The sequence below is a fragment of the Hesperophylax consimilis genome, chromosome 26, assembly GCF_061612785.1.
Source record: "Hesperophylax consimilis isolate HC1 chromosome 26, BYU_Hcon_1.0, whole genome shotgun sequence".
In the NCBI taxonomy this organism is placed as follows: Eukaryota; Metazoa; Arthropoda; class Insecta; order Trichoptera; family Limnephilidae; genus Hesperophylax; species Hesperophylax consimilis.
The window spans coordinates 1,792,741-1,853,688 of NC_142861.1; the positions used below are offsets into that span (position 1 = coordinate 1,792,741).

Below are 60,948 nucleotides of genomic sequence, written 5' to 3' on the forward strand. Positions count from 1 at the left end.
CAGAATACTGAGATAATATACAGTACCATACTTAGCTGGTAGGACACTTGAGATTAATACTGTTTATTGTTTATTACAGAAATTTAGATTCAGTTCGCATGCAGAGGACATAATTGGAAGTGCCACTTTTAATTCTGGTATTTATTCTAACAAAACATATTTATATTCTTTAATGGGAATGTTAAGGAGAAAAAAAAAACAAATTTATGTTGAGCGGTACAACGGTACGTGGTTTTGGTTAGAATTTTTCTTCCTAAATATTATTCTTCCCTCGGTATGATTGAGAGATTGAGGAGTAAGGCTTTGAATAATGTAAATCCGACAAGAAAAGTGTGATTAGGATGTATTATAGGCAATACTAAACTACTACTCTCAGTCAGGTATATTTAAAAATTGTTAATGAATATAAGTCTAATTTTAATGGCTGATGAAAACATCATCACAGCACTCACTGACGTTTTGATCAATCAAACTGAGCGACCACTAAGTAACATTTTGACTCTACTTAAATCAGGTCAGAAACGACTGAAGGTAGGTTTTAATTCAGCGTTTGTAATGCCACGCAGTCTTGCAGGACAAGGAATGAGTGTCGAGAGACGTAAACCATTATAGCCGAAAGTCAAAAATACTTGGAGCAGGTGGATGAGTTTGTGTATTTAGGAAGTATGTTCTAGAGAGACGGGAAGGCTGACAGAGATATTGAAACAAGGGTAAATGCAGGTAATTCCGTTAATGGAGGATTGAACGCCGTTGGCGCTAACAAAAAAATGTCCAAAGAAGCGAAGTTAGCAGTCCACAACGGAGTGCTGGAACCTACCTTGATGTATGGAAGCGAGGCATGGAACTGGCAAAGAAAGGATGAAAATAGATTAAATGCTGTTGAAATGAGATCCCTGAGGCGTATGTGTGGTAAAACCATGTTTGATCGTGTGAGGAATGTGGAGATCCGCAAAGAGTGCAAGGCTGATGTAAGCATAATGAGTAAGATTAAGAAAGGGACGCTTAGATGGTTTGGGCATGTAGAGCGAATGAGCGAAGACAGGAGTGTAAGGAGGATATATGATGCCAATGCGAATGATAGCAGAAGTCGGGGACGCCCGAGGAAGACATGGCACGATCAAGTGAATCAGATACTCGAGTCGGAATAATAGAAGAGTATGTATGAAAGTGAATGAGGCAAGAAGTGTGTGCCAAGAGCGAGTTGTTTGGCGGTCCGTCCTCTCTGCCTACCCCTTCGGGGAAACGGCGTGATGGTTAGTTAGTTAGTTAGTTAGTTAGTCAAAAAATATTACATCATTTGGAGACAGATTAAACTTTATTCAGAAAAACGCTGTTAAAATAAAATTAAAAAAAAACACATAAAAGTTCAACCCATCAGTTCACAGGGAATTTAGTCAGACATTCCTAACTAACTAACATTTTCTCGTAAGGATCCTTCAGTTATTCTGACTATTGACGTGGAACGACTCAAGTATTTGGTTCACATTTCTTTCTCGACCGTCCCCGATTTCTTTTACCATTCACATTACCGTCATATATTCTCCTTACACTTCTTTCTTCAATCATTCGCTCTACATACCTATATCATCTAAGGGTACGTATAAACACGAGAGCCGATCTGCTGAGTTGAACCACGTCTTATGGGAAAGAACGAACTTCGTTGCCTTCTCGTATTTCATGTCTTTTTTCGGTTTTTCTCACGTTTATACACAGTATAATAGTCCCTTTCTTAATCTTACTCATTACGCTCAACATTGTTTCTTTGCGAATCTCCATATTCCTCGCACGATCATACGTAGTTTATTTAGACATACCCCTCAGGGATCTCCTTTCTACAGCATTCAGTCAACGTTCATCCTTTCTCTGCCAGTTCCATGCCTCACTGTCATACATCACGATTGGTACCAGCACTTCATTGTTGACTGCTAGCTTCCTTGGATACTTTTTTTAACATTCCTGACTAGACATAATAATATATTATGTAAAACGTCATACGCAATGAATGTTGTTTTATTCCGCATCAGTTAAATTATTCCTGCATAATTTTATAACGCAGAAGTAGAACAACTTCACGGATCCAACTCACCGTGTAATCATTTCTACGCCAATGGAAATGTGTAAATACCTTGCTAATTATTTAAAAAACATTAACACACTTTATTGAAGTCGTGATCTTGAATTTGGATATGCTCTGCTGATTTACGTACTTATTTAACATATTAATAATAATTATAATACGCAACTTTTGTTGGTAATAATATTATGTGTGATTATTGGATAAACGCCTTTTTGTTTTTTTTTTTTTATATAAAAGGCCAAGTAGACATCCAAATAGTATCAGTTCTTCCCTCACCATTGTTTGGTATTAGCTGCTACCAAGTTCAGTAAAACATGGCGTTCTTCAAGGTTCGTAAAAAGTTTTTTTTTAAATTTATTTATTTAAGCAAACAAAAAAAGTTTAAGGCTCCGTAGTAAGCGTTGAAAAAAGAAGATGGTTTGAAAGGGAGATATATGTAAATACAAAAATTAAAAATGCATATGTTATATTTAAAGATGCACTATGCATTTGTTTATATCTATAACATGAAAAATAACAGAACAAAATGTGCTTTCGTGGCATACTTTGCGATTTTTTTTCTATCGAGGAATTTCATATAATTACTGTTTCGGCTCTATAAATGTAGAGATATTATCTTCAAAATAACATACATATTTTTATGAACAAAAAACTTAAAGTGTTAAATAAATAAAACACGGTTAAAAGTGACAAAAATGAAATTAAACATCAAGGAAAATGAACTTTAAAGTATTTTATCTTCACCATACGGAGACACATGACTGTCTCACTAAGACATAACGTGTTGAGAGCAGAAGCAGTTTTTAACTTACGCGGTTTATAATAAAAATACCATCACTATATTACATTTTAAATAAACGACAACCAGCATCGTACCATTGTAAATACATATTTAATACAGGTCTTGGCTGATAATCCAAATAATAGTTAGAATAATTTGTGTTATATCTAATGGCCAATGAATTAGTTTATTATTGGAGTCTAGTAGCGAAGTTGTACAGCTTTGTTGTAAAGTATTTAACATTTCTTTGGCCAAATGTTGTTTTAGCCACAGGGATATTCCGATATTTCGGCCGCTTGACCAGCCTGTACGAGCAAATTATTCAGAACATATGTGGCGATAAAAGCTCTTCTATACAAGATACAATTTTTAATATTTGATTTCAAAGCTGTGGTGTCAATTTTAGCGTTATAATCAAGTGTTCATTGAATGCTGTTATGTTATGTAAACGAGATCAACATACACCAGGGTGTTAACAGACTATCTGACCTGCTTTAACCACTGATTCCTGAGGTTATATGAATAAAAAAATCGACAAAATATAAAAAAATCAGTGGGTATTGAATAGTTAGAGTCGGGTGGGAGAGTTGGGGTTGGATTGGACTTGTGATATAATATTTTAAAAAACAAAAGTCTCCGGAGAGGAATTTTTTCGCATTTTTAGTAGACATGTAAGAGTAATGTAAGGAATCACAGGTTAAAGTACGTCAGATATATCTCTTAACATCCTGCATTAACTGAGTTCAGTATGTAAGAAATTATGTATATTTGGTTCTTGTATGAATTATCTGTTATCTAGTGATAAGAATTATTTAAATAACTCACTATGACAGTTTAACAAGTTTCAAAAGACCCATTATCTCATTTCGACAAATTTTTATTTGTGACGTTTAGTTGAGAGGGTACAAATCTCACACTCTCTGTGTGAAGTTTTATTCGCACATTTCTTCATTTAGCTATTTTAGCTGCTAACCCTATACAAATCCCAAGCACGTCCAACAATTGAATTTGGAAGCCACCTCTAGGCTGGAGTCCCACGATACTTGATAAACCTACTAGATTATGTGCAAAGGAGGACGGTCCGTCTGATTGACAATCCATTGTTAACAGACCGATTGCCATCTCTATTGCGAAGACGCAATGTGAGCATGCTGAGTCTTTTCTGCAGGTATTCTAATGGAGCTTGCTCTGAGGAGCTACCAGCATTGATCCCCGTTGCACTGGTGCACGTGCGTGAAACTAGACTTACACGAGTGGAACATCCGTTCACAGTTGATGTTTCTTCGACGTGTAAGACGGCTCGTATGCAGAACGAGCTACCGGCATATGTTTTTCTTCCCTCATATAATCCGGGCCTCTTCGAGACCCACACTAATACATTCCTTCCCATAGCGCCTACCTTAAGCCGCCTCACAATGCTACCCAACCGGTGGCGACATAGTTACCCTGCCTTTACACTGTACAGACAGGGAGGCTCTTGTGAGGTGTCACATAAAAAAGATTTTAATATTTGTCGATACGGACTCGCCTGTAGTACCGAGTAGTCAGGTCTGTTCACCACATAAAATTCAGCAGGGTAATCATTGTTTGGTCATATCTTCTGGTTCCACGATCCGATATTCAACTCTCCAGATATCTGAGCCATCTTCCCTCTTCACATTTCTTTCAGCTATTAGAACTTTCCACTCCCTACAGGTGCATGGTCTCGTGAGGTGGCAGTGTCCTGTTAATCAATAGTCCTACGGCTCCCTCAATGAGTGTCCATTCGTATTATAATAATGCTTTAATTTATTATATGAACTAATATGTTTTATCCCCTTGTTTAGGTCGCCCTCTGCGTGACTGCTTTAGCGGCATTAACCAGTGGAAATCCAGCCACATCTCATAGCAACTTAGTTCAAAGTTTCGGCAAGTCATCTACTTACGGCTCAGCCTACGGATATGGTGCAAACCATGGATACAATTCCCTTATCCACAGTCCCGTTTCCATCAAACCATTTAGCCATGTGGCGTACGCTCCAGTCAATAGTCATGATTTAGGATACAACGGCTTGGGATTAGGCGCCTATGGACATGACAGTCTGGGATACGGTGGTTTGGGTTATTCCAGCCAAGGATATGGTGGATATGCTGACCACGGATACAGCGGAGACTATAACACCTTGGGATATGGCGGATTAAATCATGGATTGGGTTACAGCAGTAACCTGGGATACGCAGGGTTAGGATATTCCAATCTGGGATACGGACACGGCAGTCTGGGACAATCTGGATACAGCAACAATGTGGTGCATTCCATTCCTGGATATAACAAGCTGGGACATTCCAATCTTGGATACAACACTCTGGGATACTCCAATCTGGGATATGGCGGCCAGGGACATTCATTGTCTTATGGAGTTCTAGGAAACGGATACGGTAACCACGGAAGCTATGGAGGACATCATGTAAATATACATTTTCTCGTTCATTTTACTAACGAAGGTCTTATTTTTCGACAAGGACACATAATATTTTAAATAAACTAGTATTCTTCGTTTATAGACAGAATTCATTGAGTATTGACAAAATGTTGATTCCAAGATAATTGACTTTAAGGTTTTAGCTACCTTCAATCTGTTATATCTAAGCTAAAATAATAACAAAACGTATTTTGAGATGCTCTTTTATTCATCAATTAGTATTGTTTTAATGCTGGTATGTAAGATTTAGTTTTTTCATATTGACATGAAACATAATAAAAACTTTTAGCAAACTTCATGTAACAACGAATGGTATTATTTTTTGTCCAATAAGAAATCACCAAAATGTTTAAGTTATTTTTTATGGGTAATTTTTGTGGATTTCTGTTTAGTTATTTTGTATTAACAATTGGTATTATTTTCTTTATAATATTATTATGTAGATATCAAAAAATCACCAGAGCTGCCTCATGATTTATTTGTAAAAGTAATTTGTTAGAATGTGGACTTGGTGACTATAACAGTGCTCAATTTAGCTGTAAACAACGTCTTATTAGATACAATGACTTATTTACTGGATACAGCATTACGAAATATGAGACTTTAAACTAAAGTTTGATAAAAAAATGTCACTTGATGATTTCTGAGAGTAACTCGACAATATTTGAAATGTTGTAACATTTTGATGATTTTGACTATTATTTGACTAAAACATAACTATTTATTGCTGTTTTAGCATTCTTCCCCTGGATACTCTTACAACTACGGAGTAAACGACCCCAACACAGGAGACATCAAGTCGCAACACGAAGTCAGAGATGGAGGAGTTGTTAAAGGTACCATAATTATTCTAAAAAGTTGTGAACTCCTGGAATTTCTCAATTAAAATAAATATGTCTCTCCACTTATATTAGTGATATGCAGCGATTCTCCATTTATGCTGGGAAACGAAAATACTCTAAAAAATAACGTTTTTAATGCCACTATATATTATACACCATTAATGCAATTCAATGATTTCTTTCTTACTCTCAATGAAAGCCATTATTTCGTGTCATTGTTCTTACTTTAATCTTCATACACCGCAAATCTTATTATATTTATAAAAAATCCTTTGACCCACTTTACTAAAAGTCTTGTGAACACCACCTACATCCATTTAATTAAGGTAAACGTTTGTTGATGCTTTACGGGGTTTCTGAAGAATATCCTTCAACATAATCTATTTCCAACACAGATATTTTATCAGGGCCAAGCAGATCAATAATTTTCAAACGATGGTGTTTTGATGTATTACCCCAAGCACTCCACTCGGGTTATGTTCTAATTGTATTTTAATTTAATAAACAAAACTTCCTAACAACAAAAGTCCGATGTACAACAAGAATCAGACGCAATAATTTTTTTATTTTTTTATTTATTGATTAATACTAAATATCATTTTCTCCCTTTCTCAGACCAATAAACCAAAATTAATCCCGATATTTCAATCTTATCTCAGGAATACCGCAAGATACCGATTCAAGACCTCTCCTAAATAATGCTTGTTTTTCAAGGACCCATCTAACATTGTGTCTCATTCTTCCAGGACAATACTCGTTGGTGGAAGCCGACGGATCGGTACGCGTGGTAGACTACCAGGCCGACGATGTCCATGGCTTTAATGCTCAGGTCAAAAAGACCGGACCAACAGTTCACTCCTCTCCCCACTACAAACATTACTAAACAAAGAAATATTCTTATTAAGGCTTTATTTATAAAAACGAACAAATCGAATGTAATAATGTGACCTGGCTTTGTACATATTTGTAAATATTTTATATGTTTTTATCTCATCTTCTATAAATATTTTTTTATGTATTTTGTTGATCTAACTAACTTTACTTATTTATCTCATTATTATGATTCAGTTTATACCGTTTTATACTTTTGTCTTTTTTAAAAAGTTTTCTAATGTATATATGTATCTATTTATATCTACAATTATTATTATATTTTATGTTGTAACTTTGTATATTTTTGGTTCTTCGTTCTTCACTTTCGTTTATTTCTTATTTTATTCTAACAACTAATGCATGCTATAATAACGCATTTAAAAAAGGTTATTTCTGAATAAACGCAATGGTAAAATATACCGCAACATTACCCATCTGTTTTGATTCTTTCCCCCCTTTGAAGAATAAAATACACACCGATATTTCTCGATCTGTTATCGACCCATTACTGGCCAAATAAAATATCCAAACTCCCTCTACTTCTGAAAATATTGGTTTTAAAATAATATTTGGGAAAGGTAGAGTTATTAAAAACGAAGTAACAATGAAGGATTCGTAATGGGTGGCAAGGAGTGCCATCAAAATCTCCTGTTTTCAATTTGTGCAACAAATACAATTGTAGCTACTAGACACTAAAGCCAGTGACATTGACCGTAAATAACCGCTGCTCTAGAGAGTACCTATTTTATTTATTTTATTTTAATTTTATTTTATTCGAGACACAAACAAGATATTAATAAATAAATTAATTATGGATTACAAAATAAATAAAAATACAATTATAAATATCCCTAGACAAATGTGTCTGTGTCTGCAGCAATCACATTTGCACATTCACATAAGCAAACATATAAAACAATGACAGTATTTATATACAAAACTTAAAACTTAATTATAAAGGTTGAAGCACATAATACGTAGAAAAATTTAAAGAGTATATATTAAAAAAAATTCTAAACCACTAAACATTTTTTTTATTTATTTATTGTTCTTTTTTTCAGAACTATTATTCTATGTACAGAAATCGTGGAGATATTTCTTAAAACAAGTTATATTATTTGCAAAAATATCTATGACAGTGTGTGTTTTAGCAAGATCATTATAATATAATCATATTATGATCGAGACATTCTAGACATACGATTAAAATATCCAGTGTTATTGGCAAAAATTTCGGTCCAAAATATGTTCATATTTCTAGTATATTTGGGCCTGGCGTAAAAATTGATTTGATTGACTAAGTTACTATTTACACGATTTTTCACAGTTTTGTAAAGCATTAAGAGGTCATTTATATTTCGTCTTTTAACTAAACTCTCTAGTTTGAAATATGTAAGTCTTTGTTCATTTCCATTTAGAAGATGGTAGACACCTGATCGATAAGACAAAATCCGTGTAAATTTTCTTTGGACAGATTCAAGTCTGGATACTTGTGTAATGTAATGTGGATTCCATACTATTGACCCGTACTCAAGAACACTACGGATTAACGAATTGAATAGAATTATTAGGCTGTTAGAGTTCTTGAACAGTTTAGTTGATCTTACAATAAAACCTAGTACTTTATTTGATTTATTTATAATGTATTCTATGTGTTAGTTGAACGTTAGTTTGTTGTCGAATATAATTCCTAAATCTTTGATCGATTCAACTGTTTCCAGATTGTGACCACATATGCTATATGAGTATAGAGTTTTGTTGGTGTTCTTGGTGAAATTTATAACTTTGCACTTAGCTATATTCAATTCCATTTCATTGTCAATACACCAGGCAGATAATGTGGTAAGACTTTGCAAATGCAACACAGACTTCTAAAGAATCGGACAGTAATTATTGACTGACTGGGCTAATTGCTTCCCTTTTACTGAACAAAATGTGTACAGTGTCTACACGTGATGGGGTCAAATATTCTTACCTTAAAACATTATTGTTATAGGGCCTGTAAGGCCGAACATTAATCACTTAACTCTCGTGGTTTTTCCGTGCGAATAATTTTACCTTGTAAAAGCTACAAGACACGTGTATAGTGATAAAACCTTATAAAATATTGAGTCATGTTAGAAATATATAAGAACAGATAAACGATGTTCTTAATTTTTTTCAATTTTAGGTAACGTAAATTCCTGCTGTCCGATACAACAATTATTACAATACCCTGTGATATTTCGGGAGAACGTTCACGGAAAATGTAGCAGAGAATAAGGTGACAAGACTCTAATAACGGGGGTTCGCTTGAAGTTCACATTTTAATTATTACGCAGAACGTATTATTAAAATCTCCAATGTTTCTAGAAGAATCCCTACGGATGTAAGGTATTTATATTTAAAATTATTAAAGAGAGGAAACAGATTTTATTTTATAGACTTTGAATTAGTAATTTCTTGAGGGATCCTTCTAGAAACATTTGGGATTTTAGTAATACGTTCATCAGAAATAATTAAAATACACCCCACGGAAAGATCGATTTTCTAGGCTTGCTAGGGCAAAGTCGACCGTACGTCCTTCCATTACGCCGGGCGCGTGCCGAATATTGTTTTTATACGACTTCATCACTTATGTCGTGAAGATTCCCAATCTATTTTAGAGATTTGATATGGCAAATTCAACCACAGGTCTGTCCAATACACCATAATTTTTTTTACGGCTGCTTCACTTATGTCTGATTCTGACTTTATTTTAGGGTATTGTCTCGTCTTAACGTCACACTTCATGGGTTGACATCTACGTAACTCAAGTGCAGTTCCTCGAAGGTGTTTTGGGCTGCAGTCTGCAGGTGATTGCTCTGATGCTAGACAGCCTTCAATAAGAGATGACACCAGAAGAAGGAGAAAATTCAAAAATGAATTTGAAATCTTAGGTTGGGGTGTTTCACAGAAATTCAAATGAAATAACACTGTCATCAAATGGCATCGTAGCCTTATTTTGTTTGCTTGTCATTTGAAAGGTCATAATATGGGCAGACTTTTCAATCGGAGAGGCGACTTTGATCATAAATTCATAAGGATATCAGAAATTTGGAATGCGGGTATGGATACCTGCACCCCGGGAAACATTTATTCTAAAATCAACTCCTCTGCATTCCAAGTGGTTCGATACATTTGGTTACTTAGCAGGGGTACCCGAGTACTTGGGGTGAGGTTAGTCACTGTGCGGAGCTAATACTTAATTTTTCCGGGTTGGATGCTTCATTATTTATTTTCTAGCTAGGCACAGAGTCTGGAACGAACTATTCAATTATTTTTGTACCACAGTTCTCTTGTGGTCGTGTCGGCTGGTGTGAGTTAATTAATAATAATATTTGGATGATTTGTATAGCGCCGTTTTTGTGCAAAATCACATCAAGGGCGCTGTACAAACATATAATATACTTCTACAATGATCTATGTTATCACTAACGATATGGAGATAATATATAATACCATACTTACCTGGTAGGTCACTTAAGATTAACACTTAATTAACATTAACTAATGGTTTATTAGCGAAATTTAGATACAGGATTTAGGACATAATTGTAAAATTGGATTTAATTGGACTTTCTCTTAGGAATGGTATATTTAATGGGTGTGACAGCTTAAAAAGGTAAGTTTTTTTAGTTTAGACCTGAATTATGTTGGACTTGAAGGATCTTAGTTACGGAGGGAGTTTATTGCAAGCCTTCGGCCCAGATACTCCGAAAGTCCGTATTTGGCTTGCGATTTGGTCACATCAGTCTGCCTACAGCTGAGGATGTTGCTGATCTAAGCGTTGACTGCCTCAGACCAGTGTTTTCCGGGACGCATAGTTCAGAGATCTATGGTAGAGCCATTTCCTTGATGGTTTTAAGCACCATCCAGCATAGTTTGTACTGGATTATTTCGGGAGTTCTTGAGCCAGTGAAGGTTACTAAGGTTTTCTGAAATGTGCGAATATTTAGAAATCCCCGTTTATGAGCCGTGCTTCAATCATTAAACACTAATTGAAGTTTGTCAATTTAATATTTTGGAAAGCTGATAAATGCAGTTGCAGTAATCGAGACGTAAGAGTTGATGATGAAGTAGTTTTGTTGCTTCTGTAGGAATGTTATTTCGGACAGACTTGAGTTATCTTAGGTAAAAAAACCCGGTGCCTACAGTCCAACTTATTTGACTTTAAACGAAAAGTCTGAATCTAAATTGACACGGAAAAGTTTGACCGTTGTTTTTGGGATGATATCGCTGCCGGAAATTAGTTCCCAGGGTTCTTCAGAAATCTCTTATCCACCGTCCCACTGTCTTCATAGGGTCACGTCTGGCCACTGTGCTGCCGGGGACGATTTGAAGGATTCGTAGGACCACCTTCTCGTTCCACTGCTCACTGTCTCTCGTCTAGACTGCCTGTGGTACGTCAGAACCTAAGGCTGTCATTGTGTTGTTCGCTGCCATGGAAACGTGTTTAAATTTACTTTTCCTTTATATGCTCTTCTTTATAAATCTATCTTTATCTTTCCTCAGGGCCTACTTTGTGGAACTAATGTTGAAAAAATACTCAAAATAGAAGGTTTCGAAACCAAATGTCACAATATTTGGTTTCTATTTATATTCAAGCATTATTATCATGTTTAATTGTTAAGCTGTTTTTTATAATTTAAGAGAGAAATGAAAACACCTACATTTTATAAAGTGCTCAAACATTATAATACAGGGTTTTCCAATAAGATGTGTTATTTTGAATAGCCCGCTATATCGGTAGATTTTACTTTTGAAGCTGTTATTTTTTGACATTTGACAAGAAGAATTTACGCCATTGATAAAAATGGAACAATACACGCTTCAAAAATGCATTGAAATTATTAAAATTCATTTGAGTGAATCAAATGCAAATCATCTTGAGTGATGAGGCTCATTTCCACCTCGGTGGCTTCGTCAATAAGCAAAATTGTCGCATCTGGGGCTCGGAAAACCCAAGAGTTATTGTTGAAAAGCTTTTCTATCCTCAACGTGTGACTGTTTGGTGCGGTTTATGGTCCGGCGGAGTCATTGGACCTTACTTTTTAGAAAATAAGGCTGGAGCAACAGTTACGGTGAATGGATTGCGCTATCGATAGATGATTAATGATTTTTTATGGCTGGAATTAGATGGTATTGATCTGGACAACGTTTGATTTTAACAAGACGGCGCTACGTACCACACAAGCAACGAAACCATTGATCTTTTACGATTGAATATCAAAATAACACCTCTTATTGGAAAACCCTGTAGTTTCTTGTATCAGTGTATATCGTTATGCAAAATATGTAACTCGGACTCGAACTCGAATTTTACAATATATTTTTGAGATTGGCGAATCGTTTTGATAAACATAAAATGGCGTATTAAAGTCGCCTCATTCCGAAAGGTGGCCGAGATCCATGCTTGAAGTTTTTTTTTTAATTTGATGCCCAAACTGTTTACCATTTTTATACAAGATATATTTCGAAAGTTCAAACAAGTGCAATAAAGTTATTTAGTTTCAAAATTAATCAGTTACCCAATTTTACGGTTCAATTCTAAGTCTGTTTTAACCTTTGAACAAATTGTGATCAGCTGACAAGCATAACAACTTTACAGTTGGGCTTTTCTGTAGATCATAATTTGTTCCAAAGCTGAAATGGATCTAGAATCAGCGTACAACGGGGAACTTTCAAATGTTCAAAAAACAAAAAGTTGATTGTGTCAAGATTACAAATTTAAGGTACACGTCAGTGTTAAAGGTCACGGAGGGGCAGTTTAAGTATTTGGTGAGAGACATAAAAAGATAGTTGCTGTCTAAGTGGCGTCAAAAATGTCGATGGTAAATGAAGTTTTCGCTTTCGGAGCATAAAAAAGTGCATGCGATCTCCCACAAATATTCTTGTTAACCCTTTCATCCCCATTGTTAATTCAAATTAACATGAACTTTATGATTTTTTTTACCGTAACGGTAGCGATTTAGAAAAGCCATGTTTTTGTTTCCTTATAGCTCGTAGTTTTTTCTGTAGCTTCTATTTTTTCCGCTCGGTTGAAATCCTTATTTCCGCCACAAAAACGATAAATATTTTGACATCTGCTGATTGCGAGTTTCATCGAATTTCTGCCGTCATTGATTACTTAATTTAAGGTGACATATCAATATTTTCTACTCGAATTACAAATATTTTAACGCATTAAGATGTGTTCTATCATATAACATCAGTTCAATTCACTGTTCACAGTCATTTGCCAGAATATTGTAAATGAATTTCAACGTTCATTCAAATTAACACTGGTAGTGACGGACATGTTTTCGACTAGTAAGGCGAATTTTAAAAGATTTATTATCCTAGATTATTTCTTTATTTCTGAGTGAATTTTAGTTAAACTGTTATTTTTTTTAACCTTAGAGATTATCACTACATTGTAAATGTGCGTTTTTGACATGAAACAGTTGTTTGTATTACTTTTGTGTTATGTTTATTTTACCTTACTATTTAAAAAATACCCTGTGACATCCAATTTTAATCCAAATTAACATGGAATAATTCCTAAAAAAACAAAAATTTAAATATCAAAAAATTTCAAATAATTTTCTGATGTATTATCAAGCATTACATATTTTATATACGTGGAAACCTAAAAATATTAGCTAATGCTAGCTGTGTTACATTCAAATCTACGAATCCCAACCACAGATTAATTACATTAATTAACCACAATTAAATACAAATACATTAAATTTGTTGTCTTATTTTGGCTTCCAAACATTAGTGAATGCATCCTACTTATTAAAACTTTACACTGCTGTGCCTAAATACCCGTGAAATCTGTAAAACAAAACATCTATTATACTGTTTACAGATAAGCAGTTCTCTGGCAAACACAAGTGATAATGAATGTTGAAAACTGCAAGCAATATCCTCAGATCAAAGATATCTCTTCAACCGGAACTGACAACCGGTCATAACCGAAAAACCTTCGGAAGCTTGATCTTGAAATTTCTTTCGCTTCGTTGGCCAGGAACTACACAGAGCTGAATCATTGAGACTATTTCTCAACTGGGAATGCGAGATAACCTTAGTGCCTAGGCAGATCAACGATTTCTAGTTTAATCGATAAATATATCAATGAAATCAATAGTAATTGGTTTTGTATAAAAGTGATGCATTTGTCAACTGTGTTATCAGTTTAAGATCAACAGTGTTGCGACACATCAGCTCCCACTAATTTAAGAAATGGCGTTCGTTAAGGTATGTTCCTATACTTTGACTTTTTAATTATTTTTTAAAGTGAAAGAATTTAATTTGTAAAATTTGCAAGTGTGCTCCACTGTTGAATTTGGAAGTCACATCTGGTCTGGAGAAAAAACCTTTGACATTTCATTTTTGGTATTTTAATGGAAGTTGCTCCGAGGAACTATCGCCATTGATTCCTCCAGCACCGGTGCATAGTTACGAAACACGATAGACGCGCACGCCCAGTTTTTTTTACATTTGCGAATGAGAACGGGTCGTTTCTACGATCGAGCTTGAGTTCAACAGCTCCTCTGTGAAACGATTTGCCGGCTTCTGTGTTTTCTCCCTCCTCTCTTCTAAAAACCCCCCACACAGCGTGCCCAAAGATTTACAAAGGCTCTTAGGTAAATAAGTTTCCCTAAGGCCTCCTGTGGGGAGTTACTGCATATTTAACTAACTTAAGTTGTAATTTCTACACCTTTAATTAGTTTATATTTGAGATTAATATCATTTGACTACGAATACCTCCTACTACCATCAATATAAGCGGAAGATGCTGATTGTGCAATGATGGAGGACTTATCTAGCAGGGGAATTGATTCTACGATGCCTGGGTGGAAACCCGCTAAAACTCAGACACTAACCTCATTATTTGTATTTTTCCAAGATTTTCCTGTGTCTCACCTTCATCGCAGTTTGTTCCGCGCACCCCGTCATATCCCAAAGCAACCTTATAACCCACCCCAATGGGTACGGCTACCAGAACCAAGGGTACGGATATGAATCACCAACGTACAAGGTTTTAACCTACGGTGATCCATACGCCGGAACGGAGTACGACGGAGCGGGATACCACGCAGCCGAGAATGCCGCGATCATATACCCTGATGCTGCACTGGGTTTGGCGTACGCTGGAGCTGGATTGGAAGCGGGTTACGCTGGAGCGGGCTTGGGACTTGGATATGCTGGGGGATACGGGGGAATAGGACAGGATGACGAAGATGATGACGATGATGACGATGATGACGATGATGACGATGATGATGAGGATGACGAAGATGATGATGATGACGATGAATACGAATACGAGAGTTATGGCGACCATGCGGCAGCACAATATGTAAGTTATATTATTTTATTTCGCCTCGGATCTTGAGGAAAAAATATCATTTCACCAAATATACCCGATTGACATTTAATTTCAAACAGAACGGAATACAGTTTTTGAAAGCAGATGAAAGTATCATTTAGATTTTAAAATCAGAAACGGATTAATTCCTTTACATATATTTTTAAAAATTTAAAACTAAAATATAACTAAAGTTTTAAAAATCGTTTACCGATGGATTATTTCTTGTACGTATAACCACTTAATACGAAATTAAAAACATACGTTTTTTTAGACAAACGTATCTTAAAGGTTACTGAAACTTCAATTTTTTGTCGTTTTACATAGAAAAAAAAAGTTAAATCTTGTTCGGCGGTTTTATGTTTTACAGAATTATTTAAATTTATACGGGAGCGTTCATGGTAAACTTCTAAATGAAAATAGATAGTTTGGTGTTCCTTTTTTTAAACAGTTTATATTATATATGGTCTATAATATGTATGACCGTAATAGAAAAGGAGATAGAAGGAGTTTTACGATGATCAATCGGGTTACGAATAACCTAACAATATTTGTATTGCTTTCTATTTCCATCTCTATAAGCCGAACACGTTGCTTGTGCAACGATGAGTAATTTACCTAGCATGGGATTGTACCTAAGATCCCTGGGTGGAAACCAGACGCATTTACCATCCAAGCTAGTAACCGATGTAAGTGAGTTGTTTTTTTCTAAATGTCAATATAATTTTTGTCATTTCGCGCCCTCTGCTATTTGAGGTTGGCTCACGCTACGATAATTCATCCTTCAGACAGCAGCCCGGAACTACTTAGCGGAACTGCATTCGTAACAGTCACCGAAGTTTCGAAGGTGAGATGCTATTTAAACCTCTCTTGAATTGATTTTGAACTAAAATGGCATTATAAAAAGTTGACAAAATTATTCATAGTTTTTGTGTCATCTCCTATTGGAGGTTGGCTAACATTATCCAACAACTTGGAGGGGAAATACTGAATATGGCAGTTCATAAGCTCCATCATTTTTTCAATCCGAAACACCTCAATAGTAATACTAACTTCAATGACTTAGAGCTAAAATATATATAACTGAGTTTGAAGTTTTGCAAAACTGAAAACATTAGATTTTGTGATATAAAAACAAGTATTTAGTTACATATTACAGTATCTGTGTAATCTTACGCAAATATAACATTTTAGCAAGGACTTTCGTTTAGCATAAAGTTAAATATAAATAAAAGAGATATAATATCTGTGACCATAAACACAACGCTTGTAGGATTCACAACATATTTTTAAATCTTTGGGACGTTAGGTTTAAGAGATGCAATATTTGAAACCATAATATTATAGGCTATCTTAGATACATTTCAATACTTGACCCATTTTTGACCAAAATTGGAGATCCAACTCTAAGCCATTGATTTTGTATTTTTTTATTTGGATGTATGCAAATGAATGTATTCTATGTCTGAGTGGATGTTTGTAATTGTATGTACATATTGTGTATAAACTGACTTTTTATAACGGGATTGTTCTCGTGTGCGTGAGATCATCTGTAAAAATCCAGAATTAATTATAAGTCTTTTTATAAGCCCAGAAAAAAGATTTGTGACATTTTTGCCTATTAACTTCTTTTCTTTCTTATAAAATTATTCACAAAATAAATGAAAACAACTTAAGCGATGAAATCGACTATTTCCAGAGTCCGTGTTCCAAGTGATTTTCATGCCTATTTCCTATATTTGTGGTGATATAAAGCACATTAAGAAAATATAAAAATATCTGTTTGGCTTGTTTATTACTCTTAAGGCGAAGCTTTGCTAAATCACTATTTTGATTAATTGTTATAACGAATTGGTGAACATTATGAATACCAAAAAATATGCTTTAGATAAATTAAAGGTTTTCCTATCCTTTCGCTTGAGTATAATACAAATTAAAAAAATAAATTACTCAATAAAAAATATAAATGTAAACTACTAAACAAAATATTTTTTCAATAGAAATGTATGAACGCGTAAAGAAATCAACTTAAAAAAAATCAGTACTATAGCTAAGATTAACTGTGACAGTTTCATTTGATATATTTTTTTGCTTTCTTATAAAATTATTTTCAAAATAAATAAAAACAAGTTTTTTGCTTGAAATCGAACGTTTCTAGACTCTTTTTGTTAAGCAATTTTAATGCCTATTACCTACAATATAAGGTATATCCAGAATATACACATTTTTGGTTTGTAGCTTCCTCTTAAGGGGAAGTACCAAATTGTGTAACATTTAATAACACTAGATACTTATGGCTTTGATTAATGCAAGAAAAAACATCGCGTATTTTATTTTATTTTGCAAAGTTCAGGCACAAATACAATGTTTTACGATAATTTTCATAAGAACTCAATTTTCCACATTATATAATAAAAGCATAACCAAAAAGGAGTTCGTAAGTAGGATATTTTTAAACTTTAAATCGGTTTTTATAGGACTGATACTTTATTTTTTACTGGGCTTATAAAACGATTTATCAAAGAAATACTCCGCCGTTTTAAAGGTTAAGATGTGTTTTACTTGCAGTATTTAATTAAAACATTTATGAAATATCTAAACGATCAAATTTTCAAACCAAAAACACACATGATTTTTTAATGTTTTGCCTTGTGAATGTCTAAGGTGAAAGTAATTTCTATGGACACAGTAGTTTTGGTCGGTGGTTCCGATCGTGACTTCTCCCCCAATTTTGACACCTACGATATTTAATCACTTCTGCTTTGCCTACCGTCCAATTTGTCAGTGTCCATGAGAATCTCGAGTTTGAAGTTCTCGTCTAGTAGAATTGAATAGAACGCGTAGTATAATTTAACTACAACAGAACTTAACAACGTATAAGTTCAGCCTTCAATTCGGGTCACTTATTTTGATCATTTTTTGTGCACCATTTCTTATATCTGCAGCTTCATGGTCGGTTAAAACCATTTAATTTTTTGCTTGTTTGTTTATTGTCCTGATCCTAGGTCAGTTATTGAAGAAGTTATATTATTTTTAGATTCGTTGGGTTATTCCAATGTTACAAATACATTATTATTAATTGAATTTTATTATAGGATTACCCTAGATATGCCTTCAACTATGGAGTGACCGACCCTCACACTGGCGACATCAAGTCCCAACAAGAAGTCAGAGATGGAGATGTTATTAAAGGTACTATAAAACAAATAACAATTTAAAAGACATTGTATTACTCCCATATTTATTTTATAACGCTACTAATGTAAGTTGGTTAAATATCCCGAGAATTGGTTTTAGGTTTTATGTTCTATTTAAATTTAGATAGTTATTATTTAACTAAATATTTATTTAATAGATTTGTCCCCGCCGTTTCATAAAACGCACTTTAAAATATATTCTTATCGTAAGAATACACACTAGGAAACATTACAACATTTTTGAGTACATTTATTTAATATAAATTTTGTTTTCAATAATGAACGAATACAAAGCTTGGAGGCAGAAATTAACCAACTTCCCGATATTAGATCGAGCTGAAACTCCGCAAATAGACTCGTTATTGATGACAATGTATTGTATCAGCTTTTGGTATCAATCACGTAAACAGACGCGGACTTACATCTTTTCTCTGAAAGTGTACATAGATAAATGTTGTTCCTACACGATCAGCGTCTGGCAAGGTCGGTAGCGTGGATGACACCAGTCCCTGCAAAGGAAGGTTCTATCCTCTTTTAAGGGATTGATTTTTTAATTTTTCTTCGTATATGTAAAACCAATTTATTAAAATATATTTACTCGCACTTAATTTTTCATTCAACTTTTATTAATATCAATTACAATTGGTGAGCATGTAATTTTTTATTTAAATATTTTCTTTTCATATCTCCACACACTTTCTTCCTTATCACTTGTAATAAAATGTCTAAATAATAAAAATAAAAAAAAATCGGGTATTGTGTTTTGGAGCCTACCTCAAGGACGTCCACTAGGTCCTACACTATTTACTAAAATATTGATTGGTTTCTTGTTGTTCTTCCAGGACAATACTCGCTGGTGGAACCCGATGGATCGATCCGCGTTGTTAACTACATAGCTGATGATGTCCATGGCTTCCAGGCTGAAGTTAAGAAGATTGGACCTACCATTCACGACGATCCTTACCAATATTGATATCTAACATTCTAAGTTTCTTATCGATGACTGAAAAAAACCATTTAGCTTGTTAAGACATGGTTTTACACCCCATGTCAACATTGTTAAAGGAACTGAAACTAGACAGTTAAGGGAATAATGAGAATATTTGGAATAGCACACATTTTTGATAGGTATATCGCCTGCTTACTCAAGGGAGCTATGGCGGATCGTATCCGTATTAATAATAAAAAATGTTTATGATTCCTATTTATTTTGTGGTAATAATTTATTAAGTTGTCTATCAAATAAATGTATTGATAAGTATTAAAATTATTGTGTTTTTTCTATTAATCCATTAAAACTTAATATCCGCGTTCAATAAGATATCACGATAATAATATTTTTATTATTTTATTCCGTCCACATGATGACTATCAAACAAATAACGGAAAATAGATTGTTACCATAATTTTAACTTTTTATTAATTTAAAAAAAAAGGGAAATACTCTCAGTATCGCCCTGGTGTAAGACCACCATTCAGAATTGAAACGTTGCTTCAAATGGCTTTAACCGTGTTTGGCGACCAGATCTGAATAGCCCGGTACTTTCCCACCTTCCTCTTTCCCAGCTCCTTCTCTTTCCCACTACCGTCAGCCTCACAGAATTCCTCAATCGGGGATGCCATAGTCTCACTGAAGTATGAATTGTAAACCGTGAAAATTTGTAGCTTTGCTGTTCATTCTGAAATAGTGTTGCACACATAGACTTTCAAATTAATAGACTGGCCAATCAGAGAAAGGAGAACAATTCGTTTAAGAACGAACATTCAGAAAAGTCCTACGATGAAAAGCGCTGCAAACCTTTGCCTTACTTTGCAAACCTTTTACTTTTCTGCGCTTATTTCTATGTTCTTCGGTGGCCAATGCAGCACTGCACAGCATGCACCACTACAACGCAATTATTGTACCACACATAAATTACTGCAGCAGCATTCTATTCTTATCCAACGACGGTTTAATGAAACAAATGACAATTCTAAAAAATAGAGCAATGAGAACCATATTGAAGTAAAATAGGAACATGTTGAAGGAGTTAAATATCTTGTCATTTAAACAAATCATTTACTTTAATACCATATTTTTAATCTACAAGATAATCAATGGCCATACGTCTAGTGAATTCCTAAGAAAAAATGATAAACTACAGAACAAACACACACATGAGACGAGGAAAAGAAATGAATTGAGACTCCCCTTCAGGAAAAAAACACAGAGTCAAAAGTCATTGATGTACGGAGCGTTGAAGATATTTGGAGAGCTACCAGAAGAAATAAAATCAGAAGAAAACATAAAAACATTTAAAATTAAATTACGAAAATATGTGATTGATTCATTTTAAATGTGTTACTATAATTATATGTATATGATATAAGGATTGTATTAGGACATAGATAACTATGTACCTAACTACTTAAAATATCGCAATAAACAATAAACAATAAACTGATGCACGGAGAAAACTTCATTATAAGAAATATTGCTCATTTATTAAAAATCACTTCAAATTATTCGTATTCCTGTTAAAAATGAGATTGTTGGCCATTGACGAGTGAATTGATAGGTATCCTGATAAACTCCAATGTTTTGTCACGATGTATTCATAAAAATCCTTTTCTTTCCTTCATAATATATAGCTAAAACAAACGCACGTGGATGAAGACGTGTTCCGAAATTATAACGAATTTACACTTTATGAGGAAGCGGCTGCAGTCCGGGTTTTAACAGGATCACCAATAATTTGAAAAGATTTTTCATTAAATCATCAGTACTCATTTTTCTCCGTGTGTGATGTTTTGTTCAAATAATTCTCGAACCCTCCTGGTGCCAAGAATATGGTCACGTGGTTTGCCTTCACTTCATCGAAATGATACCCAGCTTTCATGTTAGGGCAAGTCTATCGATTTAGAAGTCTATGGTTACATCACTAAGCTACGTGTGAATAATTTGCAGATATTTAACGATGTGAGCATTTAAGTCGGATATTTCTACACAACCAACATTACATCTAAAACCTTATGACGAGACAATACCCTAAAATAAAGTCGGAATCTCAACGACACGACGTAAGTGAAGAAGTCGTGCACAAAAATATACGACCCGCGGCCCTTGCGTATTGGACAGACCTACGGGTGAAATTGCGCTGGCAAATCTCTGAAATAACGTTAGAATCTTAAGGCGATGCCATACGTAGTAATGCAAAATCATGTGTTTTTGGTTTGAAAATTTGGTCGCTTAGAAATGTTTCAGATGCTTTAATTAAATACTGCCAGTAGAATACATCTTGGCCTTTGAAATAATCGAGTAATTTTTAGATAAGTCTTTTTATAAGCCCAGAAAAAATAATGTATAAGGCCTATGAAAACTGCTTTAAAGTTCAAAATCTCCTATTTACGAACACATTTTCGGTTATAATTTTATTGTATAATGTGGAAAATTAAGTTATATATAAAATGATCGAAAAAAATTAAATATTTGACGTGCAGGCAAAAAAAAGCGGGGTTGATGTTCTTTGCAGTAGTGTTAAATTCAGTTCTGTTTATTATTTTTAAAACTTTACGAAATTGTTAATTTATAATGCACAGATTATATAAATATAAAAAGTGGGTATAACAATTACACTACAAGTAAGAGAGCTTTCATTGTTGCTAAATGAAGGTGATTTTACACAAAAACGGCGCTATACAAATTATCCAAATATTATTATTATTACATATGTCAGAAGTGATTCTCAACAGCAAGATTGACATCCCTTTCGGCATGATCATCAGCAAGTTAGTCCTGCAGCCTGTCAGACAGAACAGTCTATCCTGTCGGTGACGGAGATAACCACCATGGATGAACGGTGTTGGCGACATAGTGCGGTTTTATAATCCGTCGATAACCACAAGCTTTGGACAAAGACATCACAAATACCAGGCAATAAAAGCATTCAACAATCTGACACTCGACACAAACAAAGATGGAAGCAAAAAACATTTTACAAACAAAATAAATATAAGGATTAATGAACAAAAAAGGCTATGTTACAAAATAATTTATCCAAAAGAGTAAAAATATAACTACGTAGTACACATATTATACACAACCGACCATCAAAATTCTTATTATTTCATTTAATTTTGTATTTTTATTTACATATTATTATTTTGATTTAGTTGATAAGCCGGTATTGCTAGAATTGATAAGCTTCCGGATACCACAACGTAATACTAGAAGTCAGGATTAATTTAAATTCAGAAATTCTGGGACTAACTACCATATGTATTCCTCTTTGCCCAGAATACTAATGGAGGGCAACAATTATACCAAGTCAGTGGACATCTTCAATTTATCTTTAAACAATTATAAAATTATGTCAATGAACCAATTCAGTTATGTACAATAAATAATGTATATTTTTTAATACTCAAGTTCAAATTCAAAATTCAAAAAAATATTTATTGCACAAAAAGAGTACAAAGGGTATAGCTTATAGGTTACATCCTATTTCTTCCAGCTAACCCAACAAATACACATTATATTACATAACCCAACAATTACATCGTTAACAAATGTATGTAAATAAAAAAAATAAAAACAGAGGCATTTAATTTATGTAAGGTATTCATTTAAGGTGTAGTGACATTTGTTTAAAAGAAATGTTTTTAGTGATGATTTAAATTTAAGTATGTCGGTTATTTGTTTGATGCTACGTGGAAGGTTGTTATATACTTTAATGGCCATGTAGTGTGGTCCTTTTTGAAATATAGTTTTGTTTGCTTTTGGGATTAATAAGTTTTCTGTGAACCTTGTAGCGTGTTTATGTGTTGAGTTTTTTTGTGGGAACTTTTCTGGATATGATCGAATTCATATGTAAAAGCCCTGAAAAAGGGCCTAAATAAATAAATACACAAATTTGTAAAATGGGGGCCTTATAAAAAATATACTAATGCATCAAAAAAGAATACTAATAAGTTCGTGGCCCAACTTCCTTGTATATATTACCTATAACTATAATGCATGAGTTTGTATTGTAACCTTTCAGGGGCACGTTGCACATGCAATCGGATGCAATTAGAATCCACACCCGATGAAACTGTGCCGTTTATGAATGCATTCGGTGCACTTTGATCGGAGATATTTAGCAATAAGCGAGGAGCGTAAAATTTGAAAGGAAAACACGCAATCAATTATTGGATATAAATACCTTCATTTCTTTACCATTATTCAGTGCACAGTTGTTGTTTCAAAGTAATCGTTACCAAATATCATAACAATGATTTTCGCAAAGGTATTCCTTATTCTTTTACAAATTTTCAACATTTTGAAATATTAAAAAAAATATACACTTCTAATTCTAGTTATTCATAACCAAAATGATAGTTATCAATCCATTGTATTTTAATTTTAATTTTGAATTATTTCAAAACGGTCAACGTGTTAAAGCGCCCTCTAGCGATGAAATCACCTCACGTTCGCTTGTGTAGGTAGTTACATCATAAACCTACCTATTTGCTTATTGTAAAACTAACAAAACAAGTCAATCCATAAGCAGTTAATCCCGTCAAGATGGTAACACTGTTGGATAGTACCTTTTTATCCACCAGGGTTCACAAGAGCGTTATGAGCTGTCAAGTAAGAATAATCAACATTACGCGAGGCCTACTGTTTACGGAACTACTAGTGTTATAAAACGTCTCAGAACACTTTCGAATGTGCGAACTCGGACATCCAGACAAATTATCTTAGGGGAGAACTACTTACTTTGGATTTTTTCCTGAAATACTGGGAAGGCCCAAAACGCATCGAACACTCCTGAATACGGAAACAATTGAAATCCACAAAAAGCACTATAGGTCTAAGCTTTATAGTTCTTTGTGTCTTGGGATTACGTTATTTTTCAAATAATTTGGTTTGTTTTTGTATGCAATCATGTATTAATATTTTCCATCCAATAGATCTCTGTCTGCCTGGCTGTAGTTGCCATGTGCAGTGGCCATGCTGCCATCTCTCACAGCAATATCGTCAGAGATGATAGCCACGTTACCCACGTGGGCATTGGCCACGTGGGCCTAGGCCACGGTGGTATTGGTCTGGGCGGCCTCGGAGGAGGACTGGGACACATCGGAGGTCTTGGAGGTCTGGGAGGTTATGGAGGTCTTGAAGGTGGACTGGGATATGAAGGAATCGGACATGGACATCTGGAACAACATGTAAGTTAATAGATAAGTCAATAATTATTTACAAATTGGCTCGTTTTTAACTGAGCACCAAATATAATGAGATTTGATTTCAGTATTTACCCTTTGTCTTTAACTTAACCATTCCATCAACTCAAAAAGATACCTTGAGCAAAACGAAAAAGATATGGAATGACAGAGGCATAACGAAGGCCTCCGAGATGAGACTTGTACGGGCAATGATTTTTCTCATTTTTCTGTACGGTGTGAAAGAAAGCAGATAGAAGTCCTTCATATGTGATGCTGAAGAAAAATGCTCAGGATTCTGTGGGTAGCTAGACGCACAAATGTGTCCATTCTGAAAGAGCTAGGCATCCACAATAGGCTTTCGGTTATCTGTCTACAGCGTATTTAAGATACTTTGGAAACGTTGCTTAACAAACTGATTTTACTTGGAGAAACTCATAGTCACTGGCAAAGTGTTTGGCAAAAAGCAGAGGAAGGTCACCAATGCGCTGGAGTGACCAAGTATCACTCGCGTACGTGTGTGTAACCGTGAGGAATAGAGGAGCCCTGACCACCATGGAAATCGTAGTGGATTCACGAACCTCAACAACGAGAAACCGGCTAATAATCCCTAAAATTTGACCAAAATAAGACAGCAGAATCTAATATGACTGTGATATTATTTCTAGGCGTACCCAGCATACGCTTACGACTATGGAGTGAAGGACCACCACACAGGAGATGTCAAGACACAGTCTGAAGTGAGGGATGGAGGTTTAGTCAAGGGTAAATATAAACATATTTTAAAACAATGCCATTAACAAGGGTTCAATTAGATCCACTTCTGTTACCTCTTATCATCTAATATCTCCAAGTTCTTAAACATTGGGTTTTTGTTTTGCTTGGTTAAATTGAAAACCTCCAACATACTATTTGGTATTGTGTATTCATCAAGGATTCGTTTTTGATTCAGAATTATAATTTCTTTAATATTCTGTTCAATCTTTCGGCGATACACAAGGATCCGATTTAGTTACTCAATAGTGTTCTTTGTACCTTTATTACCACTGAGTTATCTAACTTTAGATGTTTATTTTTTCTTTTTATTTTATTTTTATTTTTTATATATTCAATAATATTGTTATTGGGTTTATAAAAACAGTTTATTTTTAAATAATAAACTGTTTTTATAAACCCAGTAACAATATTATTGAATATATAAAAAATAAAAAAATAAAATGGAGTTCTACAAATTAAACTTAATAACAATAAAAAAAAATATTTTTTCTGCTAAACTGGCAATCTATGATATATCATTACATCTTATTTTACTTTTCGATCTAGTATTATGAATAATTCTAAAATTTCTATTGAATCTTTCGGCGTTCCACAAGGATCCGATAGTTTCCTTTTGCACCTTTATTGCTAATTAGTTATATATCTGAAGACCAATACTCCTAGAATACTACGAATCAAATTAATCACACGATCAGATGTAGGTCCACTATTGTTTGTAATTTCTAATGAGTTATTTTTCCAGGCCAATACTCCCTGGTGGAACCCGACGGTTCAGTGCGCATTGTGGACTACAAATCCGATGATATCCACGGCTTCCAGGCGCAGGTCAAGAAGATTGGACCCACAGTCCACCATGTGCCCATCCACCATGTACATGGATATTAATTCCATTATATGAACCGAAAGACTAACCACTGGATTTTTATTTATTACCTTTTATTATTTTGACTTTTGTACTATCTCTTCTTGCCTTATTTCTGTTTTTAAATTATATTTCAAGCAAACAAAATGTAATTGGTTTTCTTCTTTTCTAATATTATTATACTTATCCCTACTTTATATTTGTACCTGTTTAGAAGCGGTGTGATTTTTGGATTTTTACAAGCATTTAAATGAAAAACACAATTGTGTGAAAAAATATTTTTAATATTAGTAAACCAGAATTTTTGAAACCTGGGATTCCACAAGGAACAATTATCGGCCAATAATTGTTCCTAATTAATATACGGCAATCAAATTACATGGAGGTCTAGCACGGACGATCGGTAAAGCCCTTTGTCAATACGATATTTACTAAATTCGTGATCTATGGTCAGTTAGAAACATTCCCTAACACGGTCAGCGATTGATAAGAAAATCCTTGAATCTCCTTGGCTGTCAGTTAAATTTGGGTGACTATTTATTTAAGCAATTTTTTTTAATAATATCTTTCCTTATGCTATATTTCTTTATTATAAATGAACGGAGGCAGATTAACGAAGCTCGTAGGAATTGAAAGACGTCATTTATGAGACCAAATAAATCCTTTCGAACTTGGAGAGATGAAGTTCAGACACTTGTTTCGTGTATCTCGTATTATGGCTAAAGATCCCATTTACCAATTAATTCAGTTATATGAATATGGAATGATAATACCAACAAATGCACCTCCATTGACAAAGAATGACTCAACCAAAACACTTTACCTGTGAACTGTGAAAAAACTATTAATATTCCATTCCATAATTCTATAAGGGTTGCAACTTTAATTTACATAAATATGAGATATCAAATGAGATCACAACAATGCATGTAACCTCTTTTTATACTCCAATTTTACAGAGATGAAGTCAGTTAAATATTAAAGTATTACATCCAACTCAAAAGGACCGTGGAAAGACTTATAAGCAAACTACTATATTTAACGTACATTTTCAAATGTTTAAATAACATAGTTGTTATTGAAAGAATGAAATTGGTATACCATGTATCGGTGCAATCATCAGCAAAAAATATTGTCTACAATCAATAACGTTACAGTACGCCTAAATTTGTAACCCCCGCATACCCAATTTATACCGATTTATAACAAGTTTCTCGTTAACTCCTTAAGTTTTTAAATTTATAAATAAATGTTGAATATATATATATATATATATACATTTGGTATGCGGAAACCTTAATTATATGAAATTTCCTCCATAGAAAAATTCGCAAATAAATCCCCGAACATTATTTAAAACACGTTTTGTTCTATTATTTCATATGTTGAAATGGCATGAAAAAATTCACGGTGTATCTTTAAATGCAACTAAAGCATTTTTCGAGAGATTTTTGCTCTATTTAAAACGAGTCGTGTTTTATTGGATATTCCCACCATTTTCGCTTCATTAATTCGTTTTTGTAATATTAGCGCGCTCCCTCTAACATTCGTATTTATATATCTCCATTTCAAACCATCTTTGAATGCTTACTACGGGGCCTTAAGATAAAATATGGAAAGTAGAAACACTGTTGTTTCCAGTAAATTCTTAATTTAAACGTCGTTTATGTATGACAAAGATAGACATTAAAAAAATATGTGTGTATGAATGAAATAAACGATAAGCTCGGGTGACGTTTTCATATTCAAATTTTGCATCAAATATTACCTCGAGGTTGACTAGAGTACAAGCTCGGGCGCCCGACTGATTTTGAGGTTTCACGTGATGAAGTCAGTGCAGCGCCATAATAGAGCAGCGACAGTTTGTAAATAGCGGTGATTATTGATACTTCTTGTTACTGGTGTATGTTGTTTTACCGCAAGCATATAAATAAACAGGGTGATTAGACTATATCAAACAGTAAAATTTACTTAACAACAGCAGTTACAAATAAATAGAATATTTCTTAACGTATCTGAAAACTTTTAAAAGGTGTTGAAATAAGTTTTCAAATTTTATTGTGGGAAATAAACATGTTATTTTCGAACTAAAAAATATAAAAAAAAACAAACATTTATTATAAAAATTACTGTCAACCTAACTTTTTTGTCGTTTCATTTATGAATAATAAGAATTTGAAATAATATAAGTAAATAAAATACTTAACAAAAAATTCACAAAGTTTCATAAATTTTTCTCAAATTGCGGTCGGTACATTTTGTTTCGTAGAGGTGTACATAAATTTTTTGTTGTTGTTTTACTTCTAGATTTGACTATAAAGCATATTTTGTTTTTCGTTTTTAAAAAACTAACAAATTGACTCTACGCGCCAAGTTAGCCTGAGGAGTTAATCAAATAAAGCTCCAAAAATTATTATCGTATTTACATTTCTGACTTTCAAATCATCATTAAACGCTTACAACGGGTCCAACACGGACAAATAGGCGGATCCAATGAAAGTAATGCGTTTGATGTGATTTGCAATAGTATGGATAAACAGTGTTGGCGACATTTGCCGTTTAATGCTATCAATGGTTTGTAATAGAATTTAATACTAATAATATATGTATATTGTTCGTAATATATTTTAATACAACAGGGTTTTCCAATAAGAGGTGTCATTTTGAATAGCCCGCTATTTCGGTAGATGCTACTTTTGAAGCTGTCATTTTTTGACATTTGACAAGTAGAAACTACGCCATTAATAAAAATGGAACGATACACGCTTCAACAACGCATTGAAATTATTAAAATTCACTTGAGTGAATCAAATGCAAATCATCTTGAGTGATGAGGCCCATTTCCACCTCGGTGGCTTCGTCAACAAGCAAAATTGTGGCATCTGGGGCTCGGAAAACCCAAGAGTTATTGTTGAAAAGCCTCTTTATTTTCAACGTGTGACTGTTTGGTGCGGTTTATGGTCCGGCGGAGTCATAGGACATTACTTTTTCGAAAATGAGGCTGGAGCAACAGTTACGGTGAATGGATTGCGCTATCGAGAGATGATTTATGATTTTTTATGGATGAAATTGGATGGTATATATCTGGATAACGTTTACTTTCAACAAAACGGCGCTACGTGTCACACAAACAACGAAACCATTGATCTTTTACGATTTAATATCAAAATAACACCTCTTATTGGAAAACCATGTATTATCTAGAGTTCGACTGTTTTAATTTTTCTTGTAGCCCTTTAGGGAAATCATTATTTTAGCGAATGCGAAAAAAACAAATATATCGTAAAATGCTATCGCTTGAGACAAAAAAATAATACCTAACCTAGTACAAATAGCGAAAAATGCCTTTACCGAAAAAGAATGTCCATCACAGCATAACAGAGAATCGACTATAAATAAGTGATGGATGACTTCATAATCGAGGAAATTGACAAATCAACAGAAGTTTCACAGTATATTTGCGATGAATCAGTAAAATGTAATGACTTATTAAATAAAGTCCCGACTACATTCGTTGTTCTACATCAAAACATTCGAAGTTTACAAAAAAACCTGGAAGAGTTTGTACTAACATTAAGCCTTCGCAAGGAGTCCGATTCGAGCCGCGGTCAACAGTGGTTGTGTGTACCTTACTATTGCTGAGTGCCGTTCGCCCGTTCCTGCGCTGCGTACAGATAAGAGATTATTGTTACATTTTATTTAATATTGTTTATCGTTTACCTATTTGTTTGCATTCCTGCTTACGGCTAATCCGTTTTTGTTTGTACAGTCAATGAAATAGACTGCGTATTATTTTTTCAGTTTAATTTTTAAAAGTTAAGTTTTTTTTTATATAATGGAGGAAGATGAAGACAGACCTCCCGACCCAGGGTCGATATTGGATTTTTCTGATTCGGAATCTAATACGAGCCAGGTTTCTATTACGCTCCCATCTCGTAAACGACGACCATCGCAAAGCCTTCACATTCCATCGAAAGTTAAATCTATACCGCCGGTTCAACAAACCTCGACCCCTAACGACCTTAACACCAATATTAACATCCAGCCAAGTACTTTAACTAGCGATAATGCAAAAAGTACTGAATTACTTTATCCTGCTTCAGCTTCCGGTCCATTTACCGTTAATGTTCAGAGAACTGAACAGGGAAAACTTATTCATCCTTTAGATTTTGGAAAATTCGTATTTGACTCAAAAAATAATAACCTTGGTATTGTTAACGGTTCAATTAAACCGGAAGGGCGATATAAATTATCTATCGAGTTTAACACTGCCGCTTCCGCAAATGGATTTGTAAAAAAAATTGACTCACTCTCAAATCATAAATATAAATCGTTCATCCCTACATTTAACCTTTCGAGAATGGGTCTTGTGCGAGGAATTCCCGCGGAGATCCCAGAGGCTGAAATTGTTGATGCTTTGAATAATTCTCACGGAACCCCGAAAGTATTAAAAGTACGTCGACTGAACTACAAGGATTCTACTGACGGAAACACGATCTGGAAACCTTCCCAGTCTGTTGTTGTTACATTTGAGGGACAATCCCTACCGTCTCGTGTGTTAATTTACTATACCTCGCTTCCCGTCGAAGTTTATAAATTTCCAACAATTCAATGTTTCAACTGCTGCCGGTTCGGACATTCGAAATCCGTATGCCGCTCCCCCCCACGTTGTTACTATTGCGGAGAAGCTCACCCATTGGATCAATGTCCGAAATCTTCCAATGATCCCATTTGCATTAACTGTTCGGGTGCACATACCGCGGTCAGTCTAGCCTGTCCGGAATTAACAAGACAGAAGAACATAAAACATAAAATGGCTACCGACAACATTTCGTACTTCCAGGCCTCAAAGTTAATCTCTCCTGCGAAAAAATCGTTCGCAGAGATGACATCGTCCTCAGCTCCTTTCCAAACAACCACCTTTTTGAATTCAACGTCATGTTCTCACAGAGAAACTATTCTCAAGCCAGTCAAACCCAACCCAAAATATACACCTTACCTTGATAAAAAACAATTGAATAATATTTTGGCCAGCCCGAATGGGAATGCCAAATCCCAGACGCCCAATGGGTGTGCTATTAATGGTAATTCTTCCCCTCCTGCTCCCCCCGAAATAATGAATAATAATTCTTTTATACACACTTTAATTACCCTTTTAATTTCTATCCTTACAAACAACAATACTGTACCGTCCAACGCTGCCGATTACATTAAATCTTTATTATCCTGCCTCCCCAATGGCTTCGAAACTGAACAAAATCCTTCAGTGGAACAGTAGAAGCCTCTTCGCTAACAAATCTGACCTAATTCAATTACTCGACGAACACGACGTTTCAGTAGCCGCCATTTCTGAAACGTGGTTAAAACCCTCCTTTCACTTAAGAATTCCAGGTTATTATTGTCTCAGACACGACAGACTGGATGGTAAAGGCGGCTCGGCTCTGATAATCCAAAATTCTATCCCTTTTAAAGAAATTAATATTCATACTCCCTCCGACGATATCCAGATAATAGCAGCTGTCTTATCTGATATCACAATATTGTCAATATATATTCCTCCCTCTACGACTTTTATTGAAAATGAATGGGCACCAATCTTAAGCCAGATTTGTTCCCCTTATATGATCCTTGGAGATTTTAATGCACATTCCCCTTCTTGGGGTAGCGAAATAACAAATCGTTCTGGCCGCAATCTTTTAGATTTTATTGATTCCCATAACCTATGTTTTTTAAATGACGGATCTCCAACCAGATTCACCCCCCCTCATCAAAGGAAAAGTGCTGTTGATATATCTCTTTGTTCGTATTCGTTAGCATCTAAATGCTCTTGGGACATCCTAAACGATCCCCTCTCTAGTGATCATTTCCCAATTATAATCCGCTTCCACCATCAATTTAACACTTATTCCCCCCCAGTTAAAAATAATCTCAAATTTAGAACGAAAGATGCGAATTGGAGCACTTTCTCTTCTGAACTAGATAACCTTATTAATTTAACAAAATCGTCCCCGGGAGACATCAGAATACAATGTGAGACGTTTCCTTCTATGGTTATAAATGCAGCAGAAAAATCCATCCCGAAACGCAAGGCGAACATTAAAATAAAACACTCTACTCCGTGGTGGGACGAGGAATGCACTCGCTCCGTCAACTCTCGAAAAATAGCAATTTCCTCTTTTCGTAAGTGTATGTCACTAGAAAATTTTTTATCAGTTAAAAAAGCCCAGGCAGAAACCAAACGAATTTTGAAAAATAAGAAGCGCGCTGGATGGCGGAAGTTCTGTGAGAACCTGTCTCCGGAAACTCCCCAGTCTTCAGTTTGGTCTAGCTTAAAAAAATTCGGATCATCGTATTCTCCGCCGAGAATCAAACATATATCAGAAGAAATTCTTATAGGATTTGCGGATAAAATAGCGCCCCCATCAGTTGCCGGATGTGAAGAAATGCCTTCTATTAAGCCGTATCCATCTCACTCTAACTGGCTAGATGCTCCTTTCTCCATTGATGAGATGAAACGAGTGATAAGAGCCCTTTCTGACTCTTCTCCGGGTCCCGATGGAATATTTTATAGTTTCATTAAATCATTTTCTGATATGGCGGTTGAATATTTCTTATCTCTTATTAATAATATGTTTGAAACAGGACTAATTCCGGATGTTTGGAAATCTCAAAAAATCATTCCCATTTTAAAACCTGGAAAAAATCCATCTGAAATTTCGTCTTATCGACCTATTGCTCTTTCATCGTGTTTGATGAAAGTAGCGGAGCGTTTGATAAAAAACACACTAGAGTGGTTTGTTGAAAGTCAAGATATTATCTCACCAAATCAGTATGGTTTTCGGAAAAAGAAATCTACAATGGATAATTTAAGTTTGTTCACAACTGATATCCGAGTTTCTCAATCCCTAAATTCTTATACATTGGCCACATTCCTTGACCTTTCATCAGCTTACGATGATGTTTTACTGAATGTTTTGAAAGAAAAACTAATTAAAAAACAAATCCCCCCGAAACTAGTCCAATTTATTATTAATTTGCTCACAGATAGGTCCATTATTATTGAGTCTTCCTCTAAATGCTTAAGGCGAAAACTATGGAGAGGTTTACCCCAGGGTTCTGTTATCAGTCCTCTGTTGTTTAATATTTATATTAGTGACCTAGACTCAGTAATTCCTTTTTCTATCAAGCGACTTTACTTTGCGGATGATATCCTTATATATTTGTTACATAAAAATATTATTCTTGCAGCTAAGGAAATGAATTTGGCTTTACAATATATTAAAAGCTGGTTGTCAATAAATGGGATGAATCTGGCGGCATCTAAAACAAGGGTCGTAGCTTTCACGCGCAAAAGAAAAATTCCCCACTTCTCAATCTCTTTTGATAATGTGCCTCTACAAACCGCTACTCAAATCAAATTCCTTGGTCTTCTTTTGAACCATAAACTTTCCTGGCTTCCACACATTCAGATAATTTCTACAAAGTGCGAAAAGGGACTTAATATGATGCGAGCAGTTTCCAGAGTATGGTGGGGATCTCATCCTACCACTCTTAAATTAATGTATAATTCCCTAGTTCGGAGCCACTTGGATTACGGCACATTCCTTTTTGACCCCCTCCCTAAATATTTAGATAAGAAAATGGAAAGAATTCAATCAAAAGCCCTCAGAATGATTATTGGAGCTATGAAGTCTTCTCCAATTAATGCGCTTCAGGTGGAATGTGGGGAGCCTCCATTATATTTCAGAAGGCAATTCCTTGCCAATAAATATATTTTCAAGGCTTTATCGTTATCACATCATCCTATTAAACAAAGTCTTAATCTGCTAAGTGTTAATTTGAAGTCTAACAAAAGATTGAGTGAAAAAAAATGTTTTCCTCTCCTAATTAAAAGTTTTCATCTCTATAATTCTCTGTCATCTTCCCTCCAATATCTTCAAGAAGTTCCCAATCTTCCTATATACAATATTCCATTTAAGGCAATCACTTTTATGCCGAACACAATAACATCAGACTTTCGGAAGAATATTTTATCTTCCCCAAATAAATTTCATAATGTGGATGACTGTTTTAAAAGCATTGTGGCTTCAAAATTCCCTGGATTTTCCATCCTTTACACTGATGGTTCCAAATTTGAAAATAAAAGATGTGGAGCATCGATATATAGTCCAGAATTCAACATCAATCTCACTTATAAATTACCGAAAGAAGTTTCCATATTTACAGCTGAATGCTTTGCAATTGAACAAGCGCTAAATCAAATCCAGGTTCTCAACATTCATCGAGCCTTACTATGTACTGATTCGCTAAGTGCTCTAACTAAAATTATGTCAAATATTCTATGTTATCCGGAAGACAATATTATATGTAAAATTAAAAATCTCCTCAATTCTCTAAGTGAATCTGGGTTTGAGACGATATTGGCCTGGGTCCCTGCCCATTTGGGTATAGAGGGTAATGAGATGGCCGATTCTCTCGCCAAATCTGGTTCAGATTCCGGAACTATCCCACTAAATTTTAGAATCCCTATCTCCGATGTCTTCCCGATTCTTAAATCCAACATGACTCATGCCTGGGAAGAAAATTGGGCAGTCTCCAAAATAATAACTGGATCTTTCTATGCTGGAATTCAAAACCATATCCCTGCTAAGCCATGGTTTCACGGTAAAAAACTGTCAAAACGATTCATTTCATGTATTTCGAGAATGAGAATTGGTCACTGTTCAATTGCATCCCACTTGGCTAGAATTAGAGTTTTGGATGATCCGGTCTGCCAGTGCGGTGTGGAAGAGGAAACCCTCGACCACGTTTTCTTTAACTGTAAAAATCATTCATCTTTCAAGAACATATACCGCCGTCTTATTAAAATCACACACCAGTCCCCCCTTAACATTTCATACCTTTTATCTCTTAACAATTCTCGTGTTCATACAGCTTTATGTAAGTTTATTAACCTGAATGAATTCAACATTTAATTTGTTTTAGCGATCTAAATGAGTCCAATGATTAAATTGTTATTTTTAACTGTTACCGGCACAAAGCACTCTTTTCAGGGTGAAATGCCTAAAACCAAAAAAAAAAGCCTTCGCAAAATATTACCGGACATCATTGTGTTAACAGAAGCGCATTTAAATATATATATAATGCTAAAGCCCGGTACAATATACCTAACTATACATATCACTCGTCTACAATACACATTAACAAATGCAGTTGTATTGCGGTGTTTATACTGAATACACACAAAAATGTTACAGTTACCGAAATTACTGCTTAAAACTGCGTGTAAAAGTGAAATAAAATATTCACCATGTTATTGCTATCTATCGCACGCATGGATCTGATCAACATCATTGAAATGAAACAATTATTACTAACTATGAAGGATACCATTGATACCATACAATAACATTGAAAAAACCGTGTCAATATTATGGAAATTAATATTACTGATCACTACACTTGTATATTCTTTCACAATATTGATAGAAGAAATATAAAATCTAATCAAATTGGTGAAACAAAGTATGAAAAAAAAAGAATTTGGAAATTTTAGGATCAAATCTTAAAATGAAAAACTGGTCATCAGTTAATGTTGTTCTTCAACCGGAAAATCCACACATATGTTCAGAAAATTTCGAAACAATTTTTCAAAATCACATCAAAGTTATCTACAATAGAAACAGATTATAAACCAAAATCTAAACATAGATTAATAAAGCCATGGATAACAAAATAATTACCTAGTCATATCAATCAGAAACAAAGAAAAATATTACCACGATTCCAAAAAAATCCCAAACGACCCAAAAATCGTTAATTTTTACAAGAAATACCGAAATAAACTTACGCTCTTAATTAGACTGACAAAATAAAAATACTTTCGTGACAAAATCAAAGACGCTGGTCAAGGGAGCAAAAAAAATCTGGAAGATCATCAGCACAATAACCAACAAAAGCACAAATCGAATAGTACCAAAGGAAATCTCATATCAGGGAATTACCATTGACACAAAAAAAACCCAAAACTATGTGGTAATGTTTTTAATGTTTATTTTGAAAATGTCGGTACAAACCTTGTTATATTATCCTTGACAATAAACAAACTAACCAACCAGAACAAAACACATTTTCTGAGGAAGGTTTCCAAACCTTTGTTTCAGTAACTGACAAAGATGTTCAAAATACTATAATAAGTTTAAGGTCACCGGCAAGTCCTGGATACAACAATATAACGGTTACAACATTGAAAGCCGTACATAAGAAAATCAGCAAACCAATTTCTCATTTGACGGCCGGCATAGTCCAGTGGTAACGCATTGGACTGCCATTCCGAAGGTCGCGGGTTCGAACCCGGCGTGCGCAAATAAATTTTATTTGATTGATTTGTGTTATTTCACAATTAATTAATTAAAATAATATATAGTATATTTGCGGCACGTTCCAGAGTGGAAGATACTACCAGTATCGCCCTGGTGTAAGACCACCATTCAGAATTGAAACGTTGCTCCAAATGACTTTAGCCGTGTTTAGTGACTAGATCTGAATAGCCAGTTACTTTCCCACCTTCCTCTTTCCCTTCCCCACTTACCTTCAGCCTCACAACATCCCCCAATTGGGGATGCCATAGTCTCACTGGCTCCAGACGGGAGCAGTTGGGACTCTTGTGAGGTATTCACTATAAAAAAAAAATATATATATATAATTAACACCAGTTAAAAAAAGGTGTATTTTCAAATAATTATAAGAAAACTATCGTTACCCCAATTTTTAAATCTGGTGATGCAGAAAATATTTCTAACTATCGTCCAATAGCTAATATAGCGAAAATCTATGAAAAAATTGTTAAAAAAAAACTCAACGACTACATAAAAGATAATGAGTCCACATCAATTTGGCTTTAGTGACAATCTCAGCACACAAGATGCAATTGCTAAACTAAAATCGACAATCATTCCAAAATGTCTTGGTATCTTCATTGACCTCCGCAAGGCATTCGATAACATGTCGCATTCCAAACTTATATAAAAACTAAAGAAAATCGGAAAAGCGCTATCATGGTTCCAAAGTTATTTAAAAGAGAGACTCCAATATGTCAAAATAAATAATACCTTAAGCGAACCCATAACTACATCTTTTGGCAAACCGCAAGGAACTGTCATCGGTCCAATCCTTTTTACTATTTATGTAAATAATATGTTCACACTCCCAATATTTGGAGATATCGTATCGTATGCAGATTACACTATACTGATAACAAAAGGAAACAACGCAAATTCCGAAAACATATTTTATCCCATTCTCGTTGAAAAAAAAAAACCTTAAAAATAATGTTACAATTAAATTCCACTCTTACGAGTGTGAAAAAAAAATGTAACCATGTGAAATGTTCACCCATAACGGGCAAAAATAGCATTAAGTATCTGAGTTTTATAGTTGACAGTCAATTAAAATGGAGCGAGCAAATCAAAAATACTATAACTAGAGTAAGAAAAATGATATATCTTTCTCTTGCACAATCCGCTCTACATACCGCTCTACATTTCGAAGCAGTACCATGGACACCAGTGACACCTTTTCTTTCATCTCTGCGGCAAACCAAATTATAAATTCCTTACAAAATACTATAATGGACCCAAGCAATAAGTTTACAAAAGAACAAATGGGGAAATTGTCACCAAAACTCACTGCTAGGGAATATAAGCCTTGTTGCTACCAAAATGGGCTTTCTGGAGAATAATCAGCCTGCAAATACTGATATAGAAAAACAAAAAAATATAAAAAACAAGTACAGTATCTTAATTACTCCAAAAAATAAAGACACATCAACAGAAATACAAAATAAAATTCAAAGGCACTTTAAAACCAGCCAATTAGGAATATGCATTGAAGGCATTAAATAAATCTCCCAAATTCGAATTGTAATCGATTGTGTTAATAAAGAAGATGCTAAAAAACTACAAACTTTAATTTCTAAAGATCTACATGATATTGACTGCAAAGAATTAACAAAGAAAAAACCAACAATGATATTCAAAGGAATTTTCAACGACTTTATCAAAGAAGATTTTACTGACGATATCTTGGACAAAAATGAGGATATCAAAATTGTAACGCAAGAAACAGAAAAAAATTCTATTTTTAACATAAAAGCAATAATTAAAAACAAATACAATGACACCGCTAACTACATAGTAGAAGTAGACAGCACAACCAGGATGATTCTATTAAATAAAGAAAAAATAAACATTGGCTATCAGCGAGTTACGGTTGGCGACGCCTGCCCAGTAATACAATGCTACTTCTGTCTACGCTACGGACATAAATCAAGCAACTGCAACCAGAAAGAGAAAAACAATTTACCTTCCTGCTCGCACTGTGGAGCTGCTCACTTGTTCAAAGAATGTCAAGCTACAACAAATCAACCGAGATGTGTAAACTGCACTTTTCAAAATGACAGATTTCAACTGTCATTTCCTACCAATCATAATGCAAATGATAAAACCAACTGTTTATATTATAAAAAAATTCTGGCATTCGCACAACAGAAAATTGAATACTAATTTGGATTCAAGGTATATTTTTCATAGTAACTCATGTTTATTGTCAATATATGATGCATGTACCTGCACATTCAAAAATTTAAAAACTAACAAAATTAATAATGCTTTGAAATATGCTTTAAAAAAACATGATTTTTCTTTTCAATCTCCAGTATATAAAACAAGTATACTTACTATTAAAACTGAAAATTCTAAGAAATATTCAAAAATGATACTAACAATTAAAAAAAAATGTCCATAATCAAACTAACTGTCAATATTACAAAAAAATACTTGCTCTTACGCAACAAAAATTGGAATATTGTTATAAATTTTAAAGATGTCTATAAAAATATCTCATGTCTATTCTCAATGTCTTACAAATACGCATGTATTTTTGAATATCCACAAGATATAAAAAAATAATAATTCTATAGTCTATACATTAAAAAACCGACAAATCTTTCATCATTCTACATACTTTAAAGTCAGGATATATGTATTTAAAACCAAAAAATTTAAATCATTCTCTATATTGAAGATAAAAAACCTAAATATTTTCTTCGTGATAACACATCTCTACATACTACACTTTTATGTTTATTATTACAATACATTACATCTACGTTCTACATTTTTATATTCCTACCAGAAAATATATAATACAATAACAATCCACAACTGCGTTTATCGAAGGCTAGTGAATTATAGAATACTAAAGTCTAATTATAGATATATTAATTTGTCAAAATTATTATTATATACATTACTAACCCATATATCATGCTGTCAATATTCTATATGCAATAAATCTCGACACTATATGTTCACTTGTACTATTGATATATTCTTACACACGCTATTTTTTATTGTAATTATTATAAAAAGAAGAACGAATCAAATAAATTTTTGCTGTCAATTAAACAAACACTCACTATGTCTCCGAGTATTATCTAAACATAAAATAAATCTTATAGAAAAAATAAAAACCTACAATTTCAGATATGAACTGAAATCGAGCAAGAATAGTGTTACACTAATTATGAGCATTATTACTTATTCATTTACTCGTAGAATTATATATACATATCTTATCACACCTAAATTTTTTTTTATTTTTTTTTTATAGTGAATACCTCACAAAAGTCCCAACTGCTTCCGTCTGGAGCCAGTGAGACTATGGCATCCCCAATTGGGGGATGTTGTGAGGCTGAAGGTAAGGGGGGAAGGGAAAGAGAAAGGTGGGGAAGTACCTGGCTATTCAGATCTAGTCACTAAACACGGCTAAAGCCATTTGGAGCAACGTTTCAATTCTGAATGGTGGTCTTACACCAGGGCGATACTGGTAGTATCTTCCACTCTGGAACGTGCCGCAAACATACTATATATTATTTTAATTAATTAATTGTGAAATAACACAAATTAATCAAATAAAATTTATTTGCGCACGCCGGGTTCGAACCCGCGACCTTCGGAATGGCAGTCCAATGCGTTACCACTGGACTATGCCGGCCGTCAAATAAATCGTAGTCGTAAATAAATGCAATGGAAAATTTTAACTTAAGCGAAATTGATAAAAATCTAAATATAGAAGAATACGTATGTGAAGCAGCCAGTGAATGCAATAAGATCTATGACAATATAATAAATAGACTAACAATGTTGCACCTAAACATTAGAAGTATAAATAAAAACATAGATGAAATTCTGGTATCCCTAAATACATTATGTTCACAGCCAGATTTCATAATACTATCTGAGGCGCACATACATGCAAACATAAATATACCAATCATCCCAAACTACAAAAATTACAATACAAATTATCAGATTAATAAAAATAGTGGAATTGTAGTATACGCTAAAGAAAAATTTACTGATATCAATATTACAGAAATACACATATGCAAAGCAAACTGTTTGTCATTAAATTTTATTTTAAATAATATGCCATTCAATATAATCGCAATATATCGAACACACAGCTCTGATGTATCTTTATTTATAGAAGAATTAAAAAAAATACTATGCAACAATAACCATCTAAATTGTATCGTAATAGGTGATTTAAATATTAATATTGGTCCAAATAACCACTGTAAAAATAAAATAGATTATATAAATGCTATTAATGAAATGAACTTTATATCATGTGTAAATAATTTCACAAGAGAATTTGCAAACCAATCGCCATCATGCCTAGACCACATATGGAGCAATATTAAACACACAGAAAAAATTAAATCTATTATATGGAAAAATGATATAACAGATCACCATACAAATATTTTTATTTATGATTTAAATAAAAACTTAGGATTAAATGACTCTAGAAAAAATATTAACATAATTTCCAAATTGAACAATGTAAAATTAAATAATAAATTAAATAACGAATCTTGGTCCTCAATAATAAATTGCCAAAACCCAGACATGTGCGCAAACTTCTTTGAAGAAACTTTAAATGCTCATATCGCAGACTGTAGAACCTTTATAAATAATCAACCTAGTTCTAAATTAAGGAAAATCAAACCATGGATTACGCAAGAATTACTCATATCTATCCGGAAAAAAGAAAAACTTTTCATAGATACAAAAAAAACCCTACCAATAGCCAAGTAAAAAATGAGTACAAAATATTCCGGAACAAACTCATTAAAATTATCAAAGACACAAAAGAAAAATATTACAGGGAGAAAATAATCCTCACAAAGGAAAACCCTAAAAAATCATGGAACACTATAAATGAAATAATGAATAAAAATAAGTCTACAATAAATGTCATAAACAATAATGGAACTAAAATAAATGCCATCCGTGAACCAAAAATGTGCGAAAATATTTTCAAAAAATTTTTCGCCACCGTCGGTCAAAAACTTGCATATAAAATTGACCAAAATTATCAACCTGATGACATACTTGAAGATAAAATAACAAATAGCAATCTTTCAATTTTTAAACCGACTACAGAAAAAAATATTGAAAACATAATACAATCACTTAAAAATGATAGTGCGCCAGGATACGACGGTATAACTACAGAAATCTTGAAAAAATACTGCAATTTTCTAACCAAACCGATTACGCATATAATTAATGTAAGTACTAAATACGGAATATTCCCGTCTAACTACAAAAAAGCCATTATAATCCCAGTATATAAATCCGGAGATTCAAAAGAAGTAAACAATTACCGCCCAATATCCTTATTATCCAACATTGCAAAAATACACGAAAAAGTAATAAAAAAACAAATTACTGATTATACAGATAACCAAAAATGTATTAACCCTAGTCAATACGGTTTCAGAGATAAACTTAGCGCACAAGACGCAATTGCAGAATTAACTAAGCTTATTTACAAAACATTAGATAGAGGCAAAAAGTGCTTAAGTATATTTATTGACCTCCGTAAAGCTTTTGATAGTGTCTCACATTCAAAATTAATTAATAAACTAAATAATATAGGAATTACTGGCAAAGCTAAAACATGGTTAAAAAGTTATCTCTATCAAAGAACTCAACAGGTTAAAGTAAACAACGAATTAAGTGAAATAGAAAATATAGATTTTGGAATTCCACAAGGAACTGTTTTGGGACCTTTACTATTTATATTATATGTAAATGAACTTTTTGAACTCCCAATCATTGGAAACATTATATCTTACGCAGATGATACAGTGATAACTATTGAAGGAAATTCTTGGAATGAGGTCGAAGTATCAGCTAATAATGCCATAAATATCGTTAAACTATGGTTTGACGAAAACTTATTGACACTTAATGTCGAAAAAACCCATTTTATACCTTATAGCCTAACAGGGAATATCTCAAATGTAAATCTAAACATAAAAAATCACGAAAGAAATTGCCTCCTTAGAATCGCTCCCTGTAACTTAAACTGTATAAACATTAGTAGTAAAGAAGAAATAAAATATCTTGAAATAATTATTGATAATAACATCAAATGGAAAAGTCAAATAAATTCCACAGTAGACAGAATGAGAAAACTGATATATATATTTTTTAGACTAAGAAATATTGTATCATTAAAAATACTAAAAGATATTTACTATGCACTTGCGCACTCTGTACTACAATATGGAATCGTGGCTTGGGGGGGTGCATATAAATCATCCCTACTCCCATTGGAAACTATTAAAAAAATATTAATAAAAATCATCTTAAAAAAGCCATATTACTACCCAACTATAAATGTTTTTCAAGATTTCCCGGTTCCCCCAGTTACAAAAATTTATGACAAAATTGCACTTCTACAAATACATAAAGATTTCTGTAGTAAAAATAATTTACCACAATTGAATATTAGCAAAAGAATAATATCTGTTGGAGGACTAACCGTGCCACTAGCACGAACCACAACAGCACAACATCACTATATATTCAAGGGTGTAAAATTATTTAATAAATTACCCCTTGATATACGATCGGAAGAAAACTACGAAAAATATTTAAAAAAATTAAATTAAAATACTCTTGTACCACCTCATAACTTTACTTATTGTTTAGAAATATGTTTTTGCCTTTTCAATTCGTTGAATCATTTATTAACTAACCTATATTTTTATTACTTTTATTGTTATTTTTTGTTAAATTACTAATATTTTTTGTTTAATTAAAACAAATGTAAAAATATTTTGTTGTCCTCTCCTAAACACAAGCAGCTGCTTTATTAGGAGAGTGATTGAAATATTGGAAAAAAAAATCCATATTACAATATGGTAAAATCGGTTCGGGAGGGAATTTCAAAACTAACCTTTCGCCTGTAGAAAAAGTTCAGAGGTTAATTTTGAAAGTCATCTTAAGAAAACCATCAATATTTCCAACAACGCAGCTGTTTAACTCTTTTAGGGTTCTTAACGGAATCAAAATTTTCAAAAAGAATTCACTGTTACAAATTCATAAAGACCATTTTGAATTCAACAATTTCTACAAAAATAAGTAACCGATCAAGATCACGTGGTAACTTAGAAATCCTTAAATGTAAAACTAGTGCTTGTCAACACCATTATACTTATCAAGGTATAAAATTGTTTAATGTCCTTTCAGATAAAATCAAAACTGAAAAAAATTATAAAACTTTCAAATCACAAATCAAACAACTTTTAGACGAACCCAGCGGTAATTACAAGTTTTAATTTCGTTGGATACATTTTTCACATAATTGATTATTTGAACCCATTTGTAATTTTTATTGATTGAATCGTGTTATAAATGAAAGGATAGTTAATTAATGTACAATTAAAAAAAAGCTATTTATATATTTTTTTACATATCCTCTAAAGGTATTTTATGAGCTTCCAAATATGCGGTTTTTGTTGTTGCATTTTATTAAGTACCCATTTCATACAAGATTGCCTGCTCGGTCTTTGAACAATTCAGTTCTGTACGTACCTACCTTCTATTATTTCTTTCCTAATAAGTACATTTTGATTTTTATATCTTATGTATTCTAAGTTTAATAACAATTATACTATTCTAGTTATATTTTTTAAAGTTTGTTTAGTAATAATAGTTTGTTAAATTTCTTATTTTCTTAATTATATTGTGTTATCAAATTTATCATCCAGTTTTATAACTATTTGTTAATTTTTAGCTTCATCAATTAATGAAATTTTACAACTTATAAACCATAATGACTCACAACACTCCCCAACAGTTGGGCAGTTTTGTTAAAAAAAATGTTTTTCTCAATCAGCCTCGAAAACATTTGTAAATTATTGTAATGTGTTTGAATATTTAGTAAAAAAAAAAAAAAAAATATGAAAAGGGCAAAAAATATTGAAATTATATGTAAACAAAATATTTCCCATGAAAAAAAAGGGTAAACATTTTTCATAAAGCTTTTCTGGTGTTATTGAAGGTGTCATATAAGACAAGATATTTACTTCTCTAAATAGTATAAAATAAAGTCGCAAAGTTTGTCTGTTTGTGCGCTCAGTTCTTCTCAACTACACAACGTATTTTCACAAGGTTTTCACTATCAATGAGCGTATTTTTCCGGAAGGATTGTGTATAAAATACATGCATATTATGGTAAGTTTTTAGATTCTCACGGCCAAAAGCATTTTTGTTGTTTGTTTTTGGGGTGTTATGCCGTGTTGCGCTAACTCCTTCTTTAGCCGACGTTTCGGACAGCGTTGCAGTGTCCATCATCAGGGCAGATCCGGTAGATCCGAAGATGTGTAAATTTTGGTTGTCGAGTTTGTGCTTATTTATTTGTGGCCTGGGCCCGTCCAAGTGCGAAATGCCAACGGAAGTGGCGACATCTTGTGGCGAACAAACAAATAAACACAAACTCGACAGCCAAAATTTACACATCTTCGGATCTACCGGATCTGCCCTGATGATGGACACTGCAACGCTGTCCGAAACGTCGGCTAAAGAAGGAGTTAGCGCAACACGGCATAACACCCCAAAAACAAACAACAAAAACATGCATATTATATTTATAAAAAGTAGAGAAAAATCGATGTTTTGTAATCAAGTCGTATTTTTTTTTTTAAGTTCGTGATTGTATATATTAAAAAGGTCTAGAGAAAAGTCAGTAAAGGCATATGTCTATCTCCTAAGGATAATCCCCAGCAAAACCGGGTACACATCAGCTAGTAATATACAAAAATTAAACCTGAATATGTTCGCGCTCGCAAAACTCGAAAAGTTTTTATTATTGCCAGGAGTGTTTAGATCTGAATGGTAGAAATAGTCGATGATGCCCGAGGTATACTAAAGGCGATGCAATACGTAGTAATGCAAAATCATATGTTTTTGGTTTGAAAATATGGTAGCCTTGAAATGTTTCAGATGCTTTATTTAAATACTGCGAGTAGAATACATCTTGGCCTTTGAAACAATCGAGTCTTGTTTAGATAAGTCTTTTTATAAGCCCAGAAAAAAATAATGTATAAGGCCAATGAAAACTGCTTTAAAGTCAAAATTTCCTACTTACGAACCCATTTTCGGTTAAGATTTTATTGTATAATGTGGCAAATTAAGTTATTTATAAGAAAATCGAAAAAAAAATATGCTTGAACATCCACAAAATAAAATAAAAGGCACTTTTTGGCCATGTTTTTTTCTTGCATAAATCAAAACAGGCGAATGGTTTTATGCGGGAATTTAAACCATATCGCCATCTACGTAAGGGTTGTTATTTATAGCGGCTCAATTTAAAATATTAGACGACGTAGTGCATCGCCTTAACGCAATATCTCTGCACCGTAATGAGATATGGAGTCGAATGAAAGTCGATGTAATGTAGTTTTTTAACAGTAACATTGTGGTATACAGTAGTGCATGGTGGAAGCAGTCGGAGGCGCCCGAGAAAGATATTAGCAATGCGGTCTCCACTAGTACAGTTATAAAAATAAGACGGGGTATAAAATTAATTTAGTTTAATACAAAACTAAATAAAACTACAAGAACAAAAACAATTCAGATTTTTATTATCAATTTGGTCTCAATCTCCCATAGTCATGGTTGTCGGAGACCACACCCTTTAAAACTGTGCCGTTTAAGAATGCATTAGGTGCACTCTGATTAAAGATATTTGGCAATAAGCAAAGGAGCGTGAAATTTGAAAGGAAGACACGCAATCAATTATTGGATATAAATACCTTCATATCTTGACCGTTATTCAGTACACACTTGTTCCTTCAAAGTGATCGCTACCATATAATCATTACAATGGTTTTCGCAAAGGTATTTATACTGCCAATTAAAAACATTTTCAAAATTTTAAGAATATTGGGAAACCTTTAAAATCAAAAAGTAAAGATCATAGTTTTTTTAGTGTAATACATCATAATTAAACATAATTTTTAGTGTAGTTTTAGTCTGTAATAATGAATTAATGTTTTCACTCCAATAGATCTCAATCTGCCTGGCTGTAGTTGCCATGTGCAGTGGCCATGCTGCCATCTCTCACAGCAATATCGTTAGAGATGATAGCCACGTTACCCACGTGGGTATTGGCCACGTGGGCCATGGCCTAGGCCACGGTGGTATTGGTCTGGGCGGCCTCGGAGGAGGTCTGGGACACATCGGAGGTCTTGGAGGTCTGGGAGGTTATGGAGGTCTTGAAGGCGGACATGGACATGTACATCTGGAACAGCATGTAAGTTAAAAGATTTAGTAGTTAATTTAACCCTTACGGCCTCTGGCATATTGACCGTGTTCTTTCTAAAAGACGTCGGAAATGAAGACGGAGAATTTGTGTGTATTTCCGCATTGCAATAAATTCCAAATAAATTGAATTTTCTGAATGAATTATTTTCATTTCATCATTATTTGAAATTCGGTGAAATAAGATTTTAAATTCTTTTGTTAAGAATAAAAACACATACTTTTTTAAAAATTCATATTTAGAATGCATAATGCTTTACGTTTTTTCGTCTAAACACTGAATTAGAATATATACTATGTTTCATTGTGTTTGTTCCCACTTTTTCTGTACGGTGTTGAAATATTGCAAAAAAGCAGATAGATTCCTCGATATATGGTGCTGAAAAAAATACCTAGAGTTTCAAGGACAGGCACAAATTTATTCATTTGTGTAATAGCCAGGCTTCCACAATAGGCTTTTAACTGTCTGTCTACAGCGTATTTTCCGATATTTTGGACACGCCGCTCGCCAAACTCAGGACTCCAACTTGGAAAAACTCATGATCACTTCAAAGTATTTGGCGGAGAAGCAGGTGAAGGTCACTAATGCGCTGGAGTGACCAAGTTTCACTGATCTATTTGTGTGTAACATCCAGAGCAGTTATTTGTGTTTAATCAGAGTGGGGTCACAAACCTCATCAATAAGGAACCGACTTAAGAACCCCTACAATTTGACCAGAATAAGGAACCGACTGATCTAATAAGAACTGTGATATTATTTCCAGGCCTACCCAGCATACGCTTACGACTATGGAGTGAAGGACCACCACACAGGAGATGTCAAGACACAGTCTGAAGTCAGGGATGGAGGTTTAGTCAAGGGTAAATATAAAAATATCTTAAAACAATGGGATTAACACCTTGTTGTTACATAACTGAAGGTTTTACTTTTTCTGCAGTCGGAAGGTATTCTACAAGGATTCGATCTTATCCACTACCGTTAATTCATATCGTCTAATATCTCTAAGGACGGGTTGTTTCGGAGAATCTGAACAATTCATCAAATTTCAACGTTCATTTTCGGGTTCTGTGAAAGACTTATTCAAGTTCTGTTTTTATATCATTGTAGGCTAGTTGCTTGACAAAACTGAAATAAAAACAGAACTTGAAAAAGTCTTTCACAGAACTTGAAAATTAACGTTGAAATTTGATGAATTGTTCAGATTCTCCGAAACAACCCGTCCTAAGTTCTCTACCCTGTAGTGTTTTATTTGTTCTGTTAAAATGGAAATCTCAAGTATACTATTCCATATCTTGTATGCACCAAGGATCGCTTTAGGTTTAGTATTATAAATGATTTATAATTCTTACCTTCATTGTTTTCTTACCTTCATTGCTATTGAGTTATCAATTTTTAGGCCAATACTTCTAGAATACTATTAATCAAATTATTTGCTGATGTTCCTCAAGGATCACATACAGATCCACTCTTGTTTATAACTTCTAATCAGTTATGTTTGTAGGCCAATACTCCCTGGTGGAACCCGACGGTTCAGTGCGCATCGTGGACTACAAATCCGATGACATCCACGGCTTCCAGGCGCAGGTCAAGAAGATTGGACCCACAGTCCACCACGTTCCCATCCATCATGTGCCCATCCATCATATTCATGGATATTAATCCATTATTTGAACCGACAGACTAACTAACTGGATACTGATTTAATTTTATTATTTATTATCAATTTTGACTGTTGTATTGTTTCTTCTTGCCTAGAAAGGTCGTGTATTTCTGTTTTCTTAAAATATATTGAATGCAAACAAAATATGATTTATGTTTTATCTTTTTATAAATGAGATCCTTACCTTAAAAAATATTCACTCTTATTTGGCTGGGGTCAAAATTTAAAGCGGTTTTTTCAGTCTCGTTGGCACTAATTTGATTGAAATTTTGGATTTGTACTAAAAAAAAGAACTGTTGACCCAGTTAATTAATCCCTGAGGAAGAAACATACTTTCTTCGATTAATCTATGGTGCAAGATTCAGTAAGCGTAGGGTCAGTTTTAATCCTATCCAGCTCCAATCAACATATATTGTTATAATTTGACTTCTCGTATTTTCTTCATAATCTTTAAGTTTTTATAAAACTTAGTGCATTCATTTAAAGTATCTCAATTGATACCGATTCATATTCACACGCTAGTTTTTTCTTCATATTTTGTGCACCAGTAGGTGGTATAAGAGCGCTCAAAGTTTCATCATCCGGTATGCTCCAAGGCTCCTTATGGAGACCATTACAATTGAACATTTCTCAGTTTTAACATTCGAAGCGCGAAATGTCAGGGAGTGATTGAAAATTTATGAAAATTTTTGTTTTTTTTTTTTATTTAAGTACAGTTAAAACTTTATTAAGATTATCTTCTTAATATACACAACGAATCATCGAAATGGTTGTACCCTAAAAGTGGTCCACAAGGATCCAATCAGGACCCTTGTTTATGATATTCTTTGTAGAATGAATTAAATTCAGTCCAATTGCTTTAATATATTTATTGAAGAACATGCAATTCAGAAAGACATTTATAATACTTAAATGCCGTGTTACCAACTGGTCGATCCTCCCAAGGGGATTCAGTGAAGGAAGTGGTTCTAACATAGTTAAATTGTTTACCCAATTCATCTCACGGTTCAAATTTGAATCATGTGTATTTCTATTCATAGAAAAACCAGACACTAGACAAACCAAGAAACTACTCGATATGGACAAAAACTTGCTGAGGGAACTGGTAGGACAACTAACGGGACACTGCTGTCTCAGGAGTCACATGCAGTTGTTGGGAGTGGAAAACACCAACAGATGCAGGAAATGTGAAGAGGATGAAGATACTCTGATTCACACCTTTGGTGCCAATGTCCCGCTCTGTTGGGAACAAGGCTCAGATACCTGGGAAGACACATTGTAGAACCAGAAGACATAGCCACATATCCAACGACAACCCTGGTGAACTTTAAAGGGTTGTTGTTAAAGGATTGAGAAAAAATGGAAGATAGCAATAGGCAACAATGGGCCTATGGCCCATAAGTGCTCAAACATTCAAAGGAGAAAACAAATTAATACTGAAATAGGCCCAACGTAAGGCTCTTTTATGGTAACTATTTGATATACATAAATTCGATTTTCCTGTATTTTTTCATGTGCGTCTTCGTGTTCGTGTGTGTGTGTGTGTGTATGTGTGTGTGTGTATATGTGTGCGTGTGTGTGTGTGTGTGTGTGTATGTGTTTGTGTCGTATTTAATGCCAAGTTCATGTAAATGACTAAAATTAATGCAGACTTGAGAGTAGTATTTAATAAAACTCTTAAAAACATTGACATGTTTATGCATAGTTATTGTCCAACTTGCATATCACAAAATAAAAATCTAATTTAGTTATGTGATAACTTTGCTAGCTCTGACCTCTAACTTGCTTTTTCCTTACGATCAGATATGAATTAGAAATAGTCAAAACTTTCAAGATAATTTGTTTTTAATTTTCAACATATTGAATTGTCAGATCTAAATAAAACATAAACCCGCCAAAAAAAATTTCTTAACTGTATGACTTCATTTAAAACATATAAAATTGGTACTCTACCCACCGAGCCAAATCCCGATTGCAAGACCGGCATTTATTGTGTATGTTAACTGCTGTAATGCTAATATATCTGCGTGTGTCAACCAAAAATGAGAATACATTGTCATCGACAACGGGTCTATCTGCCGAATTTCAGCTCGATTGGATGTCGGAAAGTTGGTTCATTTCTGCTTCCAAGATTTGCTTTCATTTGTTATCGAAAACAAAAGCGAAATTCAATTAGGTGTATTAATAAATAAAATAAATAAAAATGGAATATATGAATAGTCAGTAATTATTTGCATGAAATATATTTTATGAGCAGAAGATTTAGAAATAATTTTTAACATATTTGAAAGGAAACTTAAGTTACAATGAAGAAATAGCAAATTAATTACTAATTAAAACATCGGTGAGTTCTTCTTGTTTATCGGTTATTCCTGAGAGTTGACTAATGTGATTAATGTCCATATCCATGGTAAATGGGCTCATGGTGGATGGGCACAATATGGACGGTTGGTCCAATCTTCTTGACCTGCGCCTGGAAGCCGTGGATGTCATCAGATTTGTAGTCTACGATGCGCACTGAACCGTCGGGTTCCACCAGAGAGTATTGGCCTGCAAACATAACTCATTAGAAGCTATTAACAATAGTGGACCAACATCTGATCCTTGTGAAACACCAGTGATTAGTTTGATTCATAGGATTCTAAGAGTATTCGGGTCTTGAAATAGATAACAACAACAACAAGAAAATTGTTGAGGATCTAATTCAGATCCTTGTGGAACGCAGAAAGATTTAAGATAAAATTTACAATTATTTTTAACACCTACTTGACCTAAAGCTAATCTTTTCTGAATCTGAATATAAAATACGTGTAGTTTATTAGAGATTGCCAATTTAGTAGACTTTAAAAATTAAACATTTGACGGATAATGAGATATAACAGAACAACACAAAAAACAGAAAATGATAAAAAAATCGGTAGGAAGTTAGGTTAGGATATTTTCCTTCAATTTTTGTACTCTTTTATTCAATATTTTGTTCTGTCACTTTATTTATATTGGAACCATGTTAACTATCGAAATATCAAATACTATTGTATTTAAGTTTTATTAAGATTTAAGTTAATATTAGTGGATTTAATTGAATCCTTGCGGAACACCTTCAGACTAGAGAAAAGGAGAACAGTCAGTAATTTAATAACAATATGTTAATCCCATTATTTTAATGTATGTATGTTTATATTCACCTTTAACAACACCTCCATCTCTGGTTTCGGACTGTGTCTTGACATCTCCTGTATGGTGATCCTTTACTCCATAATCGTAGGTGTAAATTGGGTAGGCCTAAACAAATCAAATAAATATTGGTGTTACTGATCACTTACAAGAGTATAAATTGAAATAGGATATTAAGATTATAAGGAAACTTTGTAATTATTTAAAAACCATAAGCAAAACAGAACTAGAGGCCAAAATAGCTCATATGGCGAGCAATATTTATGAAGTCGAAACTTACATGCTGATCCAGGTGTCCATGACCAACGCCTCCATAGCCCAGTTCGCCCCCGAGACCTCCTTTAACTCCTAGACCTCCCAATCCAACACCTCCTTCAAGTCCGTAACCGAGACCTCCCCCCAGCCCACCCAGACCTCCTCCCAGCCCACCCAGACCTTCGTACCCCAAACCACCTTCCAGACCTCCGAGGTGACCGTGCCCCCTAACAATGTTGCTGTGGGAGATAGCTACGTGGCCACTGCACATGGCCACCAGAGCTAGGCAGACTGAAACCTATGAAAATGCAAAAAATCAAATAAATATTATTACAAATAACCTTCTCGAAGTAATTCGATTACACGCACACCACATCATAAAATAATTAAAATATTACTACCGTAATTGCTGCTAAAGGCGAAGCTTAATGCTAAATTACTATTTTGATTAATCTTTATAACGAATTGGTGTACATTATGAATACCAAAAAATATGCTTCAGATAAATTGAAGGTTTTTCTATCGTTTCGCTTGAGTAGAATACAAATAAAAAAATAAATTACTCAATAAAAAATATAAATTTAAACTACTAAAAAAAACATTTTTTCAATAGAAATGTATGAACGCGTAAAGGAAACAACTTTTTATAAATACAGTATTATAGCTAAGATTATCTGTGACAGTTTCACTTGATTATCTTTTTTTGCTTTCTTAAAAAAATATAATCAAGTGTAAGTGTATACAAAATAAATAAAAATCAGTTTTGTGCTTGAAATCAAACGTTTTTAGACTCCGTTTTTCAAACGATTTTAATGCCTATTACCTACAATATAAGGTATACCAAGAATGTACACATTTTTGGCTTGTAGCTTCCTCTTAACTAGCAAACATGGAATAACAAACACATACATTATTTCGATATATAGACACAACAACTAAGCACCTTTACCTACATGGATAATCTAGCATAGTCGATCTATAAAAAAATTATTTGTTTAAATAATTTATCGATAATGTCGATAACTTGTCATTGATACCAAAACGACTGCAGAATCGCCAACACAAACAATATAGTCGTTGTGAACTGTTCTTTATTGATGGTGAATCTGCAGTCACGCTGGAGAATTATGACATTATCAATAAAACTTGGAAACTAACCCACTTCCCAACATCTGATACTGCTGAAACTCGACAGATCGACTCGTTATCGATGACAATGCATTATTTAAAAATTCACGCACACCTACGCATTTCTCTAAAATTCTATGACATTATAAAAAAATTACAAAATAAATCTCGTTACCATCCAATTAGGACTTGGCTTAAGTGATAGCGTGGTTCACTCATTTTAGTCAGTCCCTGGGGAGGATGGTTCAAACCTCAGTCAAACCAAAAAATACATCTAATAATAAAAATAGATGAGTTGTTTTGTTTTTAAATTTAATATCAAATTGTAAATCAAATTATATTAGATTCATTAGTTAATATTACGTTTTTTTAATACTTTTCACTAATTCAAACATCGCATTCAATCTATCAAAACAATGACGTTCAATTATTAAAGGTTTTGTCACAATGTTGCTACATATATTTGTTCGAAATAATGACTCGACTCCTCATAGAGTATAAGGTCTTAAACATACGACAACTCCACCTAAAATATTCGCTAATACATTTCCTGTTCAAATATAAAAACAAAACTCTCTTACAACACAACTACACCACCAGAACAATAACCAACGGTCACTACAAATTACCTTCTCTACATACCACGTCAGCTCAAAGACAATTTTTCTTCCTAGCTCCCAAAATCTTTAACCTTATCCCTGAAAACCTAAAAATCGTGAGTCAACCCCATTATTTTAAAAAACAAATTATGAAATGGATCCGTACATACGGAATACATTACAACTATAATACCCATTCAATCTACACTCTATCAATTTTCACCTTTCAGACAAAACATAATATATCCTTATTCCCCAACTTAGTGGTATAGTAAGTACATAATTAATTAGTGTGATCTATTTACTAATAATTTCTAAAATTTTTCATCTTCTTATAATTCTTTAACTTCTCCATTCTCTTCCTGCAACCCAAACTAGCTTTACATCATTTTTCTTTTTTATATTATTGTAATATATAGATTCAATGACTGTAAAATTCACCCGCCATAACACAGGATAATCCCTAGCATGGAGGGTGAAATATCACAAAAAACCACATGTACTATCTAAATCATGTATCAATAAAATAAATGTTGAGCAATTTTTTCACCTTTACGAAAACCATTGTTGTGTTTTGTTAATCCTGAACACTAGGGAACCACAAATGTGTACTGATAACCTAAACGAATTAACCAGGTATTTATATCCAATGATAGATTGCGTATACTCCAATATATTCACGCTTCTTTAAACATTGATTACCAAATATTTCCGTATCAGAATTCCTATAAACGGTGTAATAAACGCCCGGTTTGATTAAGCGCATTTAAACAAACATTGCCTAGTGAAGGGCACGCGTTGTGCAATCACTTGAACCAGATCAGTGAAGTATTAACCCTTCAGGCAAATTTGTTCGGTTTTAGGAACAAACAACTATTACCCGAAGAGTTAATTTGTTCACTTTTCGGAACAGGTCATATGATCTCGTTGAAATCTTTGTGTCTCGCTATCGTCTTAGTTTTTTCCTCATAAAACACATTAATTACACATTATAAAGAAAAAGGTATGCTGTTAATAGTAAAAAATAACATTAGTCAAATGACCACCACAACCACGTCTAAAGGACCATATCCTTTTCATGAAATTTTCCATAACCAAATCGCAAAGTGGCTGCCTTAAGTCCTCGATAGCCTCACGAATTCCATCTTTGAAGTCTTGAATCGACGCGGGCTGTTGGCGTAGATCTTCTCTTTCACGTGGCCCCAAAGGAAGAAGTCGCAAGGTGTTAAATCACAAGATCTCGGTGGCCAATTGTGATCACCTCTTCGAGAGATAACACGGTCCAGAAACTTTTCCCGTAAAAGATCAATGGTTTCGTTGCTTGTGTGGCACGTAGCGCCGTCTTGTTGAAAGTAAACGTTGTCCAGATCAATACCATCCAACTCCGGCCATAAAAAATCATTAATTCCTTAATTAATATTCAAAATAACACCTCTTATTGGAAAACCTATAGTTAGTTAGAAACTTGAAAGGGTATTGTTAGAGTTAGAGGATTACGAAAAAATCCAATAAATCAAATAAATCGAAAATAGTTAGAAAAAAATCTACATTCAATTATAGAAGTTAAGAGGAAGCCACAAGCCAAAAATGTGTATATTTTCGATATACCTTATATCGTAGGTAATAGGCATTAAAATCGCTTAACAAACTAGAAACAAGTCTAGAAACGTTCGATTTCAAGCAAAAAACTGGTTTTTATTTATTTTGTGAAAAATTTAATAAGAAAGTAAAAAAGTTAATCAAGTGAAACAAGATAACACTGATAACACAAATAATCTTAGCTATAATACTGTATTTTTATTGAGTAGCTTATTTTTTTATTTGTATTCTACTCAAGCGAAGCGATAGGAAAACCTTCAATTTATCTAAAGCATATTTTGTGGTATTCATAATTTACACCAATTCGTTATAAAGACTATTGAACCAAAAAATTTAGAAATTTCGTTAATTTTTATTAATTATTTTTATACGAAATGACAAAAATTTGAGGTAGAAATAATTTTTATAGTACATTTGTCTAATAAAATATATTTTTTTATATTTATCAGTAGTTTTAGTTCAGTGTTTATACAAAAAACGTTAGGTGAGCTATTTGTTAAACTTTTTATGTTTATCTACAAAATTTGACTATTTAAAAATGTTTATTTATTTGTAATAATAAAATTTCAATGCATATTTCATCACCTTTCAAAAGACAGTTTTTAGTTTTCGGATACGTTCAGAAATATTCCATTCATTTGAATTATATTGAGAAGCGGAAATTCACACAAATTATAGGACTTTCTGACAACAGAATCTTTAAGAAATTAACGGTCAATATGTCAGAGGCTTGAAGGGTTAATATTGTTTCCATGGACAATAGAAACAAAGTAGATGTGCCGTAAACCATTAATTAATATGTCGTCAACATCTTTAGTATAATTTTTTTATTTGATTTTACATCTGAAATAAACGAAACGATGGCATTCCCAATTGAGGTATTTTGTCAGGATGAATGAAATGGGGAAGGGGATGGGAAGAGAAAGGTTGGTAAGAATCTGGCTATCCAGCAACCTCTGGTCAGGAGCCCTTAAATACCTGAAAAAAACCTTGAATGTGTCTATCTTTTACTTATCTTTAAAACACAGGCGTCATACCAATATTAAAATGGAAGATGCTCACTTGATCACTTCGGCACTGGTGCATAGTCGGGAAAGATGTCAAACCCGTGCCCAACATATGTACACGGTTAACATTTGTCACATGAGAACGGGTCGCTTCTACGACTCGTTCTTGAATTCAACAGCTCGGCTCTGGAACGATTTTATGGCCTCTATATTTCCTCCCTTATACAACATGGGTCTCTTCAAGACTTCACTCCTTACTCTCCCCAACCCAAAAAACCCACGCAGCATCCCAAAAGGTGACACAGGGCATGATGAAAATTATTTTACTCTGAGCTTCTTGTAAAAAAAAAATAGATCTGGTTACCAAACACGGCTAAAGTCATTTCAAGCATCGTTTCAATTCTGAATGGTCGTCTTCCATCAAAGCGATGTTTCCTGCGTATTTGACGATTGATCAGATTGAGAATCTTCTGTTTCTATTTGAACTTTGCTTTTATTTTCGGTAATGAATGAATCCAATCCAACTAAATCAAATCGAGCCGAAACTCGGCAAATAGATTAGTTGTCGATGATAATGCATTACATTATATCGATGGCAATCACGTACACACACGAAGACATATACGCGTTTTGAAATCGGTTGACACTTAGCTGTTAATATACGAAATAAATGTCAGTTCTATATAATAAAGGTCAGTTCCTGGGAAGGAAGCATCAATCCTTTGTCAAACCAAAAGATATTTTTGAACAGACATTTTAAATAAATCAAACTTAAGGCGATGCACTACGTCGTGTAATATTTTGAATCGAGCCACTATCAATAACACACCTTACGTAGATGGCGATAAGGCTTAAATTCCCGCTTCACACCATCCACATGATTTGATTTATGCAAGATAAAAACATTGTCAAAAAATGCCTTTTACATTATTTTGTGTATGTTCATGCACAAATATTTAAAAAAATTTCGATCATTTTATAAATAACTTAATTTTCCAAATTATACAATAAAACCATAACCGAAAATGGGTTAGTAAATAGGAGATTTTGAATTTTAAAGCAGCTTTCATAGGCCTTACACATTATTTTTTTCTGGGCTTATAAAAAAACTTGAAACATAGGTACTCGATCATTTCAAATACCAGGATGTATTCTACTCGCAGTATTTAATTAAAGCATCTGAAACATTTCTAGGCGACCAAATTTTCAAACCAAAAACGAATGATTTTGCATTACTACGTAGTGCATCGCCTTAATAATGTTATAATTGAATTCTGCAAGAATTCAGTTTATTTTTCATATTGTGGCAGATGTTTAGGCGTTCAGGGCCATTTTGATAATGGACATTAGTAAATTTGATTTACTTAAAACATTATTAATACTATCTAATTTGCAGAGTTTGAAGTACCAAATTCACCTCGATGCCATTTTATCGCAATTTTTCCACATTACCACCTTTTTCGCTTCATGGGTTTTGAGGAATTTAAATGTTCGTTTTTATGTTTTCCTCGCCTCAACCGATTGAAATGGGTTAATCGATGAAGTTAATTTACTAATAAAACAGTGGAATTTACGTACACTTCCCAAGGTCGAAGCTTTAAAATAAAGACTTCCAATTACTTTCAAAAAGCAAACTATGGCATAAATAAAGTAAAACAATGACTAGATGCCAACCTACTCACTCTCAATATTGATAAAACAAAATACCTACTTTTTTTCCATACGTAAGCCCAATCTCCCTCAAAACTGTCATAAACTTACCATCCATTCATGCTCACAAGATCTCACCATGCCTACATCACCTCACAATAATTTCTCATGCGAGAACCTAAAAATAGCTAACAAAATCAATTACTTAGGTGTTATTATATAGGGTTTTCCAATAAGAGGTGTTATTTTGAGTAGCCCGCTATTTCGGTAGATGTTACTTTTGAAGCTGTCATTTTTTAACATTTGACAAGTAGAAACTATGCCATAAATAAAAATGGAACGATACACGCTTCAACAATGCATTGAAATTATTAAAATTCACTTGAGTGAATCAAATGCAAATCATCTTGAGTGATGAGGCCCATTTCCACCTCGGTGGCTTCGTCAACAAGCGAAATTGTCGCATCTGGAGCTCGGAAAACCGAAGAATTATTGTTGGAAAGCCTCTCTTTCTTCAACGTGTGACTGTTTGGTGCAGTTTATGGTTCGGCGGAGTCATTGGACCTTACTTTTTCGAAAATGAGGCTGGAGCAACAGTTACTGTGAATGGATTGCGCTATCGAGAGATGATTATTGATTTTTTACGGCCGGAATTGGATGGTATTGATCTGGACAACGTTTACTTTTAACAAGACAAGCAACAAAACCATTGATCTTTTACGGGAAAAGTTTCTTTGAATATCAAAACAACACCTTTTATTGGAAAACCCTGTAGATGATCAACAGCGCTGGGAGGCACATATCAATTATGCTACAAAAATACTCCGCAAATTATGCTACATTTTCAGATCTCTCAGATCTATCCTTAACCTAAAAACATTAAAATGTGTCTACTTTGCACTCTTTCAAGCAATTGCTACATATGGGATTGTGTGATGGGGAGGTTGTGCATCTTCAATTCTCCGTCCCATGATTTTAACTCAAAAACTATTGCTAAGGATAATATTCAAATGTCACCCGTCACACCCATCAGTGCCATGTTTCAAAAAAATTATAATCCAAGATATTCGTCAATTATACATTAAAACTATTCTTATATACATATGGAAAAACAATATCATAAAAAAAAACACAACAAAATATTCATACGCGTTACTCGTCACACCTAAAATGTGTAATTCCTCCAACAAAAACAGCATTTGCACAGCGACAATTTTCCTATATTGCTCCCAAGATATTCAATTCACTCAATATAGATACCAGAAAATCGGAAACTGAACATCTTTATATAAAAAATATTCAGAATTGGCTATTGGTAAAGAGAAGGAACTATTGCAAATAATGTCTCGTGTCATTAAATTAAATTAACTGCTCTTTTATTCCATTATATTTATATGTTTTCTTATTATTTTTATTTTATATCTTTTTGTTTCTCTCTCTTATTTTTATATATCTTAACATCTAAACATTGTAATCTAAATAAATATGGCTACCATAATACGGGGATTTGCCTAGTATGGTGGCTGTAGAAACAAAAAACTGTAATCATAACATATCATTTTAGTATTTTACGTATTCCTGCGCAAATACATAAGTTACCATTAATAATTGACTGAATAATTGGGATTTCTATAGTTTAAAAGCCCATAAGACAGAAAAATGCATGGGGTCGTCCGAAGACCTACTTGGTTACAGACGTATTGTTTGGCATCTTGGCCTGTCAAGAGTTAAAAAAACCCTCCAAATATGACATAGTGGCTACAATTTTATAGTATTCATTTTTTTGGAAATTATTTTCTTCCTGTATTGAGCAAATGTTTAAAAAATGGTGTTTATTTATAAGATTTTTGGGAAACACTGATTCATTTACTTCTTATGATGCCCTCTCCTATCGGAGGCTGGCTATCATCAGAGTAATTATCACCCCACAGGCTGTAGTCTAAAACAACCTTGCGATAAGAATTCAGCTCAGCACTGGTACCAGTCAAGTTTCAAAGCCATGAAGTGCCGCGTCTTCCTTTGCATTGTCTTCCATTACAGTATATTCAGTGGAATATGTATCAGAGTTTTTCTAATAATATAGGGTATATAATAATCTGTTTATTTTAGTATTGAAAAATATTAACGGATAGCAATATTTAGAACACAGGCATCACGTGGGAATGCTGACTTTGTTACCGGTATTTCGATGGAAGTTGCTTCGAGGAACTATCGTCATTTTGCATGGTGGATACACGCCAAACTTACATGAATAAAAATGAGTATTGTTATTTATTAAAATACAACTCATGCAGCTGCGTTTCTCCTAGTAAATATAATGACTAAATGCGAAAATATTAGAATTTTTATGAACACGTGTACCGACATCCCCATAAGGTAAGTGACACATTAATACGTTAACGCGCTTATAGCGTGGTCTGTCACAGGTTTAACACATTGATGTTTTACCGAAAGATTATTAGGAACGCATTTTTTAAAGGCCTGCAGTCCCGTTTTTAACAAGAACACGAATAATTTGACCAGATTTTTAATAAATTATCAATATTTCATTTTTTCTACACATGGATAATTGTATGCAAGAATTTAAAGAGGTGGGATTTGCCACGAATTAGGCAACTGATGATGCGGTGCTGATTGCTAACACTATGGAAGATCTACAGTCTCTCGTGTCTAAGATGAATGAAGTATGAGAGTACGAAAACAGTGTGCAATATAGTTGTGAACGAGGAATACATACAATATGTACTTGGAGCAGGT

General features: G+C 33.7%; 5 protein-coding genes across 5 annotated transcripts; 4 read left to right on the forward strand and 1 right to left on the reverse strand.

Moving 5' to 3' along the window:
* Positions 1 to 2,354: 2,354 nt before the first annotated feature.
* LOC149410963 (uncharacterized) lies at positions 2,355 to 7,233 on the forward strand. The gene is made up of 4 exons (XM_089647451.1): positions 2,355 to 2,406; positions 4,685 to 5,305; positions 6,057 to 6,156; positions 6,909 to 7,233. The coding sequence occupies exons 1-4, from the start codon at positions 2,392 to 2,394 to the stop codon at positions 7,043 to 7,045; spliced, it is 873 nt and encodes a 290-aa protein (XP_089503577.1). The 5' UTR covers positions 2,355 to 2,391; the 3' UTR covers positions 7,046 to 7,233.
* A 7,050-nt stretch (positions 7,234 to 14,283) lies between these two features.
* LOC149410964 (uncharacterized) lies at positions 14,284 to 19,703 on the forward strand. The gene is made up of 4 exons (XM_089647606.1): positions 14,284 to 14,298; positions 14,951 to 15,284; positions 18,506 to 18,604; positions 19,452 to 19,703. The coding sequence occupies exons 1-4, from the start codon at positions 14,284 to 14,286 to the stop codon at positions 19,580 to 19,582; spliced, it is 579 nt and encodes a 192-aa protein (XP_089503732.1). The 3' UTR covers positions 19,583 to 19,703.
* Positions 19,704 to 22,318: 2,615 nt separating this feature from the next.
* Positions 22,319 to 26,454, forward strand: LOC149410965 (uncharacterized). The gene is made up of 4 exons (XM_089647607.1): positions 22,319 to 22,393; positions 24,544 to 24,798; positions 25,461 to 25,557; positions 26,312 to 26,454. The coding sequence occupies exons 1-4, from the start codon at positions 22,319 to 22,321 to the stop codon at positions 26,452 to 26,454; spliced, it is 570 nt and encodes a 189-aa protein (XP_089503733.1).
* Positions 26,455 to 30,791: 4,337 nt separating this feature from the next.
* Positions 30,792 to 48,778, forward strand: LOC149410966 (uncharacterized). The gene is made up of 5 exons (XM_089647608.1): positions 30,792 to 30,984; positions 44,838 to 44,857; positions 46,865 to 47,110; positions 47,883 to 47,979; positions 48,621 to 48,778. The coding sequence occupies exons 1-5, from the start codon at positions 30,792 to 30,794 to the stop codon at positions 48,776 to 48,778; spliced, it is 714 nt and encodes a 237-aa protein (XP_089503734.1).
* Positions 48,779 to 51,171: 2,393 nt separating this feature from the next.
* LOC149410967 (uncharacterized) lies at positions 51,172 to 58,332 on the reverse strand. The gene is made up of 4 exons (XM_089647609.1): positions 58,303 to 58,332; positions 52,234 to 52,506; positions 51,965 to 52,061; positions 51,172 to 51,329 (listed from the first exon to the last, which is right to left on the reverse strand). The coding sequence occupies exons 1-4, from the start codon at positions 58,330 to 58,332 to the stop codon at positions 51,172 to 51,174; spliced, it is 558 nt and encodes a 185-aa protein (XP_089503735.1).
* Between the last annotated feature and the right edge of the window lie 2,616 nt (positions 58,333 to 60,948).

What these genes read in the sequence shown, in the direction of transcription:
- LOC149410963 (XM_089647451.1), top strand. An exon ending in GAAGCTATGGAGGACATCAT is followed by an intron (nt 5,306 to 6,056) that starts GTAAATATACAT and finishes TTGCTGTTTTAG; the next exon opens with CATTCTTCCCCTGGATACTC. An exon ending in AGATGGAGGAGTTGTTAAAG is followed by an intron (nt 6,157 to 6,908) that starts GTACCATAATTA and finishes TCATTCTTCCAG; the next exon opens with GACAATACTCGTTGGTGGAA.
- LOC149410964 (XM_089647606.1), top strand. An exon ending in AATAGGACAGGATGACGAAG is followed by an intron (nt 15,285 to 18,505) that starts ATGATGACGATG and finishes GAATTTTATTAT; the next exon opens with AGGATTACCCTAGATATGCC. An exon ending in AGATGGAGATGTTATTAAAG is followed by an intron (nt 18,605 to 19,451) that starts GTACTATAAAAC and finishes TTGTTCTTCCAG; the next exon opens with GACAATACTCGCTGGTGGAA.
- LOC149410965 (XM_089647607.1), top strand. Translation starts at nt 22,319, where the DNA reads ATGTCAGAAGTGATTCTCAACAGCAAGATTGACATCCCTTTCGGCATG. An exon ending in GCAAGTTAGTCCTGCAGCCT is followed by an intron (nt 22,394 to 24,543) that starts GTCAGACAGAAC and finishes TCCATCCAATAG; the next exon opens with ATCTCTGTCTGCCTGGCTGT. An exon ending in GGATGGAGGTTTAGTCAAGG is followed by an intron (nt 25,558 to 26,311) that starts GTAAATATAAAC and finishes TTATTTTTCCAG; the next exon opens with GCCAATACTCCCTGGTGGAA.
- LOC149410966 (XM_089647608.1), top strand. Translation starts at nt 30,792, where the DNA reads ATGGGTCTTGTGCGAGGAATTCCCGCGGAGATCCCAGAGGCTGAAATT. An exon ending in GGGACAATCCCTACCGTCTC is followed by an intron (nt 30,985 to 44,837) that starts GTGTGTTAATTT and finishes TTTTTCATAAAG; the next exon opens with CTTTTCTGGTGTTATTGAAG. An exon ending in CTTTTCTGGTGTTATTGAAG is followed by an intron (nt 44,858 to 46,864) that starts GTGTCATATAAG and finishes TCACTCCAATAG; the next exon opens with ATCTCAATCTGCCTGGCTGT.
- LOC149410967 (XM_089647609.1), bottom strand. Translation starts at nt 58,332, where the DNA reads ATGGTGAGATCTTGTGAGCATGAATGGATG. An exon ending in CTTGTGAGCATGAATGGATG is followed by an intron (nt 52,507 to 58,302) that starts GTAAGTTTATGA and finishes GCATTTTCATAG; the next exon opens with GTTTCAGTCTGCCTAGCTCT. An exon ending in AGATGGAGGTGTTGTTAAAG is followed by an intron (nt 51,330 to 51,964) that starts GTGAATATAAAC and finishes TTATGTTTGCAG; the next exon opens with GCCAATACTCTCTGGTGGAA.